The 70,473-nt window shown below is 50.8% G+C and overlaps 2 protein-coding genes across 4 annotated transcripts in view; both read right to left on the bottom strand.

Annotated features, from left to right (window-relative positions):
• TIGAR (TP53 induced glycolysis regulatory phosphatase) overlaps window positions 1–12,929 on the bottom strand; it is a 20,675-nt gene extending 7,746 nt beyond the window's left edge. The window contains exons 1-3 of one of the 2 annotated variants that reach the window (XM_031444294.2): window positions 12,794–12,929; window positions 5,083–5,120; window positions 1,230–1,351 (exon numbers count right to left, since the gene is read on the bottom strand). In XM_031444294.2, coding sequence (XP_031300154.2) covers window positions 1,230–1,351; window positions 5,083–5,120; window positions 12,794–12,825 — 192 coding nt within the window. In that variant the 5' untranslated portion in view covers window positions 12,826–12,929. Of the gene's footprint in view, window positions 1–1,229; window positions 1,352–5,082; window positions 5,121–12,248; window positions 12,770–12,793 lie in introns of those variants that run through there. The other variant, XM_064478946.1, reaches the window with a different exon arrangement.
• Window positions 12,930–21,191: 8,262 nt separating this feature from the next.
• On the bottom strand, window positions 21,192–49,810 carry CCND2 (cyclin D2). 2 transcript variants are annotated; one of them, XM_064478945.1, is made up of 6 exons: window positions 49,694–49,810; window positions 48,163–48,397; window positions 46,188–46,403; window positions 43,464–43,623; window positions 34,959–35,107; window positions 21,192–26,490 (listed from the first exon to the last, which is right to left on the bottom strand). In XM_064478945.1, the coding sequence occupies exons 2-6, from the start codon at window positions 48,355–48,357 to the stop codon at window positions 26,341–26,343; spliced, it is 870 nt and encodes a 289-aa protein (XP_064335015.1). In that variant the 5' UTR covers window positions 48,358–48,397; window positions 49,694–49,810; the 3' UTR covers window positions 21,192–26,340. The 2 variants fall into 2 exon arrangements, with proteins under 2 accessions (XP_064335015.1, XP_064335014.1); XM_064478944.1 differs by lacking the exon at window positions 49,694–49,810 and having other exon boundaries at window positions 48,163–48,657.
• Between the last annotated feature and the right edge of the window lie 20,663 nt (window positions 49,811–70,473).

The raw sequence follows: 70,473 nt of genomic DNA, 5'->3' as shown, positions 1-70,473 counted from the left end.
TAAACACGTGGGGAGAGGGAGAAAGAAAAGCTGTGGAATGTGTTCAGACTTAAGCTGCTACCAGCTTTAAAGCTGGCTGCTACTTAGACAGGGCGCCACGTGTGAACTTCACAGCAACCACACAGAAAAACTTACACTAATGACACAATGGAGAATGAGAGAGGAGTCTACACACAATGCTAAAGAAAACCACCAAACCACAAGGGGAGAGAAAGAGGGAAGAAAGGAACAAAGGGAAACTGCAGAAACAGCCGGCAAGCAACGAGCAAAGCAGCACTAAGTTCGTACCTACGGACAGCGACTCCACACGCAGAGGCACTCGGCGCGCCGAACAGACGCAGAGGGGCCGAGTGCACGGAAAAACCAAGACCCACGCACGGGCTGCCCGCAAGGGGCTCGCTTCCAAAGAAAGGACACACACAGACTGCAAAAAGGTGGGAAAAGATACTGCATGCAAATGGAAATGGAAAAAAGAGCTGGAGTGGCTACACGCAGATCAGACAAAGTAGGTTTTAAAACAAAGGCTGTAATAAAAGACAAAAAACATTACATGATAAAGCTTTGTCCCCCAAATTCACTGAGACTGCCGGGTTCTCTCTGGCTTCCACCAGTCGGGGGATTGCCTTGGCCGGAAAGCCAGGACAACCGAGGGCTCACCTTGCTTGGGGACGGCAGCCCACACCGCCTCAAGACCAACGTCTGAAAACAGCTGCGCACATTTTGTCCCGTTTTCTAGCTGTTCGGGGGGGCGGGGGGGCTACATTCCAAACCTGTTATTCCCTCATGGATGTCACAAAAGTCTCCTTCCACTGAGCTTTTAGAAGTTGATCTGGTTCTTCTCTAAATCTCTGGGGCCATTTTTACAGTAATCTATGCCCTAAAGATACTTCATGCAAGTCTGTCGTGTTTTACAGTAACACAGTTCTTTGCTAAAATGTACCTGGGTTCCAATAGCTGACGTCTCTGTGGTGTTTCCACTGGCTGTTTCTCACGACACCCTCTTTGCCTTTCTCAGGCATTTTGTTAGACATTTTCCCCAGGCTACTCTAGTTTAAAAATTACCAAAATAAAGTATAAAAGTAAAGTGGAAAGAGAAGAAATAAGTTCTGTCAGCAGAGAGAAGGGGACTGGGGACGATGTGTGCGGATGATTTAATCCCCTACAGACTCTGGGAGCAAATATTTCAAGGTTACAAGTGTTGAGAGCTTAAACCTTGACTCTAAACTTACCTGCTTTGTCCTCATGAGGTCACTGGAGAAAACATGAGTAAACTTCACGTTATTAAGAAATATACCAGCAGCAGCTGCTTGTTTAAATCCAGTTTCTGAAAGAGGCTCATCTATTCCTTGTCCTGTGGTCATTGAGAAGGAAAAGTAGCATTCAAATATACACATGTATATATACAAAGGATGCGAATAAAAATCTTATGTAAGAGAATACAAAATACAAAATAGCATTTATCTATTATTTTATTAAAAGATTTCCTTAAGTACTTTTGCAGACAACTTTTCAGAGAATTGAAAGCAAGTAAAATTAAGCTATGATCCCATAAAGGCTCAGAAGAATATCTGCCTGATGGGAACCGGGTGCTGGTGACACTGTCCCGAGGTCCCCGCTCACGCTCACCCATCACTTCACCAGCGTGTTTTATTAACGCTGCCTCTGACCTTACGTTCTCAGCTCAGCTGCTGCATCTGGGTGGTCGGATTATCACTTGGAAAAGTTCTTCTTTATCTCCATTGCCCAAACTCAGGAATGTTCAGTACTGCAAACCACTCTCAACAAAGGCCGAAAGGCCTTCCAGTCATTTAGAGCAAACAACAGTTGAGTCAGTGACTCAACACACAGGAAAACAATCCACCGTGAATGAGAGTCAGCAGAAACAACAAACAACAGGTCTGGAACCACTGATGCTTCAGACGCGGAAATCAGAAAACAGAGACTATAAACTAAATCACAAAAATAAGCAACAAGAAGCCATCAAAAACAACCAGATAGCTTTCTAAAGAACCAAATAGACCTTTTAATAAAGAAAAATGGAACAGCTGAGGTGAGAATGAAATCCCTCAGTGGAAAGGGAGATTCACTGGCCCAGCAGCTTACTGAACCCTAAGGCAGGGCCGAAGCTGTTTCCGGCACAGACAGGAGGAGATGGAGCATGTCTCGGATCTTAGAGACACCGAGGAAAGAACGAGGACTCCCAGCTACATCCAGTGGGAGCTCCAGGAAGAGAGAAAATCAAAAACAGGAAGTAGGGAATAAAGACCAGGAAGTAGGGAATAGAGAACAGGAAGTATGGAATGGAAAGCAGGAAGTATGGAATAGAGACCAAGCTGTATGGAACAGAGAACAGGAAGTATGGACTAAAGAACAGGAAGTATGGAATAGAGACCAAGAAGTACGGAATAGAGAACAGGAAGCATGGAATTGAGAACAGGAAGTATGGAATGGAGACTAGGAAGTATGGAGAACAGAAATGAGGGAAGACATAAATCTACTGATGAAGGAAATATGGTGTACACCAAGCAGAATAAATTATTTAGGGACAAAAAAAGTCCTAGGTTTTGTAAGAGAAACTGTAGAATACCAAAATAAAACAAGAAGACAGAGAAAGACAGACTACCCACCATGGGACACCATTCAGCTGAGAGAAGACTTCTGAACAGGAACAATGGAAGCCAAAAAAAAACAGCAGAGGATAGCTTCCAAGAGCTAAGAGAACTGCTCGTCTAGAACTGTCTGGACCAAAAAAGATTCAAGAGAATAAAAACAGAGTTGTCTAGAATAGAATCGACTGAGACTATCTTCACCACCAACCAACTTACATGAGAGGACTTTTCCAAAGAGATGCTTCAGGAATGAAGTTCTGAGACACAAAAGAAATGGTTAGGAGAGAAACTGGCAAATACACACGTAAATCTAAGTGAATGCTGTCTAAGTAGTGAATTAAATAATAATGCCTATGTCGCGTGGTTAAAAAAGGACAGGACTGAGATACTAAACAGCGCATACTTCTTAATATTCTGGGGAGGGAGTATTTATCATACACTTAATTAGGTACGAATGGTAAAAATTTAAAGGTAACCATTAAAAGAACAGAAACGGCTTCTTTCAAGGCAGTAGGGAAAGTGAGAGTGGGCTGGAAACAGAAAAGAGAAACAGGCACTTAAGAAGTAAAGCTAAGAGAGAAGAAAAAGAACGGAGAAAAGAATCACAAAGGACAGGTCCAAACTCACCAGAAACCAGATTTAGCGTGGACAGATCAGTCTCACCAAGTAACAGAAAGAATGTATTTTTTAAAAAAGAACCAAAATTAGCTACCTACCATTTACAAGGCAACACTTAGGACATCAGTACATGGCAAGGATGAAAGGAAAGGGATTGGAAAATATGTAACAGGCAGATTCCAATCCCACAGCTGAAGCTGAAGCTGAAGCTGAAGCAGCCACATCACTGTCAGAAATGCAGGACTTCATGACAAGAACCTTGGGAAGGAGTGTGAAGATCACTGTAAATAATCAGCGATCCAATTCAGCAGGAAGATACAGCAATTTTTAAACTTGCATGTGCCTAACAGAATAGCCTCTAACTATACAAAAGCGAACACATAAAAAGCACAAGGTGACAGAATTTCAGGTATTAAAAGGATGAGCTGGCCATCACAATGGGGAACTCAACATCTCTCACTCACAAACGGACACCTAGGTCATTCAGGCAAATGAGTAAATGTACAGAATGAGTAAAGTACAGAAGATCTGAACAACAAAATCACGGCTGATTATTTGATATATAACTCCAAACCCAACCAGGAGAAAACACAGACTTTTCTCAAGCATACAGTGGTAGATTTATAAAAACTGACCATGCTAATGAATTTCAAAGACATGTCATCAAATAAACCATACTGTCAGAACACAAAGCAATTGCTTCCTAAGTCGGTCAGAGAAGACGAAGCACAAAACCAAAAGGCCCCTCATTCGGAAATTTAAAACCCAGTTCTAAGCAACTCAGGAGTCAATGATGAAATCATAAAGGAAATTTAAGATACTTGGTGCTCGATACTTATGAGATCACTACAAATCAGAACTGTAGGTGTGCAACAAAATGGCACTTAGACACACATAAGGCTCGAAGACTTTCTTTCTTTTTTAAAAAAGGAGGCTCTAACTTAAAGAATTAAGCATCTAACTTACAAAGTTAGGGAAAGAACACAAAACAAACCTAAAAAAATGGATGTGAACACAAAAACTTTAATTCATGTTCAACTGTCAGCTTGGAATGAAATGAAACAGATGAGCAGGACCCACAGACAAGGTGTTAGGGATGTGAGTTCAGAGGATGCTTTGAGTGGGGCCCATCTCAGTGGAAAACAGAGGTTCTTTTAATTATCGGACTGGTTTCCAGGAGAGGGAGTCAGGCACACGGAGCATGAAAAGCAGTTTCTGCAACCCCAGCCGCCCCTAACCAAGTCATATCAAACTAAATACATGCTTGTATAATCCAACTTCAGAAACAGCATGTCCAGCTGAAAGCTCGCCCAAGACATTCTTTACAAAAGCCGGACCAGCTGGGTCACAGCGAGATTAAAAGATCTGAACCCAAATTAACGGAACAAGGGAGGAAGAATCTGTCCAAGTAACAATCCTCCCATGTGAGGAGTCCTCTTTTTAAACCACTTATTCGTTACTACTAAAAATAATAAGCTATCTTAGCAGAAAAATGCCATTAACACCAGCCAGCAAACTTTGTTTCCAAATATGAAATCATTTTTAAATCTGGGCAGAGATATTTTAAGACAACTAGACCCAATATAACTCTTTCATCAGCTGACTGGGCCACTTTGAAGCTGCCCATACATGACTTGGAACAGGCTTTTTTACACCCAGTTCACTCGAGAGACTTACTCCTCTTGGTTACCATCTGCTCTGATCCTATTTCTGTGACTAAGATGTTTTAATTCCGTAATCCCAGTTCACAGTGCAGAGCTGCCCCCGGTCCACCCGACCCCACCAAATCTGATTAACCCACATTTCACATTAACGCAAAAGGAGAGGGCTGAAGTAACAGTCAGAGAATACCAACCTTGAATTATTTTCTCCCTGTTAAATCTTGTTTCTCCACTGAAATAGATGGAGAATTAGGTTACCGAATTAGGTTATTTTTGAAATAAGAAAAAAAATCAGCAATGAAAAGTAATGATATTTGTAAAGATAGCATAATCTAACCTGTAAAAATAAAATGTATTCTCAGATACACGGTAGGATACATAAAACAGATAAACAACAGGGTCCTGCTGTCGAGCACAGGGAACTATACTCAATTTCTTGTAATGACACATATTAGAAAAGAAATTGAAAAAAAAATGTATGTATATGTGTAACTGAATCTTTGCTGTATATCTGAAACTAACACTGGAAACTGACTACACTTCAATTAACAAATAAATAAATAGATATATTTAAATAAAATATGAAAAAATAAAATAAATTTTAAAAATAAAATAAAATATGTTCTAAACTAATATCTGCAATCATCTACGCACCTAATTGATGAGCTAAAAACTTCAAACTGCCCCAAATTAAAATACATATATAGATCAATCTTAAATGAACTGAGGATAGAAAATGCTATTATAAAATGACATGAATATATAATTTTTGTTAAATAATCTTCTTAAAATAAACAGGTTGGCCAAAACCACGTTCACACGCAGCAGGACTGAAACATGACAGCGGGCCGTCTGCCACGGGGCTGAGTGACCCAGCGTGAGGCGGGGTGAGTAGAGGGCAAGGGTGGCGCAGACCTACAGACCCGGCCCCGCCTTCCAGTCCCGAGCTGCTCACCCTGCTCCACCCTGCAATGCTGAGAACTATCTGCAGCCCACCCCGAGGGATCAGAAAACCAACCCAAACCCGTTCTGCAGCAACCAGGACAGTGACGGGACTAGAAACTGTCACAAAATAACTGAACTGAGGCTGGAGGAGGGGTAGGGCACCTGGACAAGATGGGACAACAGAGCACACCTCCAGTCAAACACACAAAAAGCTATCAGGGAGAATCCCGTAGCAGCTTCTGAGCTCTTTTCACGTGCTGAGCACAGGGTCAGGCACTGGACACGAGGATGCTGGAGAACGCAGCCCCTGCACCGCGTGTATCCTGGACAGAGAACTGGATGTGGTGGGGAAAAACACTACATAGGTTTCTTCAGATTAAGTTGTTTCCTCATTTGGAACCAAAAGTCTGCAGCCCACACCTCTGCCCTTCCATGTGGACGAGAGGTGAAAACCTCAACAGGAAACCCCGCTGCCCTGTGTCAGGCTCCAGAACAAAACTGCTCTGGCTCTGTAGTCACCAGCTGAGTTAAACTCAAGGGTCTCAGTTTCCTCGTCTGTAAAATGGGGACAATAACAATCCCTACCTCACAGGACTCTCGTGGTAATAGAGGGAATACAGGTAAAGATTTAGAACACCACCTAGCTTTTAGGAAGCACTAAATGGTTGCATCTGTAAGTCATTTTCAGACAAACTGTATAGATATCAAAGATTTAGCTTACTGCATTTTAAATCTTTTAAAAGTTGTGAAATAAACAATATACAGTATAATGACAAAGCCAGCAGTCACGTACCACCACCCAAGTTAACAGATCACTGCCAGCCTCCTGGACCCATCTGCTTCCATCACAACATCCTCCTTCCCCAGGGGACCCTGGACCCATCCCTTCCATAACAGTGTCCTCCCTCCCCAGGGGGTCCACTACCAGGACGTTGGCCTGGTCAGGTGCCTGCCTTCCCCCAGAGCTTCCCTACCAGTGTGCAGTGCAGGTGACTGCCTGCTGTTGAACTTGATAATGAACTGCTTCTTGCCACATGTGGTTTTCTGTGTTGCTTCTTTTGTTCAACATTTTGTGAGATACATCAGTGTTGAGAGTAGCTGTACTTGCATTCTTGTTACTGTGTAAACTCCGCTGTCAGAATTTACCACAATGTGTTACATGGTCCACTGCTGACAGACACTTCGCACGTTTCCAGTTTGGGGCCGTGCTGCCATGAACGTGTCTGTACAGAACGCAGCCAAACCTAGAGCAGGGGTTCTCAAAGCCTGGTCCTCGGCGTGGCACCACTGGCACTGCCTGGAAACTTGTTGGAAATGCGGAGTCTCAGGCCCCACCTGCCCCTAGACACACTGAACCAGAAAACTCTGAGGTGGGGGCCCAGCGATCTGGGTCTTAATAACCCCACCAAGTGATGCTGGTGCACGTGAGTGCTTGAGATCCACTCGAGAACTGGTAAACAACTCTTTGTAAGCCAAGTTTTATTGGAATAGTCACACCCTATGTCTAATTATTGTTTACGACTATTTTCACACTGTAGTGGTGGAATGGAGCTGCTCAGACAGACTGTCTGGCCTACAAAGCCCAACCTCTCTGATCCTTGAACTAAAGATCCTGCCTAGTGATGGATACCTGGCACTAGAACCTCTAGGCCGGAGGGTGTGCAAATATTCGGCTTGATTAGATGATGCCAATGAGGTTGTACCAATTAGCACCACTCCACAGTGGTGCACAGCCTCACCATCACTCAGGAATGTTAAGTTTTTGATTTGTGCCTACCTGGAACCCAAACAGTTTACCTCGCCTTGATTTTGATTTGTATTTCCCTGATTACTATGAAAGGCTCATCTCTCCTGCTTTGTTTTAAAGTGAAGCACAGGTTTAAAAAGAAAAAAAATCTCACATGGGATTGATTCACTCAGATCCGGAAAGGAACGTCATCAGACCTCCAGGACAGAATCACAAACTCAGGTCTCTGCCTGGAATCTCGCCCCTTGTTTACAAAAACGGCCATCTGTCAACGTCACCTAGAGCGGTGGTTCTCAACATGAGCGTGTCTCAGGGTCCCTGCAGGGCTCGCTGTAACACAGCCTGGGCACCTGGCCAGCGCCTTCTCCTTCCTGAACACCCAACATAGCCACCCTGCTCCGGAGTTAGCCTTCCCTCCCGGCCCCACTCCGTGTCCACCCATCCCAACTAAGCACCCCAGCTCCGCGCTCCCGTTTTACCGGCACCGCGGCCATGAGTTCTCATCTGGGCACCAGCTCACACTCGTACCTGTGCGGCTACCCTGCGTCCAGCTCCTTAAAGGCACAGCCAGAGGCGGTATCTCCCTAACATGCCTGGAACCTGGAGGAAACCCTGGGAAATAACAGAAGCCCCGTGCACGTCCTCTGTGGATGGAAGGTCATCTGGAAGTAGCTATCAAAATGACAAGTCTGTTTACCCTTTGACCCAGTAGCCCTATTACTGCAAATGTCTGCATTCACCTATATTTAAAAGAACATTTGTTACAGTGTATTTCTAACAAAAGACGGTAAATAACCTAAATGCCCTTTAACAGGAACTGGTTACTTTAACAAATCACCAGTGGAATATATACCTAGTGGAATTCTATGTAACCGTGTCCCCTGGAAAGAATGATTTTTGAAAAGACAGAGAAAGATCACCAAGACTTACTCAGTAGAAAAAGCAAGGTGCAGAATCCTAAACAAAGATTGCTAGCTTTTTAGAAAAAGTAAGACACAATAAACATTTGGATTTGCACAGAGACACTGAAAGGACACACAGGGAACTATCAGTGTGGTCACCTGTGGGGTGTCAGGACAGGAAAACTTGGGAGAATTGTTCTGTTTCTAAACATGTGGATGTACTGGCTTAAAAAAATACACGACAACGAAATGAAATTTCACAGAACTACGTGCCACTGGCTTGCAGTATTACCATTCTCGAGGTTAATGTCAATAAAAGATGCCTTATGCTCCAAAACTCATTCAGAATCATGTGAAATGGGTATGAAAGCAGAGACCACCCTCCACTGTTCACACCATTTTCAGCAAAAGGAGAAAAAACAGCTGTAACACAGTAGAAGGTGTCCTTTAAGTCGGCAGAAATGGCCACTGGCGTTACTGCATTAGTAACAAACACTGGCATTCTGTAGGGCTTTTTTTTTTTGCTTTTTTTGCTTTCAAATGACTTTATAAACATTATAGAGTAGGAATCTAGAAATGGATTTTTTTCCCAAAAATGTACATAAACATTTAGCTTTACAGCTTTTATCAGCTTTATCAGGAGGTTTGTGTGACTCCTTGAAGCAACTGTTTAAAGTTAGTTTGTTCTGAAAGTGGGAAAGAAGAGCAGGTGGCTGCACCAGGTTAGGGAGGTGGAGGGAGCGGAAAGGTCAGAGGAGTGCATTTTGAAGGAGTCAGGAATAACTCCGCTCATTTTAAAAATCTGCAGTGCGATTCGTTTCCAGAACAGACACCCGGCTCTGCAAGCATCCAAACGCTGATGCCAAGGCAAGTCTCATGATCAGCCATTTATAGTCCTGCAAATATGCAGCGTTCATCTTGTAGATTATCACGCTGTCCTTTACTTAAAAAGACATTTTATTTTGTTAGTTCTGGTTGATACTCTAAGGCATTTCTTTAGAAAAATCATACAGGAAGCTCAATTTCCCGATCACATCCTTTTAAAGAATTCAAATTCAGTGGACAAGTACTCGTTTTGCCACAAGAGACAAGTCATGGGAAATCAGTGTACTTCTGGGGCAGGTTTTCAAAATGCACATGCTTTGGTGTGCACGGAAGTGGAGTGTACGCTCCTGATGTTCAACCATGAATGTGGCTTCATTCTAACCCCTCCACACCAATTAATCCACGTGAAAACACAGATCTCCAGGGCTAGTAATATGGAGACTTTCACTCGATGGTTTGGGGACAGAAACGTAAAACATACAGTCCACGTTGTATTTTTGTCTAGGTACAGATCAGTCTGAGTTGCTGTCTCTCCCAATGAATCAATCCTATTCCCAGAAAACAAATATCGCAGGAACGTAACAACCGCATATAGCTTTATACAAGTTTACAGATGCTCCGATGTTCATTTTGCCTGCTTCATTAACAAACGGAACGATGATCAGCATCCAACAAAAACTAAGTAACTGCCAACAGAGGCAGAGGAAGACAAAACAAAGGAGTTTGGCTGTCAATAACTGTACTAACTCATCATCTTTAAGTAATTAAGAGTAGATTAAATTTAGTTTGTAACAATTCTGAAAGAGCTGGCTAAAAATGCAAGTGGAGTGGGATGGTCGTGCAGGCAACGAATTGCAAACACCTACGAACAACATTTCAGGGGAACCGGGGTCTTCAACGTGCTGTGCAGGTGGCAGAGATGACAAGTGACTGTGGTTCTCAACAATGCTGCTGTAAGATCACGAGCAGCTACAGTTCAGTAGGCTTAGCGGACTTGAAGTTTGAAATCTGTTCCAAAAATGACACACACTGGTACTCTCTCCCCATTATGAAGATGAGGATCAACACACACTCAGTAACAGCACAAGAGTCATAAAGGACGTGGTTAAACTTGAATGGTATTTTAAAAGTCTGTGCATTATTGGAAGCAGCACTGCTCAATAAAATTATCCAATTCTGAAAAACATTGATCACGGCAGGGAGGGAATAGCTCAGCAGTAGAGCGCATGCTTAGCATGCACGAGGTTCTGGGTTCAATCCCAGCACCTCCATTAAAAATAAATAAACCTAGTTACCTCCCCCCTCCCCACTCCCCAAAAACAACCCCCAAAATACTGATTATGCTATCAGTTTCAAAGCATTTGACTATCTCAGAGTTATACAGAATCAGGCAATAGAAAGCTCAGCATACATTCCCAATTTTACACTAAAGGATTCAGTCTTGCTGATTCCAGTAAGAGTCATTGTATTTAATTCTGGCGGTGATCAATCAAGGTGGAAACTGTTCTCCTGAAAGAATCATCAGTTTCTAGCTTGGAAAACTCTGAAGCTCCAGCCATAACCCTACCAATTATTTCAATACCTTCTCTGCACTTTGTCATGTATAAAACAAAGCAAAGCTTTCTTGCCACTCTGCACAACTGTTATTAGGAGAAATTTAAAAAATAACCTGTAAAATGGCTGGTGATACTCAAGCAACCTACAAACACTAGGTTTTCTCTCAGTAAAACGGGGGAGGGCAGGGAGCAGGACAGGTAAGCAGGGTGGCAGTCCTACCCACCCCTTCCCCGCCCCCCCGTTTTAAACCCCGCCTCCCCAACTCTCCCTGTGACTTGAGGCAAGTCACCTGCCCTGTCTGTTTCCTCCCTTGGGAACTGAGAGGCCCTCTTTGCCTCGCCAGGTTGTTGTCAGACTTTAATTACAACGGTGCCTGGCACATGATAATTTATTAAGACTTATTTTTAATTAACTTCTCATATGATTTCTAAGAGGAATCAATTTTAAAAATTAAGCCTTTTAAGAAGGAGGGAGGGGATAAAGTCCACATTCATACAACTATGATCTATGAAGAATCTAAATAAAACCTTATTTTTCAAGGGGTGGTTTAGCCCAGGCTTTCCATGATCTCTGAGCTTCGATCATGTGTGAGACACTGGGTCAAGGCATCCAGAAAGTGCTCTAACATTAGAAGAAAGGGGAATCGGGGCTCCAGTTCCTGTTCTGCTACTGATTAGCTGTCTGACCTTAAGTAGGTCACACAACGGTCATTCTATAACCACAGGGATTCTATAAAATGGAGAGGCATGAGGTAGAGAGAGAGGAACCTGATTTCTAGTTCAGCCATTAAAATCCCGAGAATCCTGAAGGGACAACTTCAGGCAATGGCCAAGATGCTCTTCCTATAAAGGAAGAACAGCACAAAACAGACAGCAGCTCAAGTCGGTTTTACAAGGGTGGTCCACACTGGTGTTCCCTGCAAGCTCCGCAGAGTCACAGGCGCTACTCAGTCACCTGTGACCCAGGCCTCTGACTCACACTGTCAGAATGCTGGCCCACTAACTACACACGTACTGGAGGCCAAACGGCATCTGCATTAGCGCTGTCTTTATAGAAATAAAAGTTACGTAATCCTCAGATATATTCCTCCCCCTCCATCGTGCTACACACTTTACCCTTCTGCCGTTTAACCGGCACACTAACCCAGTGAGCTGGGTCCTATCACCACGCCCATTTTATGAATCAGGAAGCTGAGGTCGTAATGATTCACTCGGTTATAGGAAGCCCAGGTTCCAGATTCTGACCTACGCCTATCTTGCTTGAGAAATCTGTGCTCCTGGCCGTGCTGAATTTCACTTCCCCTTAACATTGGGCAAGTAAGTGTTGAGAAGGAAAAAGGAAGAGACGTAAAGACATGTTAGCATTTAGCTCCAGGTAACGTTACGCGGTGATGCCGGCGGCTGAGAATGGCGAGGCCCAATTTCCTCCTCCAGCGACGTAAGTTCTGTGGCAAGACGTCAATCTCAGACCCGAGCCTGGGGGACCGACTGCCCTGCCAACGAGGGGTCCAAGGGGACGGCAGGGACCGAGCGGGGGCAGAACCAGGATCGGGAACGTCGGCCTCGGGCCGTCCTGCATCCTGCAAGCCCCTGTGGACCGGCTGGGAGGTGACACGGTGCCGGAGGAGCGCGGGGACAGGGCTGTCCTGCTCCAGCTGCCACCGGCGGCTGGGGACCTTGACCACTGACTCCTCCAGACCTCCCTGTCCTCTAGCGGGACGGACACCCGACACCTGCCTTCCTGCTCGGCGTCGCCGGGGCAGGACAGGCCGGAAGCGGGCAGCCGGTGGAAAACACCTAGAGAACCGCCGGGCCGGGTCTGGGGGGAGCCAGCGGGTCGGGCAGGGCGAGGGCGCAGACCCTCGGTCCCTCCGCCCAGCCCGCAGCGCTCCACGGAGGGGAGAGGGCGGCCCGCGTCGGTAATACTCACTGCCGGACCACGGTCAGAGCGAAGCGCGTCATCCCGCCGGCGCCCGCACGGAGCGAAGCCAAGGCCGCGCCCGCCGTCCTCGCCCCGCGCCCCGCGCTCCGCGCCCCGCACCCGCACTGCGCTCGCCGCACCGCTTCCGCACCCGCCGCCGGCCGGCTCCGCTGCCATAGGCCGAGGCAGCCTCCACGTCACTCCCGGATGGCCAATCAGGGCGGAGGGAGGCCGGCAAGTCGCAGAGACTGGAGCGCGACGAGGCCCCGCCCAGGGCCGTGGCGCGTGCGCCCCTGCGCGCCGGCCGGTGATTGGCGCGCGGCAGGTGCGTGCGGCCCCGCCCCGGGGCCGGGGGCGGATCGTGCCCGGGCTAGCCCGTCCCCGGGGCTCCGGGCAGAGACGGGGGCCGCCGCCTGGGCTTGCGGTTGGTCTGACTTGAGGCTGGAGGGCAGGGCGGCCAGCCAGACCCGTCCGGTCCTACGACGTTTGCGTTAACCCGCGACTCTGGGGGTGTAGGGTCAGCGAGGTCTGCGTGCTTAGACCCACCCGGCCTCCGCCCCAACTCCGCCTCCGCTGACTCGCTCCGGGAGCAAACTCTTGAGCCGTCTGCTGGCCTGAGCCCCGCGCTTGGCCTGCCGAGCCCGGTTTTACCAAAGAACCCCCCACCCTTGGTATCTAATCCAGCTCCTCTTCCTCCCCCTGATTTCTAATCAAGTTCCTCTTTCCCCGACACTTGAATCAGCATCTCTAACAACCTCTCAGGGAAAGAGGGGCGTTTTCAGAATGAGGGTGGCGGGGTCGTTGAGGGGGCCCTAACCCAGGGCGGAGATTACCATGGGGGTACACTGTGCATAGGAGATACTCCATGCATGTGTTCTGAGTGCCTGAATGAACGAATTGGTCCAACAGATTCTCCTGTAAATTTGAATTGGAAGGCTAATTAAGTAGTTATCTGTGAGGGCTAAAGCAGAAAGAAATCGTTAAGATAGAGAGCTCCAAGGGAGTGTGTGGACTGAAGCTATGAAGAAGCAGAAACCACAAATACTACAAGCTTAAAAATAAATTTACAGAATGGAAGGGAAGAACAGGCAAAGAAAATGGGAGAACTGAGTAGACACACAGGAGAGAAGCAAGGCAGAGACAGCCTGGTCCCTCCTTCCACAAGCTCCCAGAGCACCAGACACCCTTGTAGATTATGGTTTTTACAGTGAAACCCCTTTGTTTTAAGGTGGTCTGAGTGCATTTCTAAACCTAACTAAAAATAGCCTTCCACTTTGTCTCATTTTTTTACTCTTAATAACTCTGCAAGGAATGAATTACTATTTCCATTTTACAGGTAACTATATTAAGACACATAGAGATTAGTTAATTTCCCATCTCTCGCGATCTCAGAACAGAGTTTGACAGCAAGTGATGCTCCAGGTGGTATCAAAACCACAACGATGAGGGTAGGTACTGACTCTTTTTATTGTTTCCCTGGTTTCTATCAAAATGTTTAGAACACAGTAGGGGCTCAGTTAAGATTTGTGAAATGAATGAATGAGGAATCTCTTTTATCATCAGTTGGTCAAATGAATCATACATCTAAAAAGTTAGCTGATATAATGGGAAAGAATTGTTTTCATAGAAATTAAGAAAATTATAAGGGCCAATATTAACTTTTTAATTATCCAAGAAATATGTATAAAAACAGTGTATCTGTAAATTTTAAGAATCAGGAAAAAATAACTGAGAAATTCAGATCTTTGAAAGAATGGACATTGTCCTGTGTTATTCACTCAACAGTTCAGAGATCACCCTTCAGCTTATAAAATGACAGGGAGTTCCTTTGAACTTTGTTTAGATAGAAGCTAGAAACAGCCACTGATATACTTTTGTTGACAACATACCGAATCACACATGCTTTTTGTTTTGTTAATGAAAAAGCATGCCTTGTTGTGGTCCCTCATGCGATAGAATTCTCAATTAGTCAGGACAGGCCAAGTTCTGCTGCAATAACAAATTAACCCTGAAATTTCCATGGCTTAGGATGCAAAAGTTTATTTCTCTCTCATGTTATGTGTCTGACATGGATCAGAAAGGGACTTTGCTCCACAGAGTCACTCAGAGACTGGAGTTAACAGTTAACATTGACCTCAGCACATGGGCTCATGAAAACTAGGGCAGGAAATGAGAATAGCTGAGAGTCTTGAACCAGTTCTTGGATGCTTCTTCCATTCACTGTCCAGAGCTACCCACGTGACTTGCCTAACGGCCAAGGTGATAGGAAATGTGGGGCACCCGTGACTGTTCAGTGCATGGACAGTGCACTGGGCATGCCGGAGTACCCCAAGATGCTGCCCTTGACCCTTGTCCCTCCTCCACCCTGCAGTCTCCCAGGTGGTCTTATCCAGGGTACAGTTCTTCTTTGTGTCTCTAGCCTGCAGGGGTGTCCTGGACTGGTACCATCCGGCTGGTGGGTGGGCTGGGTCCTGACGTGACAGGCTATGAGGCTGTGGTGGTCCTGGGCTGGTGCCTGTCCAGGGGCGAGTGGAGCAGGGTCCAAGAGGCCTGGCAAGCTGCTTGGCCTGAGGTATCCCAGTACTGTTGCTGAAAGGCTGCTGAGCAGGGTTGGGTCCCGATGCCGAAAAGCTCGGGAGGATTCCAGAATAGCGCTTGCCAGCACCAGGGTCCTCGCAGCAGAACAGACTCCCACACGTGGCTGCTGCCAGTTCCTGTGGCCCCATTCTGGGGCCTCATCTTCCTGGTGCAGGACCCCTGGTCTGGGGAGTCTGATGTGGAACTCAGACCACTGGCCCCTGGGGAGAACCTCTACAATTGTACTTACCCTCCCACTTGGGGGTGACTCCCCCAGGGTGGTGGTCTTGGCGCTACTCCATCTCTGCCCTGTGTACCCATTTTGTTTTGGTTCCTTTTAAATATCCTTAGTTGTACAAGCTCTTTTCTGTGGTCTTCCAGTCTTTCTCATCAATTGTTGCTCTGTAAAACGTGGTGATTTTGGTGTGCCTGTGGGAGGTGAGCTCAGAGTCCTCCTTCTCCACCATCTTGGCCACTCTCTCCTCTGCCCATTCGTTTACCCAGTTACCAGCTGGGCGTCTTTCCTGGGATCTCACGTATAGACACCTCAGGCCAACTTGATTCATGTAGGGCCTTTGATTTTTGCCTCCAGAGACTTCTCACTCTCCCTCAAGTCTTTCCCATCTTAGTAAATGGCCATACATCTACCCAGTGGTTCACGAAATCCTTGCTTCTTCACCTAAACCCAACACTCTCCATCCGTGTCATGCCACATCTCTGTAGGCGCAATAATACGCTGAGTGCTGGACTTTCTCTTTTGTTTTCAAAGAAAGTATAATTAGAGTTTTCACTGATGATGAGCCAAGTATGAAAACACCTGACCCAGTCGGACTGTAGAGTGCGGGAGGGGAGTGTGGGTTGGAGCCCATCCCCCGGGTATTTAAATAGTTTCAGCTGTAGCATTAAGAATGAAAATAGTTATATGGTGGCCAAATGTTGGCCTGTTGGTTAATGAGTCAGTGAAATGTCTGTTCTTCTTGTTTAGAAATATGTCTTTTAAACTGAAGGTTTTTCCTTCTTCTGATAGTAAGGCTGAAATATTTATAGACTTAAATCTCCAGGACTTCAAAGAGCGTTAAAGTGACACAGCTCTGAAATTTGCAGAGACTTGTTCTGTGAATTCATTCACAGTTGTGTTGTGTAAATGTTTCATGTGTATCTGTGAAGAAACATTTATTATTTCATTATTTGGGGCAGAGTTCTATGTATGTCTGAATCAACCTTGTTAATTGTCTTGTTCAGATCTTCAACAACAAAGAAAAGGAAGAAGGGGAAGGAGGAGGCAGGAGGAGGGAAGGAAGGAATCCAAAACCTAAAAAAAAAGTTTCTGTGGGCTCTATCACCAAATTATGTCTTCAGTCCCCCACGTCTCCTTGTGGCCTTACTGTGTCCTCCACTGAGCCTTCAATGCCTCTCTCTCTGCTAGAACGCAGGGGGGTTTAAATTTTTATTTATTTATTTGGGTGGGTACTTTTTTTTTTTTTACTTATTTATTTTTAATGACGGTGCTGGGGATTGAACCCAGGACCTTGTGCATGCTAGGCACACACTCTACCACTGAGCTGTGCCCTCCCCCCACCTTTTTTCAGAAATACTGTTTTCACAGGTTCACTGCCTGTCTCTCTCTGCTGGACTCAGGGAGGTTTTTGGGAGGAAAGGACTCTCTTGTTCTCTTCCACATCTTCAGTGCCTGGAATGGTGACTGTCCCATTTTAGAAGCCCCATCAATATCTGTCATCCATAGAAAGCATGTTCCTAAATAATATTTAGTGATACGCTGGCCTTCCCCTGGTAAGTGAATTAAATGAAAAGAAGAAAAAAAGGTAGGATAGAAAACTTGTCGCTATGAGCCTGATCTGGTCTTATAAGAAAAAAAAATACATACATTAAAACAAAATAAGAAGAAACATGTCATTTGTGTCAAGGGTCTCTCTAGGTGATGTTTATAATGTTAAAAATGCTTCCGCAGTTCAACTGTTAAAGAGTTTTTTTCCCATAGACAGAATGTATATAATTAAACAAGATTTTTTCATAAAGAAAATTATCCAGAGGGCGAGTAGAGGGTGATGTATACATTGTTCTATGTCCGTGGCCACGCGTACACACTAAGGCAAGCCAAATAACTACCATTCCACTTGCTAGCGTACAATTCTGAATATTCAAAAAGAAATCTGGGTGTGGGTGTAGCCCAGGGGTAGAGCACGTGCTTAGCATGGTCCTGGTTCGATCCCCAGTGCCTCCATTAAAACAACACGAACTAAGTCTGAGTTGATGGGTATGTGTGTTCTTGGTATTTGTTCTGTCTGCTTCTGATCATATCACATTATGATTCTAAGGTAAAGTTCTTTAAGAGTCACCAGAAGAGAGACAAGAAGGTTTTACGGTTAAGACTGAAAATGGACAGACAGATAAAACTGACGTCAGATATTAGTATCAACTAGTAGGAGTCTTCAGGGCCCACTGAGAAGTGTGGTTTTGCAGTTACCCCAAGTTATGTCTGACGCCACCCCTATTGCTTTTAAGTTGGAAATTGTAGTGGTTTATGCAAATTTAGCGAAAGAGAGAGTCGTGGACTTTTATTGGCAGGGTTTTCTTGCACCTCCCACTGTCATAATTGATTACAGACTGTTCTCTGATGGAAGAACAGAATCTCGAGGCCAAGAAAATATCACACGTACATGATAAACCATCTGCTTTGTCCGGCAACTGAGAACTAATCACGTGGGCAGCGATCCTAGCGGGAAGGGGCTGCCAGCCCGACGGTGCCCAGTTCGCCCTCGGCTGGACGTCTGAAGGTGGAGAGAGACGTGTTTTGGCAGCCGCTCTGCCAACATCTGACACCTGTCACCCGTAGTTCCCCATCATCGCGAGTTCCAAAAAATCATTTCTGCCAAACAGCTTTTCTACTGCCGGACCATGGAAGGAGGGCGTCTCAGCCTGATGTGTTTCTGGGGATCTCCCTTTTATTTGAGTTCACGTCTCCAGTAATCCCTTTTCATGCCTTGCCTTACAGCCTGTCACTTTGTGGGGAAGAGAACCTTCCCTAAGCTGATGTAGAATAATGGCAGCAGAAATGAAGGGGACAGGACGGAAGGTGTAAATGCTCACGGCTTCCCCGACACGGGTCAGAGCGGGCTTCTCCACCAGGGTCCGCAGGAAAACAATATCCCCCTCCACCCCTGCCCTTTGGGAAGATTAACATGTGCGTTAATAATACCTTTAAAAAAAAATGAACAAGGAACTTGACATGTTTGCAGATACAGTCGTCCGTCAGTGTCCACTAGGGATTGGGTCCAGGACCTTTCTCAAACACCACAATCCGAGGATGCCCACCCTGACATACAGTGGCGCAATATTTGCATATAACCCACACACATCCTCCCGTGGGGACTTTAAATCATCTTTAGATGACTTACAATACCTAATGCAGTGTAAATACTGTGTAAATAGTTACCGGTTCGCACTGCAGATTGCTCCCGCCTGTGCCATTAGTGCCACCTAGTGGACTTCCCAGGAAGTGCTCCACGTTGCCACCCACCGAGGCCCGAGGGTGCTGGGGGACCAGGCCAGAGCCAAAGCCTGGGCACCCCAAGTGGAATGGAAGCCTGTGATTTGGGTAAGCATAAGTGCCCAGCTCCCGTGGAATGCTGAGGCAGGGTCCCAGGGAAATCAGCGGGGCTGTCTTGCTGTGTTCTCAGGCTGCCCAGCTCTGCCTGCCCCCGCCCCCTGTGGTCAGAGGATGGGACCTGCCCCTCCAGGCAGTGGGAGCCCAGAGCCTCAGCCCAAGCCACCAGCCATCATCTCAGCACGGCCAGCCTTATTTCTTCATGCCTTGGGAGAGATTAGGTCCATGGGAATCCCAAGTAGATGTCTGTGGCTGAGTTTACCCCGTTTCATGAGGATAACGTGTGTCCATGGTGTTTAAAGTCCGCTAGCTTGTGTGTGCTCTTCAAGCTGTGTGAATATTTTCCCTTCATTTTTAAGACCACTTCCCATCCCCTTATTTTTGGAAAAGGATCAAACTCTATTTCCAAACTCAGCTGCGTCTTATCAAATGTGTTTCCCTAAAACTCATTTGCTTGAGGAATCCCATCCTGTCTCATCAGAAAGTGCCTGCTGCCACCCTGGGGCATTGGCATTTGCTGTTAGAGCTCTGTGAGATCTCGGGGGACCTGTGAGTTTTGTTTCCCTGGGAAGCTTCTGAAAACAGGGGGCATGGGTTTTGTTTGTTCCGCTCCTCCCTGGGGGCCCAGCGTGGCCCTGCGTGTTCATGGTACCTGTGCACCGTCAGCACTTCGTGACATGCGGACCTCCACACCCACGGTCACCAGCATCTGTGACAGAGAGCAGGGCAGAGATGACCTGGTGCCCTGAATCCGGCACGGGGAGAAAGTCCACCGGAACATTTCATTTTGGTGCAGACTCTGTGCACTGACTTCAAGTCCCAGATCCCTGGAAAGTCATCAGGAATAGACAAGTGCTCACTGGATCACCAACAGAAGACCTGGGATTCCAAAGTCTTCAGTCCATCTCCACTCGCAGAGAGGGCACTGCTGTCTCAGGTTTGAGATCTTCCAGCCCTGGGATGAAATGGGTCCGAGAGTTCATGGGAAGGGGCCCTGGGTTTATCCTGAGCCGGCTGCTCCGGCAGTGGAGCACTTGCCTTTCCTGCCTCCTCACCACCTCAAACAGCAGAGCTCTGCACGGGAGAAGCCAGCGTTGCTGGGTGGCTTTGGAAGAAGCAGTGTTGTAGCATTATTAACAGATACGACATCGATACTGCAGGGCACACAGATGGGGGAGGGACCTGGCTGGACAGCAGGTCGCGCAGAAGAGGATTCCAAGGATGGTTAAGAGCGGCAGCCAGGGGCCCTGGAAACTCCCAAGAGGCCCCACAGACTCCACCAGGCAGAAACCCAAGAGGAAAGTTCGCCCTGCTTTTCTCCAAGAAGAGTGGAAATCCGTGGGGGGCTGGAGACAAAGGGGAATTTTGAGAGTCCTTGTGAGATTAAACATCCCATGAAGTGGAGTTACTTGGGAGGAACAAGGAATGTCTTAATCTGGACTTTCCCACAATGACCAGTATTAATCTTACTGCCTACAACTCAGGTCAGAAGTAAACTGGAAAGCAGCCTTCAGTGACTGAAAGAGGCAGGGAACCAGAGAGAAAACGAATGTCTATGGTAACGTCAAAAGGGCTGTTACGGCCCTCTGCGTTACCCATCGCTCCCGGGAAAGATGCTGGGCTGAGCTGCCAGGTCTGGGAGCAGCCTGGACCGGGGCCTGGCAGTTTGCTGGACTTGCCCACCCCTCTGCCCGCTCTGCCTCCCCACCCGCCGCCTAGGCAGCCGTGGCCCAGCCCTCCCGGGAGGGATGCAGGAACAATCAGAAACCAGGCTCAAGCCACCGACTGCCGCCAGCACCCGGGAAAGCTTTGGGGGGAGGCTCTCTAGAGAACCCCCAACCCCAAATCTGGAGGTGGCATTGAGGGCTTCTGGGAAACCGGGAAATGCTCACACCCAAGGGGACTAGCTGGCAGTGATCAGGGGACTAGCATCTTATGCCGGGTCCCCGTGGCAGTGACTGACCCACCTTCTGAAGGCGGGCTGCGGCTTCGCGCTTGTAAGGTGGTTGCCGGAGGACCCACAAGGAAGAACTACGGCACCGCCTGCTCGTACAGCGGCCACGCAGCCGCACACGTGGATGGCCCTCCAGGTGAGGACTCCTGTGTCCCCCGACCCCCAGTGCTGCCAACCGAGTTCCAACGTGAGAAAGCTGTGTTCCGTTCTGAGGACGGCTGGTCTAGAAATAAGTCAAAACAGCCAGAGGATTTTTCAGGTCAAGGTGAGTTTATTGTCCAAATAGCACAACCTAATTGCATCCAAAACCATTTTCAAATCCATCTTTAAACTAGTCAGAAAAACAGGTTATTATTTTTAAAAATCACTTAACACTGAACAGACAGGACCTCTTAAAAGGCAGCTGACTACATATCATGTCACCATCACAGCCGACACAACACTGTTTTCCCATACTTCCTAAAAACCTTCCATTTACACCGATCACATCACTTCAGCACTTGCTAGCACCCCAAATACACACCCACACCTCTTAAAGAGTACATTGTGAGAGAATAACATTGACTTGATACGGCATCACACTTGTTTTAAAGCAAAAAAAAAAAAATTATAATAATAATAAAAGAAGTCCAAGACGAGAAACTGTAACTGGGAGGGAGAGAGAGAGAGAGATCTGAGGTACGTGGTACAAAGGTAATGAACATAATGGAAAAAATCCAATGGCCCGGTGATTTGCTGGGGATTTAAGAGTTGGCCAGCAGTCAGAAATAAAACCAATTAAAAAAAAAAAAGGAAAACTTTTTTTTTTTTTCAAAGGAGAGGCACCTGTCAAAATATACTGGCTACTCTAATGGCTACAGTCAGTAAGGCACTTTTTTTCCCCAAAGCAGGCTGCAGGCAAAGGAATAAATGTCGCAGCTCCAGCCTGGTGAGCATAGTGGACATGCTGCCGATGGCTTTTCGAAACCTGAGCCAAGGGTCGGGTCTGACAGCCCAAGCCAAGTCTACAAGCAGAGACACACAGAGGAGAAGGGTCGTTCTGGCTGAGGGGGCTGTTCTGGGCTGTTCCGAATCCAGAATCAAGTGAGGCAGCGTGGGAAGGGGATGCTGGCAACACCCCCCGGACTCTTCTGCCCTGTTCGGTACCAGTGGACAGCGGTGCGAGTGGCCCCGCCCACAGCAGCCAGCCTGCACGCCACAGAGACAGAGCTTCCGTCTGTTGGCTTCAGGGGACTTGACCGTCTCAGCACTGATTTCCCTTTTAAAGCTATTCTCAGGGTCGGACTGTCTCAAACATACATGAAGAAGAGTCCTCTGGGCTTAGAAGTCAGCTGGCTTACCCAGACTTCCTCCCTGTTCCAACCCCTCAGGCCCACTCTACCAATACGCTCTTCTTGAACTAGAAAATCGTTATTTACATGCTATAAGGTGCAAGTCTCGTTCTCCTCCCAGCCCTGGCCCCTGCGGCCCATGCAGAGAAAATCTCCCTGCCCTCTCTGAGGAAGTCATCTCCATCCTGCTGCTGTCCGGGCTTCCGGGGCTGCGTGGTCACCCCTGAAGGGGCCGGGATGCAGCCCCTTCAAAGGGAAGGGTTGTCTTTCCACCCCCAGCCACGTGTGCCAGACTCGGGCGACGAGGGAGGCAGGGCAGAGTCTCTGCACGGAGCAGGCAGACCCACGGGGACCGGGCTGTGGGACGGGCTGGGCTGCTCAGTGGGGTGGGGTCAGTTCCAGAGTACGGCCTCCTCGGAGAGAGGCCCCTCCTCTCAGCACAGGGGGACATTCTGCCGGGGCACCTGTCCCCTGCCTCCACCTGCAGGCTTCTAGGCGTCATGAGCCCGCGTGGTACTGAAGTCTGCTTAGCATATTATTTTTGGCGTACAAGGCTGTTTCCCCCTAAGGTTTGGCCAAAATAGGGGAAGGAACAAAATTTGCCAGGCTAGGGCAACAACTCAGCCCCCACTGATGGAGAAGAACAAACAAATAAACAAACAAAAAACCAAAGGGAAGAAGTAGAGATAGAAAGACAACAAGGCAGAAATAGGCCAGAACACGTTTGGAACCCCTCCTGTGGGAGGAGAGGAAGAGGAACAGAGTCCACGGGGAGAACCAGACTCCTCTGGGACAGAGACTCCTGCAAGGAAACCGAGATCCGACGAGAGGCTGTCAGGCAATCAACAAACCCAGGCTGACTTCTGTGTCAGGAGGGAACAGGCAGAAGGGCCAAATTACCTGGCACTGTCCCTGTCAGCAAACCCACCCCTCCCATCCCACCAGGCCCCAAGGATGGGAAGGAGAAAAAGTCAGAAGGCCCCAGTGGCCCCGGGGCTCCAGGAAAAGTGGAAAGTTACAGACTGGGGGAGAGCCTGCCGGCCTGTTCCCCTCCTTGTTTGTCAGGTTCTCTCATTCGCTGCCTGTCTGAGCTTAAGGGCTGGTCACGGGGAAAGGAATCTGTACCTGGCCGTCTCTTTAGGCTCCGAGACTCCCGGGAACTCTTGGGCCTGGGCCTCCCTCCATCCTGTGGCGCCCCTCCGGGCCCAGAAGAGCGGTCCGTGCCAAGTGGGGCTCTCGGTCAAACATGGGCTGCTCAGCCTTCCTCTCCCAAACCTCAGAATTCACCACCCACTGGCCCACCAGAAAGCCCTAGAACGTTAGGGGTCGAGGAACCTGCTGAGTCCTGACCCCATCCAACACACTGCGAGTGAGACGGACTCATCAGGACTTGTGTCTCAGGAGAGATGCAGCTCCCCACCTCCCTTCCACTAGCAATCCTCTACTCATCAGACCCATTTCTCAACGCACGATTTAAAACCAGAAAACCATTCTGTAACCACTTAGCGGAGGACCCGGCCTTGCATAGCGCTGGCCAGCCCCAGCCCCCAGCCTGCTGCAGGTTCCGAGAGCACCCTGAGCTGGGGGGGCGGGGGGGCTGCCCATGTCCGGGAAGGGGCCAGAGAGAGGGGAAGGCTTCCAGACGAAGGGACCCGGAGCAGATGAGAGCCCTGCGTTAGAAAGGGCTGCAAGGTGAGGTTCTCCCAAGAGACCGCCGGAATTCTTTAGTGGGTCTCCCGGTCCCTGGTACCCGAGTGCAGACCGTGACTTCCTGGCCCGCTGCCTCAACCTCTGTGCTGAGAGCCGGCCTTGCCGGGGAGGGGAAGCCCCTTGGTTCAGTTGCATTTTTTCCATCATGATGAGGATACCGGAGTCAAAATGGGAGCCCGATGACCTTCATGACTGAAGAGGTCCCTGGGCCTGAGACCCTGGGGCCAAATTCCCCACCTTCCGCCTGGGAGGGGCTGCGGCCTCCTCCCCACTCTGCCTTCCCCTTGCCAACGAACGGGCCCCCAAGCGGAAACTGTACGGTTGTGAGGTATTATGAGAACAAAAATGAACCATTTTCTTTTGTAGCTATTGATTTTTGTCCAGTAAACCTGAGGTAAAGATACTCTGTCTTTGAAGGATGTGATCAGAGAGGAAAAAAAAAAAAAAAAACCCATGAATATGTTACCAGAAGAAAACAAACTCTGTATGGAAGGGCTTTTCCAGTACGAAGAACTCCTATCTCAACCATCTACTTCAGGACTTGGAATTTAAGCAGTAAAATAATATATTATAAACACGTTTATAAGATAGCAGCACACGGTGAGACATGACAGCTACGCACTGTTAACGTGAGTGACCATGAATGTTCTTAGCTTCTTAGCAGCGCAAAAAAAAAAAAAAAAATAATAAAAAACTGAACATAATAAAATGAAAAATAAGAGACCCTTAGATTTTTCTCCATCTTAAACCCTCATACTACGAAACAAGGCAGACTCTGTGTATAAAATAATTCTTCAAAGTAGCCCTGTTCTGATTTTTTTTTTACTTAAAAAAGGCAAATATTTTAATAGCTTCATTACCTGTCAATTATAATTGTGCAAAAAAAAAAAAAAAAGTTGGTGCTCCAACCTCTCTGCGAACTGAATGCCTCTAAGACGTGGAGAGGAAACAAAAGAAATTCAAGTACGCTGAATGCAACTTTGCAATGAAATCAACAACAACAAAAACAGAACCGGGAACAAAATGCCACTCTGATGACCTTTGCACCAGCAGTAAAGTTTCTTTCTGTGTCCAAAGGAGAAGTACAGAGGTGGGGAAGATCGCTCTGTGCCATTGAAATGGTAACAGATCTGTGTTTTTACGCTTTTTCGAAGGAGTGTTGTGATGGGAATTTCAGCGGAAAGGGATGTGTCCTGAGTCCCAGTGGGGATACGAGAGGATGTGAGATACAGGATGAGAACAGTAACCCAACGGGGGGGGGGGGGGGGACAGGAGAAGAAGGGAGGCAGCTACTCTGCATGATTTGCATAAACCATCCCATCTATCCCTTGGGAACAATTTTTCAAAGTGCTTTTCGAATGGAATGGTTTATAACAACGCTCGCCTGTGGACCAGACATGCCAATCAGCACCAAAAATTCGTCTGTTTCCGAATGAGGGATGCCAAGGTCACATGACTCTCTTTAACACGTCAGGAGAAAAAGGTTCCATTCCAGATCCCACCCTCGGGCTCTGTCTGCCTCCATTTCATAGGAGTTTTTTTTTTTTTTTTTGGAGGGGGGTGCGTGGGGGATGGCCCATAGCTAGATTGCCCCTTTAGATAAAAATCGGGTGGTGTCCGCAACGAACCATGTTTGGAAGAAGCAGCAAGATGTCCGAAAACACAAAACCCAGGATGCGATGACCTGCGTCCAACGGGCGAAACAGCACATCTCTTAGGTAGCAGCTACTGCAGACAGCAAACGTTCTAGCTAGAGACTTAGCAACGCTCTTGACTTAGTAACAAACAGGCAGTCGGGGCAAGGGCGCTTCTCCATCCAAAATGGTTCGATCGCGTTTAGACTATTAGGTAGCTCCCTCCCCACCACGTCCCTCCTTATTTCTAATTCCTTCTCGAGTTCATTGCTTTGCACTCTAATCATGCCACAAGTGGCATCCGCAGATCCTCCAAATTATCCTACAAGGGGTGTATACATGCTAGTTCATAACATGAAGGAAAAAAAAAAGCCTCCTCTAATTTGTTCCCATATTGCAGGCGTACATTTTTTTCTCTAGCTACTTTGCAGGTTTTCCTGTAAGCATCTTACTATTACTTTTAACATAATCAAACAATAACTGTTCGCATAGATAAGGGATTCCCTTCTGTTGTACTTCAAATAGGCACCAGATGCTTTTAATTATTCCGTTTTTATAGGACCTTTATCTCTCACTTCTAAAAGATCTTTCAATATGATCTAGGTAGGGGGGCAGAATTTTTTTTTTAAGGTTTCATCCTAAAACATAAGAGAACAAAACACAACCGGAGAGACGGAGAGAACAGATTGAACACGTCTCTCCGCCGATCGGCCCGCCCGACATCCTCACAGGTCAATATCCCGCACGTCTGTAGGGGTGCTGGCCTGGTCCAGTTCATCCTCTGACTTGGATCCGTCGCCCTGGTCCTGACGGTACTGCTGCAGGCTGTTGAGGAGCACCACCTCGATCTGCTCCTGGCAGGCTTTGAGGCAGTCCTAGAAGGAGAACGGTGCAGACCAGAGCCATCAGCAGGGTCAGCGGGAGACAGAGCATCTTACACACACGAGTCAAGCCTCGCCCAAGTCCACGCATGCTTTCTGGTAGGAATTTGGACAGTTACAGAAGGAGCGTCCTCTAGGCACCGCGCAGCCTCACCACTCCAATGGGGGGAGGGGGCATGGAGCGGCAGCATCAGCACCCCTGGGAGCGCGTTAGAGATGCACAGCCTTGGCCCTCTCCAGACCAATCTAGTCGGAATCTGCAATGGTAGCAGAAGCCCACAGAAGCCCAGGGGAACCGTAAGCATAGGAGAATCAGGCCGGCACCAGCAGAGGTGCGAAGCCACGTCCCACCACGCAGTGCCTGGTCATCAGAGGGCCAGCGAGATGCTTCCTGCTTGGGACGCTGGGAGGTGCTGGGGAAAACGGGACAGCCAGCCCCCAGACGGTGAGACTACACGAGACCCCCCCCCCCACGTGGCACCTGAGGGACAGACAAGAGAATGGACTGACCTGTACTGACCCCCACATCCCCTGCAGAAGTGCTTAAAAACCGGCAGATCTGTTTTTCTGCTTGTTTACCATTCCCTTTATGCTCGTAAAAATACAGCACAGAACGTTTACAAAATTCTGGACAGCAGAGCCGTCTAATTTGGGGAATAAGCAAGAATTTGCAGCGCTGCTTTGGTATGTCTGTATTTGGTAGGGAAGATTCAGAGTGTGTTGGCCCCAGGCAGAAGCTTCTGTCAGCTGGGTGCCAGGGGACACAGCAGCGATTCGTGGGTGTCACTAAGGAGGGGCTGCGGTTGGCGCCAGCAAGCGGGGTGTGAGCTAAAGAAGTGGCTCACACGGTAGGTATTTCCCAGCCTCTCTCCTCGGCAAGGCTGCTTTCCTGCCCTCTTCTGCCCTCTCGTAAGCAGCGTCTCCACACGGAGAACATGTGACACCACTCTGCCTGGGTGTCTCCGAGGTCTCGTGTGCGATTCCCTTTCGTCTGTTTCCCTGCGTACTGTTCGCTGCCCAGAACTCACTGTTTGCCAAACACAAAAGCGCTGTCTTTATTTTCCAAAAGTCTAAAATGAAGTTGGGGTGAACTACTCAGGAACAAAGTTATTTTCCTTCTCTGACCTCGGTTCCCCCACCTGTAAAATAAAGCTAAGGAAATGAGGACCAACCAAGACCATTTAGATAAAGTGCTAGGTTCAACGCACCACGTATTAAGAATCATGAGAAGTCAGTCCTGAATCTGCAAGAATCCCCGAGATTTCTTTGTAACGAGGTACGAGTGAGCGTCGGCTCAGGACAGGGGAGGCAGGCACTGCATCAGGCAGCGGGGATGGAGTGTCCGGCAGGGCAGACGTACCCCGGCCGCCGAGCTCTCCGTCCACCCTGAACAAGCAGACAAAGAGCCAGGGGCTGACTGCCGAGGACCCACCAGCATGTCCCACCAGCCTCTTCTGGTCACGTCCTCTGAGCTGCCTGAGCCCCTGACCAGTGATGAGGAAGCTGACGGGCCTTACCCGCCACCCACCCCCTGCTCCTCCTCCAAGGCCCCTGCAGTGGCTGGTCTCTGGTCCCTCCCTCACCGCTTACGAAGGTGCTGCACGGTTAAACCTAAAGGCATGATGCTTGTCGGGGCACCTGCATTTCTGTGGAAGATACCCGAGACCCGGAAGACCTTCCAATCTAAAAAAACGAATCTGAACGTTAACAAGGGTAACAAGGCAAAAAACGATGACAGGCAGAACTCATCCCGACCATCCCCTGGGGAGCCCCCGGCCAACCCTATCCAAGTCTCATTCCTCGGATCCTCTATCTTGGCCCCATGGAGAGGTCATCTGGGTCAGCACCCCTGCCACCCCGACAATTTGACCGACTCAGGGTGCCGAGATCATCACTGCATTAGCCACACCGGCATCCGAGATAGGTGGCCCTTCAAATGAGGAGACAGGGTGGTCCAGAGAGCTGAAGAACTTGATCTGGGGCCACAGAGAGTCTCTCTTTGGGTCACCAATATTCCTACAGTTGCTGGCATCCAGCCTTCCCTTCCAGCAGCCTGATACCCTAAAGGAAGAATCTGGAGAAAGTCCTACAGGGAGGGCCAGCACACTGGGCAGTCCCTTCAAGGGGACTTCAAGATAACACAGGCACCAAATGTCACATGTACATAAGTTCCAGCCACAAACACATGATAAGCTTTCCTGAATAGAACGAAGGAAGATTTCATATGAAAACACCAACCCTCCTTTCAATCGAAATCATTCCTGGCCATGTTTTTTGTTTGTTTGTGTGATTTTTTTTAATTGAAGTAGAGTCACTTAACAGCGTTGTGTCAACTTCTGGCGTGCAGGCAGCAGTGCTTCAGTCACACCTGAACACACATAGATCCGTTTTCATCACAAGTGACCGAGAGACATTGGGTGTAGTTCCCTGTGCTGCACAGCATGGACTTGTTCCAGCTCTTCATGTTTGACAGCTCTTGCTTAAAAAGGACGACTGCAGTGGCTCCCACGGGAATGAGGCACCCTGAACCCCAGAGGCCCATCAGTGACAGAGCTGGAAGCTGATGCTCTCGGGGCGGGCTGTGTCCCCATTCCTGGCAAGCTCGAGGTCTCCATCTACCCCTCCTCTGGTTCCACTTCTGCACGACTTGGCTACCAACAGCCCGAGTCTCAGCTGCGAGGACCACTCAGCTAGATGAAAAATGACCTGTCTGGTACCAGCGATGTTGAACATTCTATTCCCTGACTGTGTCACGAGGGAAATCAGCATCCCCTTCGTTGAGACAGAGCCCACAGCCTGCACTGCACTCCCAGCGAGCGTGCGCCTTCCTTGGGTGGGAGCCGGTGGGACGTGAGGGGAGAGGGAGGGGGCAGGGCAGCAGGCCTTGCGCAAGGGGCTCCCAACCTCCCTGGCCGGCAGGACGGTGCCTGGGACTGGGGGAGAGGGGGCATGACCTGGATGGAGGAGGGGTCCAAGCCCCAAGAAGGAACTAAAAGGGAGACAAGCTGCAGAGCCTGAAGGGAACAGGAGGTGAGGCTGGGGAAGAGCGGGAGGGCAGGGAGGCGGAATTCTATGGCGACACTCGACCACCGTTACAGAGCCTGACAGCCGGGGGCTCCAGCAGGCTTCTGGAGGCCCTCACTCCACAGCTGGACCACTGATGCTGGCTCATCCCCCAGCTCCATCTAGTTAAAAGCAAACCCTGGCCTTCCAAGGGCGAGCCTCCAATTCCAGAACCCTCTTCCCCACATCCCTCTGCTGCTTCCGGGCTGTAAGGAAAGGCAGAGCAGAGAATCTCCAAGAAAGAGGGACACGGAGCACATGGTCCAGGAGACCCCGGCAGCACCTCCCATGGAAAGATGCTCCTTGGCTTCTGGGCGGCCTCCGAGAGCACCAGCCATTGTGTCGTGATGCCCCAAATTAAGCTGATTAAAAGCGGAGCCACAATGCTCGTCTGTCAGCCTGGACAGGTGGCACTCCGCAGCGCTGGAGGTCGGGCAAACCTCCAGCCCCAGTGATGACGTGTGCCCCCCTCACCCGCCCCCCGCCCCGGAGCCCTGACAGCCGTGTTTGTGATCCCCACTCCTTCCACGGCCCCGACTTCCTCTGCTTGCTGGCTCCGGCTCCGCGCCCTGCACCCTCCTCGGCCTCCATGAATGGGCGGCGGAACTCCTACCACCAGCGCTCAGTGTCACTGCATCACGGCATTGTCACCACACACGCACTGCACTCAACAGGCGGACAAAGGGCTGAATGAGCCCAGACCCGCGGCCAACTCAGGCAGAGACAACTTAGGGAACTGTCTCATTCTTCCTTCCTTCCCGGCCCGCTTGGCTTATTTCCTTGAATACCAAATGAGGCCCGCAGGAAAATGAGGCAGGAGCGGGCGGCATCGGCCTCTAAGTCTGTTCCGTCAGCTGCCCCGCCCCCTGCTTCCCTTCCAGAGACTCCTCTGGAGGGTCCTGACCACAGGCCCCATCCAGTCCACAAAGGATGGTCCCAGGGACCCAAGGGTCTTCAGGGCAGGGTGTGCTATGAGGGCTGAGAAACCAGTGAAGCTGGGGACCCTACGAACAACACGCTGTCCAAACCAAGTCTTCTGCGGCTCTGCAGACGGTTTGTTGATAGCTCACTGACAACCAGGACCATAATATGCCAGGATGACCCTAGGGGAGGGGGTATCCTGGAATCCTCTCTGTGCAACGTGTAAGCACGTGACAGAGAGTTCTGGGGAAACCAAGGTAGAAAAGGATAAACACAGACCGATGACTCTGGTCTATGCCTGTTCTGTTCCGTGTCTTCCAGTGATGTCACATCCTCGTGGCCCGTGAGCCTCAACCAAACTTGTGCACTAGTGACTTAGGAAAACCGTGTCACGGAACAGCGAAGCGACTCAATCCAAGATAAAGCTGCACGACGTTCCGAGGCCCCTGGCACGTTGGCGAAGTTAAGATGCAGCTAGCTTTCCAAAGGAGCGGGCTGGACCAGAGGACTGGAGGCACCCCTGAAACCCACCTGCCCGCCTCTGTCCTCCACCCCTTCCTCCCTCCTCCTCCCTCCCTCTCGCTCTCTGGTCAGCAACAACCCCCAGCGACAGGGGCAGGGGCTCTGGAGAAAGGGCTGAGTCAAAGCCGTGTCTTGTTCAGAGTCCACAGACAAGCCAACAGTGAGATAAACGCTGGTGCCAAGAGCGAGCAGGATGCCGAGGAGATGGGAGAGGGACCTCGATTCTGCTGGGGAGGGGACAGTGCCGGTCCCCCCTCTTAAACTTACCCTTGGCAATGGATGCCCCCTTAGATGGTCCCCCAAAGCCAGAACAGCCTCTCTGGCTGGTGTCTGTTTTTAGCAACACTTCTGAGTGGAAGGAAAGAGTCCTTAAAATATACCACCCTCGGAGACTTTTATTCCCTGTAAAACTGTCAGCCTTCTCACTCAGCCTTCTCTTTGGAATGAAGCATTCCGGTTTATTTTGGCAACCAGAGCAAGCAACAGAGACCAGCTTTCTCAGAGCCGCCTGGGTCCCTCCTATCAAGGCTTCCTGCCGCCCGCCAGGGAGCCAGGGAGACTGGTCTGGCCATTTTGGGGGACTTGAGGGGGCCCTCTGTCCAGTCTGATCCTGGACAATCCGTGGATGGAGGACACAGCTGGACGGGGTCCCCTGTGCCAGGTGCCTGGGGCTGCACAGAACTGCAGGGTCTGGGGTAAAACGCCAGCTCCTCCCAATTCCCGTCTGCCGGGCACCAGGGCCGGCGGGGCAGCCCGACGGAGGGCTCAGTGCAACCCTCTGGGCACTTTACAGTGTGGCCCCAGGACATTCCACGTGTCTGTGTATACACACAGCTTTTTGTTGTGGCAGAACACACATAACATTTACGTTCTTCATCATTTTTTTAAGTGTACAGTGTTAGCATTATGTGCATTCGGCAAGTCCCTTCACTGTTCATCTCCAGAACTTTCCATCTCTCCAAACAGAAACTCCATGCCCAGAAAACAGCTGCTCCCCATCCCCCCACCCCCGGGCCTTGGGAACCTCTATTCCACGTTCTGTCCCTTCGAATCTGACGACTCTAGGAACCCCGTATAAGTGGACTCATACACTGTTTGTCTTCTTGTGTCTGGCTTATGTCTGTTAACACGTTCAGGGCTCGTGCTGGTTGACGAATATGCCAGAATTTCACTTCTTTTTAAGGCTGACTAATATTCCACTGCGTGTGCATACCACATTCTCCTCCATCCCAAGGACATTTTCTATCACGAAGTGATGAAAACGTGACAGTCCCTACTCCGCGTTTCACAGGAGGCCTGGAGAGCAGAGCGCCTTCCTGCGGGCTGACCTCCTGCTGCATTTATAGCTGCCAACACATCACTTCCCCTCCACTCATCTGTGAGCTTTATTGTGGCTTCTCTGTACGATCATGGCGTTTCCTGAGGACAGGAACCTCATCTCTTATGTTCCACGTGCTGCCCACCACCCCGACTCCTCCCACGCTGCCTTGGGTCCCTGTGCCTTGTTCACAATGTGACAACCTGTGCCCAGTGTGCCTTTAATAAGCCCTCCCAGGAGTGCAGGGAATCAGCGCTTGGAATGCCCTGCTGCCTGTCTCCTGAAATGGTAAACAGAGTCCAGGAAGCAAGACTCGCCTCCCTCAAATGCCAAGGCATCCTGAAGTCTTGCCTCTCCCCTTCCTGCACTCGGAGCTTCAGCTCTTCAATGGGGACAGGCTGAGGGGCGGGAGGAGCCCTGGCGCCTGGAGGTCAGCACACAGCCAGCTGGCCACTGGGGACCTCCCCAGGGAGGGCAGGAGGGAGCCAGGCTCTGGGGACCAGAGGTAAGCTGGGAGCTTCCCGAGGTCTCGAACTGTTCCCTGAATAAGTGGGATGTGCACGCTTCAGTTTCAAACATGAAAATGTTTAACCCCAGGCCCACTGGCGAGAATAAGGCACCCGAGTGCTCACATCTCTGTTCCACAGCTGCGATTTTTAGGAGGAACCTCTAAGCCAGTTTTGTATCCAGTTAACCGAGTCTGACTTGAATGCAGCCTGGCTATGCAGTATCTGAACCGGGCAAGCAGTAATTCCAGCACGAAACAAGAGACTGGTCTGCAGTCTTGAAAAGCAAGGCACAGCCCACGAGCTCGAGGGGCACCCCGGAGTGACCTCTGACCACCTAAAGCCAACAAAAGGTGACCGAAAGGTACGGGACAGGCCGGGGACCCGGTGTGCAGCCAGCCCGTCAGGGTGCATCTGTGATTATCTGGAGGGGGTTACAATGGCAGGGCTCAGCCTCTTGTCGTGGACATTTTTGTCTCGGGGGTCGAGGAGGGGCTGGACTTTCCGCAAGGCGGCCTTAATAGGAGGTCAGAGAAGGAAGGAAGCGTGCTGCTTCTGTAAAGGTAAATTCTGTCCAAGGTCTGTGTCGAGAGGACTCGAAGAGCATTCTCCACGGGAAGGTGCGCTGGAGGGTCTTTTCAGTATGTGTTTGGGAGAGCATGCTTTAAAAGCCTGTTCGGAGCCAGCACTTTCTGAAGGGGGGGAGGTAATTGGCCATATATATGTATATATATGTGTATACACACATATATATACATATATATATATATTTTTTAATGGAGACACTGGGGATTGAACCCAAGACCTCCCTCAAGCTAAGTACACACTCTACCTCCAGGCTATACTCCCTGGAGCCAGCACTTAAAAAGCACATCTAAGAACTGCCTGAGGGGAAGGGGGAGGTTCCATTAAGCCCTTCAGCCCCTCTGTTCGCCAATTCCTTGAGATGGTAATGAAGGCCAAGGCAAAATATGGGGGATGGGCTGGCGGTGAGGAGCCAGCGAGCTGCAGCCTTGGGAGCTCTGACATTTAACCTTCTGCTCAGCATCCCAGGTGCAGGCACCAGCCGCAGGCCTGTAAACCACATTTACCCCTGACCTCAATATATTCCCACAGGAGGGCACTCAGATGCCCCAGAACGTCCCGAGGGGGTGACCGTGAAGTTCCCCTGCATTCTCGAGCCTCTCCATGGTGACTCCAGAGGGCCTCAGAGCTGACACCCCTCTGTCGAATTGCTTTAAACCAAAGGCCTTTTACAAACAAAAAGATCCCGGCACTGCAGCAGGGAAGGAATTCCGAGTTCCCAGGCCAGGCAGGGTCGGAGCCTCCAGGTTCCTGTCCCAGCTCTGGGAGCCCCCGCCCTTGCCCCCGGGCCCGACCTGTCCTCACCACCTGCCTCCCTGACCTTCAGAATCAACGGAATCAAGCAACTGGGACCTTCTGAAGCCTGCAACCTCCAACCAGCCGAACCAGAACCTCATTAGAGCCCAGTCTGGCCCCAAACCTCTCCTCTTCTAAGGAGCTTTGAATTCTGGCAACCAGGAGTTACAGCCTCCGAACTGTCCACAGGACACCCAGAATGGAAAAATCTATAGCTAATAATAGTTCCTTGCATCTGTCTGGCACTTGTACTTTTTAAAGTGCTTTTTAATCCATCATCCCCTTGAACTAAAGGGAAGTGAGAGGCGGGCGGGCCTGAGAGGTGGGCGGGGGCAGACGCCGTCCTCCCACGCCCTCCGCCGCGGGACAGCCTCGCTCTGGCCGCGCCTTCCAGCCTCGGCGCGTGTGAGCGGACGAGAAAGCTCCACACTGGAGGAGAGGCAGGCTGAGGATTGTACATAAATGGAAACGAAGCAACAATTCAGACGGATGGGGAAGCCCCAGCCACAAAGGAAATCAGTAAACAGCCCTCCCGCCCCCTCGGCCGGCCTGCTGAGTTCTGTCCTCCAGCTGATGGCGCACGGGCTCCAGAAACCTTAGCTGGAGGCCTTACCTGCTGAGTTCTGAACGACCTCAGGTGCTGATCTTAGAAAACAGAAACCAACAGCAAAGGGACCTCTGACACGGCATCTCGCACCCACTGGCTGAGGAAAGAGACGTCCAGTCTTAGCCGAGAGGACGGGGCCACCTACCACGTCCGTGTTGGTGATCTTGGCCAGCAGGTCCACTAGGGCGTCGCCCGTGAGCGAGCTCACGTCCTCGTCCTGCTGGAGCCCGCAGATGGCGGCGCCCACACTTCCAGTTGCGATCATTGACGGCGGGTACATGGCGAACTTGAAGTCTGCGGGAAGGAGAGGCAGGTGGTCAGGGCACAGGGCCGGCTCCCAGCCTGAAGACGCGCGGCTGGAGGATGGCAGTGGACCAGCTGCCCATGAGCCCTGACCCAACAGACGCATCCTCTCCTGTCTTTCCTTCCCCGGACGCCCTTCCTCTGCTCTCACAGTGGTGGTTCCAGATTTGAAAGGAGGAGACTGAGCAGGGAGGGTAGGGCTGATCTGACTGCATGCAGTGAGTTCGGAGGACCCAGGTTCCTCCCCACTCAGTCCCACGATGCTGTAATGGGGTTGGGGTGTCCGGCTCCGGTGGGCAGGCAGGTGGGTGAGACGTGGTCTCCCCTCCCTGGGGCTGATGGCGGGAGTACAGCAGGGGCTCTGAACCCACGTGCCATACCGGGGACATGGGCCCAGGGCTCCAGATGTCAGAAGGAGGGGGCGGTAACAAGCAGGTATGTCTTAGGAAGGATGACAGTTCTGATGTGACTTTGCCATGTTCTTGGGACGAGCCCCAAGGACTAACGTGGCTCAAACCAAAAAAGATGATTTTATTTTAAAAAAAAAAAAAAGGGAAACGAGGTGGGATTTTACACTATCCTCCTCTTCCCCCCAAAGTCAAGGGTCCTCAGAACATCCGGAGAAAGGACAGGAATTCACCCACGCGCTCGGCACTGACCACCGCATCCGAGCAGATGGGTGACCTGGCTAAGATGTGATGACTCTCGGGCCTGAAGACCCCACCTTCTTGCCAGGGAGGGTGGGGGTTGGCTAGAAAGAAGTGGGAAACGAGGACAAATCCGAGGGGCTCAATCCCCCTCCACCCCCACCTCTCCAAGAGCAGGAACAGAGGAGGCTCTCCCGTGATCGCCTGGGGACCCAAACATCAGTTTCCTCTGACGGAGACCAAGTCTGCCACTGCTGCGCATCGAAGGAGGTTGAAGGATCCCCACCCCTCGCCCCTCTTCCTGCTGCTAACAGCTGCCACCTGCCAGCACGTCCAGTACCTGACACGTTCCCACCCGTGTCACCCACGCGTCACCTATGGAAGGCGCACACAATCATTACCTTAACGTTGGGGCTGAGAAACCTTCTGACTTTCCGCAGCCCCCCCCACCCCCCGCCTTGTGCTGACACGTGAAAGAGGCCACAGTTTCGTCCCTCGTCCTAACTGAAGTCCCGGGTGGAGAGAACCTGCCACGGGGCGGGGGGCTCTCTCTAGTTTTGCCGTCACTCTAGTGAATTCACGGAGTGTGGGGATGGAAGGCGGGGGGGTGCGGGGCTGCTGCAGAGGGAAGACGTGGGTTACACTTCCAGCTACAGCAGAAGCACTAGGCTGACCCCGCAGAAACAGTCCCAGCTCACGCCGCCCGTTCTTGCTCGTCTGTCAATGAATTCCGCTGAAGCACTTTTCCCAGTGACCCCACCGTCCCCATCAAGTCAGGGATGTGCTCAGAAATGGTGCTGGGTCACGGAGCCAGGCCTGCCCGCTTCCCTCCTGGCTGAATCCTACGAACACAGCAGGCCTGGCCGCCTGTCTGTCTTTCTCCTTGGCCTTCTTTTCTTAGCCCACTCACCGTTTCCACCTCTTGAGGGCTGTCTACTCTGGCGTTCCACCCAAAACCTGCTCTCCAGTATCTGCTGTCCAGAGCCCCTCTCGGTCCCCTGGACGGTGACGAAGCCAGCCTCCCGCTCTGCTGTAGGTCTCATCACGAGTGTTTCTCTGCCCAGTAACCTCGTTAGCTTCCCCTTGTGACAGTCACAATGCGGAGGAGGCCGCCAGCCCATGGCCCTGGGCCCACAGCGGCCCGGGGTGGGAGCAGCTGGCAGGGGAGGGCAGGGCGGGAGGAGATGCCCCCACCCCTGCCCCCTCCACCCAGCCTCAGACCGGGAAGCCCACCCCACACATGCCTCTCTTCGTAGCCTGCTGCCTGCAAGTCAACTCCTACTTTAAGCAAATGAATTAACTTCTGCAAGCTGGGGGGTGTACATGGATGGTCCTGTGGTGCAGCCGGTGCTGGAGTTGCCCCCAGGACTGTACCCTGCTTCTTCTGTGAGGAAAATGCAGAGGGAGCCCATGGCACTGATGGGGCAAGGAGCAGCAGGGACCAGGCCAGCCCCACAGCCGCTCTTTGGATGCCTGAGCAACTGCACAAAGAAGGCAGCATGCCCGTTGCAAAGCCAGGCCCAGCCCCACCCCAGACCCTGGCAGGTGACTGGTGACCCCGCCCTCCGAGCCCCTGGGCTCCCCGCTGTCTAAGAGGAGGGGGGAGTTAGACCCGCTAACTAACTAGTATTCCTGACTTCAACTCATCGGCAGGTCACCAAGTTCATCGGTGGGTCGTGACCGTGTAGTGTTGTTGTTGACTGGAACACAACGGAACAGAAGGCTTCGGGAGGTGACCCCGAGTAGTAAGAGTAGAAACTGTCTTAAGAAACTCTTGTATCGGTTGATGTAGCTGATGTGCCCCCTGAGTGGCACTAGAAGCTGTGTTTCTTCCTTTATAGTTTGGGCCCACAAGCTGGAAGATACTAGGTTGCCTAATCTCCCAGGGGCCTTCCAGCTCTGATTTGCTTTCACTTAAGGCTCTGGAGGAAGGATGACTTCCAAGGAAAAGGATGAGGAAGAGAGGACAGGACACAGTGCGGCTTCCACCAGGCGGCAAGAGTCACAAGGCGTCTCCCTCCACAGACCAGTTCCGCCCGGCCTCAGGGGCTGCCCCAAGACCACACCCAGGGACACCCCCTCTCCGCTGGTAGGGGAAATAGCAGAGAGAGAAACACCAGCATCAAACAGCTGAAGGGTCGCGCCCTTCCCCTAGCTGGCCCTCCACACTCACCTGTGGAGACCTTAAACTTCGGCTACGAAACAGTACTGAGAAATATTCACAGTATCCACTTGGGGGGGTGGGGGGGGCGCCAAAAATAAATCAAACTTCATGAGCCCATGCTACAACTGTCCATACATACAGAAAAAGAGAAAAAATAGAAATGCGTATCAAGGCACGCAGGTTGGGGAGCTAAGAGGATACAGAGAAGGTGTATGTAAATTTCCCACCATCAGGTGGAGGAAATATTTTATTTTAGCAAAAATAAAATACCGAGTAACACTCTCCCAGAAATCTCTACATCACTGGTGCAGGAGGGCACACTCAGGGGTGAGGGTCTCTGCACCCCGAGCTGCCCACCCGGAGAGATGAAGCATGCCTGGCTTTGTAACACACCCTCTCCCTTCTCCCCCAGCAGAGTGGGACACAATTAGCTAACCAGGGATGCGTCCAGATTGGACAATTTCTCTGAGACGCAGAAAGCAGCGTGACAACACAGCATGGTGCGTTCAGAATGGCTAGGTGACTTCGAAAGGGACTCCTCAGAGAAAGGCAGTGCCCAAGCGGCCAGGAGCATCGGAGACACTTAAGAGGACTCCCCAAGGAGATGGGAGAGTTTGGGCCCAGCATCTCCAAGCCCCAGAAGGTGCGGGCCATGGAGGCTGGTCCTACCACCTCCCAGCTGTGCGAAGCTGGGCAGGTTACCCGACCTCTCTGAGCCTCTGTCTTCTCACCTGCAAATAAGGATGATAGTTCTACCCACCTCCTAGGGTTGTTCTCAGGATTTAGTGACGAGAACAGCGCCTGACTCAGGGTAAGCAGTCCGCCACCACCGTCACTGTCATCACCCCGGTATTCTGACCCCTGGGGCTTCCTGCGGTATTGGCCAATTCCGACTGTTGGAGATTCTGTTCAGGATCTGCAGGGGGAGGGGAAGGTGCCTGGCTTCTCGGGGCTGCAGGCTGGTGCCGAGAGCAGGCCTAGCACGGCAAGGCCAGGAGGACGAGGGCTCTGCACCGCCCGGAGGCTCCTCCACTGTCAGGGTGTGTATGTTGCAACAAGTCCCCACCACCGCCTGCTGCCTTGTCAGAAAGGGGCGAGATCCAGGGAGGCCCATGCTCATTCGGGTGTGGTCTCACCCAGAGCCTCACGTGCCAACAGCTCGGACCTGACCTCCTCCCTCCCCGCGAGGTGATGGAGGCAGGGGACAGCCCTGGGGGACCCCAGCTCCACCGACCAGCACAGGCAGCCCTGCTGCTGTTTGCTTCCTCAGGGAGGTGTCAACAAAAACCAAGGTGACACCCATCTGTCTCCAGACACTTCCTTTCCCGGGTGAACCAATGACACCCGAGAGCCTGAGTGACTTGTCTCACGTCTGATGCCGGGCCTGGGTGTAAGATCAAGGCAACTGCACTCTGCAATCTGGGCTTTTTAATGTCTTAACCAGAAGGTGAAGTGCTCAGGGCCCCTCCCACTCCCCACTGGGATCACAGGGTCTTCGTTCCTATCTGAAGTGGGAGAAGAGTTCAGAGGAGGAAGCGCTGACTCGAGTCCAGGCGACGGGAACCCGTCCCATCCGGGGACTGGGGGCTGTGGGACCCCGTGGAGCTCCTTCCTTAACCTCCCAAGGACTTCCTGGGGCCCCACTGGGCTCCTTAATCTGGGCAAGCGCAGGAGAAAGGCTCCACGTTCATCGGCTTGGCAAGATTTCACTGGAGAAAAGGTTCTGAGCTCAGCAGGTTTGAAACTGCAGATAAGGTTTGCCCCCCAGTTTTGGCTCAGGGGCTGAGGCCTTGATGGCCAAACGAGCGCTGTGCTTTTGTTCACCACTAGGGGGCGAGAGAGGGAAAGAGAACCCAAGATGCGCTGCTTCCCCTCCTCCAACCTGCGGTCAGTGGGGGTTGCAAAGGCCAGAAGCCAGGGTGCTCACTGGCCACAGGACGACGTTGGCGGCTCACACCTCACCTGCCGCCCCCAGAGCAGGCTCGGCACACCCAGTCCTCGTGGGGCCAGCTGCCTGACAAGCTATGGGGGGTTTAACTCCAGAGGCCTGGGGGAAGTAGGGGGCTGGGTGAGGGCCAGCAGCCTGCTCCTCGCCCACCTTACAGCCAGACCCAGACCGGCCCCACTCACGGAAGAACCAGACTCCCTACTCAGCAGGCCACTTCCCCTCGGCCTCTCAGTGGTGACAGCAGCTCAGAGGCCCATGGATGGAAGTGGTTTCGACTCTTCCTTCCATGTTCCAACCACTCAGACAGGCCTCCCTTTCAGGACCAGGGGCCAAGTCATGCACCCTCTCTGGGCCCCCACTGTCCCGTTATAACCTGGGGGTGGAGAGTCACAAGACACCTCTTACAGCAGGAAGGAAAGCATTGGGGTGTCTTCACCACTGGGGCCCAGGCCCCGGGGACCCTGGGGGGGAGGGCACTCGTGCACTGGACAGCCCCTGATGTGCAGGGGGGCTCCTAGGCAAAAAGAGGAGATGCGGGGCACCGTGGGTAGGGAGGTTAAGCACCCTCTCCCCCACCCTCACACCAAGTTCAAAGTCAATGCCATTGGCTCTTCTAGACTAACTGGAATCATCTGTTGAGCATGACATCATGCATCAAGAATCTCCCTACTCCAGCGCGATCCTGAGTCATCTCCATGGTCTCCTTCCTCACGACCTGGGGGCTCAACCATCCGAGCCACACCAGGATGCTCAGGCCCAGTCTGCTTCCCAGCATCCAAAGCTCCAGGGAGGGAGTGCCCAGCGCTGGCGGTTATGAAAGTCTCCCCTCAACCCAGCGCCTCCAGTGACCAGGACCAGCCGGAGTCTCCGCCCCAGGAGCTGTTCAGGGCTGAGCAGGGAAGGAAACAGGGCACCCCCCACCCCATCTGGCCAGCACGCTAAGCCTCAGCCCTGAGCAGGAAGACGGCCTCCTCCCCTTTCACACACACGGGCTCCCCGCAGACTAGGGGACCACTGCCAGCTCTTTCACAGCAGCTTTTCCCCTAAACTGGCCACAAGGCCTGAGGGTCGGCTGCCACCCTCTCCGGATCTGCTGGGGCCTCTGCGCCCCTGGCTGCTGGAGCCCTTCAGCTCCAAGGCTGAATACCCAGGGTCCATGGGGAGCAGGGGGCGGACAGAGCAGGCTGGAGGGACCCATCTCCCTGGGGTTCTGTCCCCAGTGCCTGCCACTTGCCGACCTGTCCTGGGTGCTCGCCCATTCGTCACACCCTGGTCCCAGGATGTGGACTCTCATCTAACTGGAAGGTGTTTCCTTCAAGAAAAGCAGCCCTTGGCTTTCAGACCATCAGGCCAGCTGCTGTCAAGCCCCTCGTGGTGGGATGCCATGGCACCCAGCCATTCTTGCTCGCTCGAGGGCAGATCAGGGGATAGAAAGGCCTTCCGAGACAGGCTCACCCCTCCTAGACCCAGAAAATGTCTTGAGAACCTCCTGGTGCTCTGAGCAGCCCGCCCCTGGGACGTAGTACTTGGCCCGTGGTTTTCGTTTGGTCGGAGGAGTTCTGCCTGCTCTGGCCCAAGTGAGCTCCTCTCTCTTCACGACTTCCTCTGCTTCCCCTTGGACCTCTGTCCTCAGTCCCTGAATCCCAGGCTCCCTACTCTGGCCCCAAACTTGGCAGCTACCCCAAGGATCTGGGCAAGAAGGCCAGGAGTGGGGGATGGGATCCCCCAGTTTGGATAATGGGCCTTCACAGAATCTGGGGATCTGCTGGTAGTCTGGACAACGCCCCCCACCCTCCTGACCCCAGTCAGAGACTAGAGAGGAGTGGGTAGACAGACCCCAAGAGCTGCGTCACATGGGAGACGAGGTCACAGCAGAGCGCTGACGATCGAGCACTGGGCCATGGGGTGGGAGTGGGGTGCAGGGTCAGGGGGCGGCTGTCGGAGGGCCAGAGAGAAAAGGGCTGGTGACCCCTTCTCCACAGTGGATAGTGACAGCAGACAGGAAGGGCCAGCTGGGCCTGGGAGACAAAGTAAGTCAATACGGGGCTGACCCCTAGGGCGCAGGCCAGACAGCAGGAGAACGAGGGGGAGAAAAGAACGGTCACTGTCTGCAAGGCAGCGAGGACATCCGCGCAGCTGACTCTCCCGCGGAGGGCGCGGGGCTGCAGCGCAGGATTAGGGGAGCTCAGGGAGGGGGCCTGCCCTGGACTCCCCTGCGGGCGGCTGGTCCCTGCCTCCAAGCCAGCCGGGTGGAGCGCCAGGTCCTGCTGGACCCAGATAGGGGCGGCTGGGACAGTCATTGTACCCGCCCTAGACAGAAGAATCAAAATCAAGAGATACTTTCACAGTTAGCATCGGGGCGTGCTGGCTGGTTTATGAAGGTTCCTGGTTCCCTGCACGCCGATTTTCATTTCCACAACCACCCTGAAAAGGTGGTAGGATCCCGATGCAATAGGCACGTTTTGCAGACAAAGAAGCTGAGGTTCAGAGAGGTCAAGAAGCCTACCCGAGGTCACCCAGTAGTAAGTAGCAACTCCCGACCTTTTGACTGTGGACAGAGCGATGCGCTGCTGCAGACGCCCCTCTGCGCAGGCAGAGAAACATGTAACAAGATGTTGAAAGAAGTCTACCCCCACGACCCACTGACAACTCAAGTGCACACGCCCAGCAAACGTGAACCCTGCTCTCCTTGGGGGAGAGAGCTTTACCCCGTCACATCTTTACCTAACGTTTCTGATTGTGAAAACAGGACCTTCTGATGTTTCTGCCTTGGACAAGTACAGATTCAGAGTCTCTCCCGTGGCTGCTATCATTAGGGGAAAAATACGGTAGAAATTGGTCAAGGTGCCGTTTGATGAGACAGTATCAAATCACTGCCTTCAGTTTATTAGGAAAACGCACAGCAAACAAGGCCTATGTATCAATTGTGGGAGCAGCCTGGTGGGTGTAGAGCTCTTATGCCAAGAAGCTTTGCAGAAGCTAAAGGCTGTAACCAAAATCCAAACAGTAACATGTGGAGGGAAGGCACCAGAACGCAGGCTCAGGACGCAAGTCCTTGCTGAAAACCCCACAGGTCCACCCCCACCCAGGAGAGGGGGCAGCCAGAAGGCAGTAAATGCCCTACAGCTGAAGAGAACTGCTCCAGGGCGGCCTGTATTTATCTTGACAGTGTTCCTTTAACCTGCACTTGCCCCTGCTCCCCCCAAATTTCCGCTTGGGCTTATCTCCAAGCCATCCTTTTCCTCAAAAGATTAAAGATTTAAACACAAGCCGAGAGCAGTATATGTAATCTTCAAAGAGCGCTGTAGACACCATAAAGGATATTTTAACAGGCGCTGGGTTTTTTTCCCCCTTACCACACCTGTCCTCATAAACCATTTATGAGTTTAGCAGAGAAAAAAAATAGACGAGCTCAGATAAAGGTAGGAAAAAGCCAACCCCAGGATGAAACCTTGGACTCGAGATTACGCAGGAGAACCCTCTCCAGTAAACCACCCACAACCCACAGAAGTTAGGGCTGCAGGCTGCCTCCCCCAGGATCCCATCCCCCCCCCCCCCCCCCAGCCCAACCCCTGGAGTGGCTCCTACCAGTGGCGCACAGAGCAATGAAGGTCTGCGCGTGCTTGCGGATCAGAGACAGCTTCTCATTGGGCTGGGGGAGCTTCCGAAGGATGTGCTCGATGAAGTCGTGGGGGGTGACAGCTGCCAGGTTCCACTTCAACTTGCCCAGCACCACCAGCTCCCACTCCTGGCGAGGGAGGGAGGAAGGCAAGGGTCTAAGAAAACCCACAGGCTGACCTGGTGTCCAGGGCCTGAGGGGTCAGGATCTGGACTAGTATCAACAATGCTTATTAGGACGCTACCGGACTGTGAGGTGGGCCCATTTATCAAGCAGCCCTAAAGCTTTGAAGTTGGTGACGAGCTCAGGTAGCTGGTGCCAAGACAGCACTTGCCTCTATTTTGCCTCTCTGGCTCCCTCTCCCACCCCCACCCCCAACCCGGACTTCCAGGCGAGGCTGTGGCCCCTCCCACCCACCCACCCAGAAGGTCGTACCTACAGTAAGCTAGCGCCAAGGTCACTGTGGCCCTTGAGTAGGAATTTACTGTCTATGCCTCTTTGCTGCATTAGCAGTCTTTTTAATCCTCATGGAAAAATGATGTACACGGTTAAAGCTCAAAATTAAGTTTCTTGGCCCAAATCCTTGGCAACCAATTAGCTTGCTTGTAGTTGGTGCCAAAAAGTGCCACTTTTCTCTGCTGTTCCCACTTTCCCCTGGACACATGATGCGGAAATCTCGGGGAAATGATACTCAAACACAGAGCACCCTTCCCCTTAAATGTTTCACGGGCCTTTGTTATCACGAAGGACCAGATGGTCACTGGCAACCCCATTCTGCAGCTGGAGGTGGTTCAGGGCAGGGTGAAGGTGCTTGTTCAAGGTCATGGAATCCCGCAGCTGAAATGCGGACGCAATGCAACCCTGTCTCTTATGGGCCTGTCACCAGCAGCCCACCTCGTGGAAAGTCTTGTTTCTCTCCCCCTATTGAAGGTACTTTTGGAGGAACTGTGCTCAAAGGGAAGCAAACCAAAAAGAAAGCCTTAAAAATACGTGCGGTCAGGGGGCGAACAGGCCTACTGCTCTATCACCATCAGACAAACGAGAGCAAGAGACCAGCTCGCCAGTGCAGCCTGCTCCCCTTCCCCCTAAGATCCTGACCTACTGAGTCCCATTTCCCCTCCCAGGCACCGGCTGGCTGTGTGGTCTGGGCTGACTCCCCACTTCGCTGGCCTCAGCTTTCTCATTGGTAAAATAGGACTCCTCCAGATCTCAACTTCCAGGATAACGAGACAGGGAATGGAAAGAGACAGGTTGGTCTGCGGCAATATAAATTCGCTTGGGAGGTCCTGGAAAATCTGGGGTGTTCCAAGTACCCCATGTTTAAACACCACCATACTGAAACAGTGAAGCAAAAGGAAGAGCCATTTTCCTGGTCTCCCATGAGAAAAAGAACCGGATCCAAATTCTAACAACTTTTTCTTTCCCGGCTTTAAAGTCGGCCTTGGCTTTTTATGGGAGGTTCAGTGTAAAACCCAATAGACACAACCAGCGTCTTCCAAGATGGCCTGAAATTCCAGCCATGCGTTCCCGCAGGGAATGTGAGTATACACCACTCGACTTGTACCATTATTAAAGGAAGCAGATCTCCCAGAAGAAAGTACCTTTCTGGGCCTCTCGGACCAAACCAGAAGCAGCTGAAATCTGGCTGCTGTTCAAAGGTGAGGTCATTCATGCCCCTCTGCATCCTCGGAGATGCCTCCCCGTCTTTGCACATGTCTGCCGCTAGGTGGCAGCACAGCCCCAGGAAGGAAAGCTGCTCACAAAGAGCTCCGTTCTGGCAGCCAGGCCGGCCCTGTGGACTTCGGGCAGGCCCCGGCAGCAAGGAGGAGGAGGGGGCGGGAAGAGGGGCCCCTTTCCCAAACAGTTGAAGAGATAGGTGTGCAGATCCCTGAACATGGGCCCCGGAGCCGCTCTACCAATGCCACGGGGCTGCGATTGGGACGTTGTAAGCACAAGGCTGCAGGGGACAAGAGTCCGAATGGGTGGGAAAAAGGTTTGCTGGCAGAAAACCAGAGTCCAGACAGGTCCCCTGTGTCTGTACAGAGGTCACAGACCACTGGAGCTAGGAATCCAGGCTTCAGAATCCTCCAACAAGGGGCCAGATTTGACTGCGCTCAAAAGTCAATGAGCAGATATTTAGTGAACAGCTACTACGTGCAGATTGTCTTGAGACTTTAAGAGATACCTAAGACCTACCTTTGAACTCCGGGGTTCTTAGAAGGCACACCACACAACACGTTCCTATCATGTAAGAAGTCCATGACTGTCTCAGAATTCAGTGATTGGAAATTTGGGATTTAATTAAAATACTACCACTGTGTTCCATGCCTCCCCTACGATTTAATTAAAATATTACCATGTTCCATGCCTCCCCTACACACACACACACACACACACACACACACACACGCGCGCGCGCGCACGCACACAGGCAAATGAATCTCACCACCACAAACCTTGAGAATCTTATCCATGCATGTAGCCTCAGAATTACTTAGCACATGCCCAGCACACAGTAGGAACACATGAAGTCTCATAGTAAAGGAGAGTGTTCCCAGAAGTGAGAAAATTCCAGGGATGGGTAATTTGGGGGTCCTAAGAATTTGTTTTGGGAGCAGATGGTCGAAGCATATCAGGCTAAGGCCCGGCAAGGAGGAAGAGCAGAAAGGCAGGAGAAAGGAGGCAGTCATTACCAGCAGCTCCTGAGGCTTGATGGAGTTGTCCGTGTAAATGCACAACTTCTCGGCTGTCAGCGGGATGGTCTCTTTCAGCTTGGACGCCAGGAACATGCACACGGCCCCCAGAAGCTGCAGGTGGGTCTTCGGAGTTGGGACTCCGGCCAGGAAGCGGTCCAGGTAATTGATGGCCAGAGGGAAGACCTCTTCCTCACACTTCTGCTCCTCGCAGACCTACGACACGGGTGGGAAAAGGTCGGGGTCGGGGGAGAGCGTCGTATCAGGAAGAGAGAATTAAAGAGGAAGACGCAGTCTCTGGAAACAGGACAGAAATTGAGTTTTTGCGGGGGGAGGGGGAGGGGAGTAGCGTAAGTGATAAGAGAGAAGGCGAGGAAATTGGGGTAAATCTAAATGGCTCGCCCGTGCTGGGGTCCTCCCCGGGAGCCTAAAACCTCCGAAGGGAGGTGGATTAGAGGCCGGGCGGCCGAGGCCGCGCCGCGCAGCAGCGCCGGGCCCGCCGCCCCCGTGGGCCGCGCGCTACTCCGCACTCGCTCACTCACTCTTTTTTGGATTTCGTCATCTTTTCAAAAAATCAATAAAAATATTCTGGAGGCTCCGGGGGTCTCGTTTTTGGTCCCATCCGGACCGCCAGACCCCTCTCTATCATTCCCGACAATTGAAAAAATTGTCGGGGAGGGTCTCCGCGGCCTAGGCGCCGCATTTGGGGGGGTGGGTGGGGAGAGGTGGGGAAGCGAGGGGGAGGGCGGAGGGAGCGAGCGCCGCGCAGCCTGGGCGGCCGGAGTTGGAGCAGGGGAGACGGGTTCAAAAAATAACTAAAAATCGAGGAAATATCCCACACCAGCCCTTTCGGCATGAAAACCCCCCAGAGGCCTCCGGCTTCCCGAAACGGAGGTTTCGGGTGCCGGGAAGGTCTGTACCGCGACCCCTGGGGCTTCGGATCCCGAGGGGAAACTTGCAGGGGTGAGCGCCGCGGCGGGAGTGTCCGGCTGCGGCCCGCAAGGGCAGAGGCCGGGGACGGTGGTGACGACTGGGGGACAGACGAGGACGGGGAGCCGCGGGAGAAGAGCGCGGGGGGCTTCGGCCGCTCCTTCGGGGGGGCCCGCTATCCCTTCTGCACACACCTCCTCCCCCCTCCTACCCCACCCAAATCTCCGCACCCAGGAAACTGGAGGCCGAACCGTAAGTAACCTTGGCGAGGTGGGGGTCTGGGGGGAGGGCACTATCGGAAGTAGGGTGTCTGGAATAGTGGGGTGCGAGGGGGGAGCGGGCGCCGGGTTCCAGCCTCTCCACCCCGACTTTACAAAGCAACATGGCGAAAGCCCGGCAGGTCCGGAGCCGTGCAGACGTGGGCACACGGCTCGCTCGGCAAGGGTTCGGAGCAAGGGGAAAGAAGTGGTCCTTTTGGGTTCCCCGAAAACACACGTTCCTTCAATGTGACTTCCGGGGCTCCTGAATTCCCCGTTTCTCTTCTCCTCCCTCCGCCCTCCCCCTCCCCCCCCCCCCTTAGTGCCAACGCGGAGTCGCGACCACATGCGGGGACCTAAGGCTCGGAAGAGTTTGCCCTGGTCTTGGGGGGGAGCTCATTTTTTAACTTTGGGGACTGGGCTCACGTTCCTCCTCCCTTCTTCAAGGCACCGAAAGCTACCTCGGCTTCGCAAGACAGGTCGGGAGGAGGGTGGGAAGAGGAGGCAGCCACATGCAGGCACACGCGCGCGGGATGCTCCCCCACCCCCGCCCCAGGACAGCCTCGCTTCTCCTAGATTTTTCTCCTTCCCCCCTCCCCCTCCCCTAGTGAATCTCGCACCCCACAAGGAACAGAAAGGAAGCCATGCGTCTCGCCAAGGGCGCGGGGTAACCTCTCGCATGGGAGCTGGGAGACGGGCGCCGAGGCTGCCCTCTCCCAGGTCCAGGGTCTCCGCGTAGGGTCGGGGGTCCGGGCGGGGACAGACAGAGTGCCTGCCTGCAGACTTACCTCCAGCATCCAGGTGGCCACCATCCTGCGCATGTAGGGCTGGATGTCCTTCTGCACGCACTTGAAGTAGGAACACTGGGGAAGGTAGCGCTCCTCGATGGTGAGCAAGTTCTGCAACACGCGGTCGTCTTGGAGCAGGTTGGCGTCCGGCACGGCTCGGCGGACCGGGTCCACCTCGCAGCACAGCAGCTCCATGGCCAGCTGGGCGCCCACTCGCTCCCCTGCGATCTCCGGACTGGAAAAGTTAGGGGTTTTTTTGGAGGGGGGAGGGGAGAGTGTTCCCCTTACCTCCTTCCTTTGGCTAAATAAGAGGTTTTCGGGGAAAAGTTAAGGGCAGAGAGAGAAGCAGAGGGGAAGAAGACAGGAAAGGGATGGGCGGTGGGAGAGGAGCGCCTCGGGGGCCGCTAACTCTGCCTGCCCTCCCCTTCAAACTTGTCTGCTCTCCCCAGCTCGCTCTGCTCTCTGCTCTGCGAGGCAGTGACGCAAACTGGCTGGGCAGTTACTTCTCCTCCCTCTCGCCTCACTCCCCTCTCCAGTTCCTCCTCCCCTTCCCTCCCCTCCCGTCCCTCCCCTCCTCCTTTCAATCTCTCTCTCCCTCCCTCCCTCCTTTCCCCTCGTGTTATTAAGGAGAACAGCAGCTGGCCCGACCAAACTTCAAACGCGGTCCCCCGTCCCCCCCACCCTCCCTCAGCTCTCCGAAGACCTCACTCTCTACCCAGCCCCGCAAGCCAGGGGCCCCGGAGAGGGGAGCCCACAAAAACCCCACTGATTCCCAGTTATTCCCTCTGACTGTGCACACTCGGTAGGTGCATCATGCCAAAATACGACCCTGCGACTCTGGCTTCTTCAAAACTGATCCTCACACATCTGCCCATATATCTGAGATCCAGGAATGACGGGTAGATTACTGGAAGACGAGGTGGGCTCAGACAATTGAGAAATACGTCCCTGACGTGAGAAAGGAGGGTAGTTTTAGACAACAGCAGCTTCGCGTACCTAGAGATAAAGGTTATACCTCTGAAATGTATGTCCCTGATCATCTGAAGCTGTTTCCAAAGCCCGAATAAAGGGACCAGAACTCGCCCCCCCCAGTAACCCCCTCCCCGCAGATGTGTGGGGAGAGGGTGAAGAAGGAGGGGTGCGTGTCTGGAGGAGGGGGGTGCCTCTCCGACGTGACAGAATGTGACCCCGGAGTAGAAAGCATCCCGTTCTTGGGGGCGCCGCAGGCGCCATTAGGAGACGCGAGGAGGCGCCCCGAGCCGCCGCAGGCCGGGGGCAGGGCCACCAGCGGTTCCGCCGCGGCCAGCGGCCACGCAGGAAAAACCCGCTTCCTCGCCCTGCATCTGCTGACAAGCCGCCCGAGGTGTCTGCGCCGAGCGTGGCCACACTGATACAGCTTTCTAGGAAATAGCCCGGGAGGGGGAGGGGAGGGGGGCAAAAGAGGGGAAGGTTTGGCTCCCCCTCTTTCCCCCAGCGCAAACGACACCACCTCTTCCTTTTCTCCGAGGCCCAAGACTTCCACTCTGGGTACCTCTCCTGCCTCCTCGCCTGCCTCCTCGCCGACCCTCCGGCTTCACGCCTCGCTAGCAGTCAGGGCTTTCTCCCCGCGAGCGGGACTGCGGTAGAGACGCGGCCAGCGCGGTTGGCGCTGACACGTGCTCAAATGTATCCTCGGGTCAAAGCCGCTTTTAGAGGGGATCTGGCGGCGTTTCCTCACCTCCTTCCTCCCTCCACCCCCCCACCCCGCCCGTCAGTGCTATTTCACTTTGGGAGGAAGGGAAGCGAGACCAGAGCCCCCAGCTTGCTGGCCGAGCTGGCATGTGCGGCGAGCACGGCGTGGGTCGGGGCTCTTGGGACACACCGAGGCAGACCCAGGACCTCCTTCGCCGGGAAGGGAGGCCCGAACCGGGGCGCGGAGGGCGAGCGGGGGAGGGGGTGGGCTGGGTGAGCAGAGCGCTTGGTTCCCTGAAAGGAGGGGGAGGTGGAATACAGAGGGCGGGGAGTGCATAAACCAGAGGTGCAAGCGATTAACTCGGGCCCCGGGGCCAGCCCCTTTCCACGAGGGTGGGGCGGAAGGGGTGGGTGGGTGGAAGGGGGATATCGCTTTAAAAGAGTGAGTTAAGAGTTTGGGGCGCCGTCTCCCCTCCCTCTATTTGCATAGCCAATAGCTCTGGGTCTCCTGCTACTGCGCGCTGATTGTTACCGGGCAGATTACTTTTTTTTTTTTTTTTTTTTTTTTTTTTAGTAGGACGCGTTCCCCGCTACATCAAAAGGAAGCCAAGAAGGGGAGGGCGGAGGGAGAGCGGCGACTGGGGCGGGCGAGGGCCGGGGCGCCTCCGACCTTATCAATAGCCGCGGGAATTAGTATCCAATCTACTGTATGTAAAGAAAGGGGAGGGAAGGGGCGGGCGAGGAGAATGTCTAATTTCTGTGGAAGCCATTAGCTTTCGGGAGAGAAAAAAGCTCCCTGAAAAACCCAAGTTGCAAACTCAAAATGAAACAGCCCGGTGCGGCGCATGACACTCGGGCCGAGTACCGTGTTCCTCGGAATAGAGCGGGTTCGTAACAATCACCTATTGATTTCAGTCAGCGTGGAGTTCCCGACTCAGGCCTTGAATCACTCCGGATAAATACATTCACTTACATGTTAAGACCCCATAAAGGAATTAGTCAAACTTCACCCCAGCCACCTTTGAGCGGATCAAAGAAAGCTGCTGGGATGGGGGTGCAGGGGTGAGTACAAGGAGTGAGAGAGATATTTTTAAAGTATAAATCTACCCCAACAGGCAAGGACAGAAGCCTGCCTGGGCTCCCAGCCTCTTCACATCCCTGGATAACTAACCGAGCAGCGCTTTTCTCTCCACCTCCTTGCAGGGAAAGCATCCCGAGCGTTGGGTCCCTCGAAGAGGGGCAACGGGGGCGGGGAAGAGGCGGGTGGTCGTCCTCGATGCCTTGCCTACCCTGGGGAGAAAGCCTGGGTGGCGAGGCCTCAAGTCTCGGGAGCGAGCGGGCCCCCTGCCTCCCTCTACCCCAACCCAGTCGGGCTTTACAGAGAAATTCCGGCGGGGGGCGGGGGTGGGGGAGAGGTGGCTGCGAAGGGGAGGGCGCGAGGGGATGACCCTCTCCCCGACAGCACCTCCGTCCACCAGGACCTGAGCGTGTGGGCACTCCCCGCGTGGCAGGCTCACCCCTTTAAGTTCCCCATTCACTTCCCCTTCCGATTATGGACTGTTCCCGAACAGCAACCTCGCAGCGAATCCATCCCCCAGTGGTTCAGGCTCCAGCGCTCGGGGTGGGGCGTGCGAGGGTGCGGAGGTTGGCAGGAATGGCTCCCGGAGGCTTGGACTGGAAACTGAGTTTTCCCTTTTGGTCGCCATTCCGACCATGTGTTAAAACCTTAATTTTGCTTGTTAAAAAGCACTCCCCCTCGCACGCGGGAAAAGGCACGTTGCCTTCTGGGCAAACCTGTGCATTTTCTTTGACTGTCGATTTAGGTTTAGAGAAAAAAAAAAAAAAAACAAAACCCCAAGCTCTTGTGCTCCGGCTTTGAAGTTAAGACTGGTCACTGGAGGGAGAAAAAAATGTTGGCTCTTCCTTATTCCTTTTTCACCCCTCGAGGGGAAAAAAAATTCCTACCCTTTGTAGATCGGTGATAACCTTTAGCGAACGTCAGTTTTATTGGACTTTTTATTCCCGCTCTGGCCAGCTCGCCACCCCTCGTGTTGTGGGTTTCGGTTGGAAAATGTACAAAACCCTGTAGGTGTCGAGTGTTTATAGGCACATTTATGCAGGAACCTGCAACGCTAAGCACACATACGCCCCAGCTCACCTGGCGGATGCCGCCCAGCCAGGTGATCCTGCCGTGGGCTCGGTCCCCCTGGGGGCGCCCTGGCCGGGTGGGGGAGGGGAGCGAGTTCAGGCTCAGGCCTCCCCCACCCCCAATTCCCGCCCCACCCTGCCCAGGGGCAGGGCTGTGGCTGTTTCTCCATTTGGGGATGAATGGGCAATCAGTAAGAAAACCCGACGGTCGCTTGAAAGTAGATGGCCAAGGGTCCGAGTCTCTGCTCCGGGCGCCTGGAGGGCCAGAAATGAGCCGGCGGAGGTGCAAAAGGAGGAACTGGGAGGGAATGAGAAGGGAGTGGGAACAAATTAGAAACATGTGCGAAAAGAAGAGGGACAGTTCGGAACTGGAGCGCTCGGGACCGAGGGTGGGTGGGGACCAGCCGCGGGGAGGCTCCCCGGGCCGGGCACTGCAGCTCCAGGTGTGAGGACGCTTCCGGGTCCCCGCACGGCCGCCCCACGCCAGCGGCGGTCCCGGGGCGCCCGGATCCAGAGAGGGCAGAGCCGGGCCGGCCTGCGCACTCCAGCCGCCCCCTCGGTGTCCGAGCTTGGGCCGGGGCTGCGTGCCTGGGGCAGCAGATGCGACAGGCGTCAGTCTGTAACGCCTGCCGTCTGTTCGCCCAGCTCGCATCTTACTCCCCTCCCTAGGAAAAAAAATAAAAAGGAAAAAGACCCGAACTTTTCCCCTCTTCCTGTCTGATTCAGCTGTAGGACACGCCTCACTCAGCCCAAAATAGCCCTGGAAATGCATTCGCTTTATAAATGTGAATTTTCCAGTAAGATTTGGGGCGGGGGGCGTCTGGCCCACGGTGTCGGTGGGGCCGGCCTCCGGGAGGAAAGGGAACCGGCCGGCTCACTCCGTCGCCCTCCCCCCAGCCGGCGCCCGGGAGGGGCCTGCTGGGCGGCGGAATCGCGCCTCCGCTGGGGGAGCCACCACGCGGCTTTTTCGCGGAATTTTGACGTCACCCACACGTGGGGGAAGGGGCTGGGAGAGCGAGAGGAAGCGGCGGGGGAGGGGGCGGGCGGGCTGCGGCGGCGTGTCCGGCACCTCGCGGGGGGCTCTCCAGCCGCTCGCCCGCGGCCGCCCGGCGCGCTGGGACCCGCTGAGGGCGCCCGCCAGGGGCCAAGCGGCGACCCCCCTCCCAGACCCTCCCCTCCCCGCCCCCGAATCTTCCACCCGGAGGACTTTATTTACTCCCTTTGAAATCGCGAGCCGCTCTTGGTTCCGGGAAAAGCTGATTTGTTTGGGTCGTGGTCCGATTGCGCTCTTTGGCGACAGCAAACTGAATGTCGCGACTGTTGGTCGCGACGCGCGGCCACCTAGCTCTCCACCGTTTCTGCGGTGAGGGAGACGTGGGTGTGTTTTCGGTTCCTCGGTTGTGAGTTCTGCACTCACTTTGACAGCGAGTTTTTCACGCGCGACTTACTCCTTCCTGCCCCCCCCTCATCCACTGTTTCAATACCAGCTGGTTTGGCGGATGCTGTGAAATTTACATGTGACATCTATCTCCCGAGGATGGATAGGGGCGATTGTGGACCAATTCTGCTGTATTAGGAGCAAATCCGTCTGGAAACACGCTTGTCAAAAGAGCCCCACAAATAGATAGGCAGGCGTTTAGGGCAACTCCCCTCCCACTCCCTGGACACCCCTGTGGTGTCCTTCTAGACTCCAAGAGGTAAACCCTGCAGCTGCAGAGCGAGTCCACGCACCTTCATTTCCCCCACATTTGGGCAAAGTCTTTTTGATCTTTCAGTCAGTAGAGTGATACCTGAAATCTGCCATTTCCAAATCCCACAGTGACAATTTTGACTTTATGCTGAAATGTACAACAAGGAGCTTTGTGGGAATGTTTGGGAGAAAAGTCAATGTGAACTGGGTTTTACCTCATTGAGGTATAGAGATTGTGGCAGGAATCAGATGCAGAAAGCTAAGGGCTGCTTTGAAAATGCGGTTTTGAGGTGGAATTACTTGTTTCAAATGTAAAGGAGAAGCTTTCTGTTTGAATCACTTATGGAGCGTGGACCTACTTCTTTTTGAAGATGGCAGACTTTGGTTATAAGCATACTTCCTTTGTTTTAACACATTCCCTCTATTTTTAACTTATTATTTACTTCTTTTTCGTTTAATGGTTGCTAATCTGACCCAAGAGACTTTGTTTTGTTTCTTCTGGGGGGAGGAAAGAGTTATAATTAATGAAAATGTCAATACTTGCTGTTGAAGGTCAGTCTGAGTGAACTGTATTTGAGAGTGCTTGCTTTGGGGTGCCTGATTTGATGAATACTTGGTTTGTGTGTACAAAGGTACAAAATGGAATAAATTATTGGGAAAACAAGAAAAGGAAAGAGCCAAAGAAGTGTTTAAAAAAACAAAAAAGACAAATGCCTTTTAAATTTTGCAGCTGCTTCATTTTAGACATTTAAGTTGTGGGAGGTAATATTAAGCACTTTGTAGATTTAAATTCTTAGTAAAATGTCAAGACTACCACTACCAGAAATTTTTTTTGAGCAATGGTTATTTTTATTTGTTTTCTAAACACTTCAATTTTGCCAGAATTCAAGCATTCATTTGCTTTTAAAATGTCCACTTTTCTACTGTGTTTGAATATTCTTTCGATGTTGTGGCTTTATTCAGCTGTGTATTACTTACAACCAAATTGAAGCAATATAAAATATTTCTAACAAATAGTCCTTATTTCATATTTTATTTTTCAGTCTTTAAACACAAGGATTACGAGCATTTGTTAGCACAGTGTATGGCATACGTCTGCAACATGCTGAATTCATATTCTCCACACCTTTAAAAACTAATTAATAAAAACTGGTGAAATAGTTTTCTTGTTGAGGTTTTTGATTTTTGTTCTCCTGGGGGCAAATTTCAGGCAGCAGATTGAAAATTTTTCTAGTTATTTTCTTGGTGGTCTTTGGTTGGCATTTTAAATTTAAAATGTGAAATAGATCGTTTTTTAAAGTTTTGTAATCTTCAAAATGTGCACCTCTAGAGAGAGCTTCATTCTATTTCAGGGTTGACCTGAAAGCAAGCAGTTTGTGTAAGTATACTAGACAATCCAAGCTAGGATGGATTTAGACTTCTAGGAGGAATGTATTTCCTCTTTGCTCAGCCTTTAAAAAAGGCATCTGCTCTTACATGAACTTGAAACAAAGTCTGCGCCTATGCACGATGCATAAACAACTCAGAAAAGCACAAACCCAGAGCAGAGCGGTTTATCTGGAAGGTGAAATTAGAGCAGAAAACCCCAATCTATTTGTGCTGCTGTCCATCTCAGCTCACACTTTCATTGTGTCTCATCAGCTATAAACTGAATAATTTTTTTCTTTGTTATGCAGAGAGGTCAGTTTCTTCAAACCCTCTTTGATAATAATGATGATGATGATAAAGAATAATAATTCCTCTGTCTCCATCTCTTTCAATGAGTGTGTGTCAGCCTTCACTTTATTTTTATTTTTTAAACTGTTATCAAATTGTAAGGACATTAGGGATTCTAAAGTTAGTTTTTTGTCCTGGAGAATAACACCAAAAGCACTCAATTTTATGCTTTTGAAAATAAAAAGTCACCAAAGTTCAGTATACTTCTTACTTAAGGGAAGAAAAAAAAACACACACAGGATTTCAAAAGAACGGGAAAATTCCTTTGCGTAACTTCCAAATCCTTTCCTTCATCGTGCCTACGTATGTTTCCATTTTGGAGGGTAGCCAGGCGGTCGGTCCCACCGGCAGACGCAAACCCAGGGCCAAAAGTCTTTCCTGGTGTCCAGGAAGATGTTCTGAGGCAAATGGTGTGAGTTTACATAAGGTTTCAGACGAAATGTCTTGCATCTGGCATCTTACAGCCACCAATTATTCCAGGCTTGTGAAATACTATTTTAAAGAAAGATTCTGAGAGAGGGGAGTCTAGGTCATGCATTAGCCTTGTGCAGGCCATTTTGGGGGGCGGGGGTCTTCTTGAAATCACTAGGCTCAAGAACTTTAGTTGTTCTGAGTAACAGTGTCTGCGATTCCTGCTGTATAATCCCCCAAAACTGGTGAATAACAAGTTTTTCTCCCCCCTTACTTCTGAATATGTATTTTCCTCCTAATGTTTCTCTTTTCTAAATAAAATGGTATATGTAATTTAAAATTTCCTTAACAGAATATAGACTTAAGCTCAAATTTACTTGCCTTTTTACAAGGAAAGTTCATATAATTACCCTTTGGAGTGTAATTGCCAGCAATTTTATGTCATCTAGCAAATGATTTAAGCGAGTCGGTAATCGAACTCCAGTGAAATTTGCTACATTTGGGATGAAAACCATACTTTACCTCAAGAAATCAAGGTCTGACCTTGCATTTAGACACTTAAGACTCTACCTGGGCTGCCTATATATTTTATTCAGTGGAATTGTTTCAAATTTTAGGAAGCCCTCACTCCCCGCCATAGATGAAATGCAGTCTTGCTTAGAAACAGGGGAGCAGACTGTGGAACCTCGTGGCATTCTGGCCCGTCATAGAATCTGCCTTCTGTGTCTGGGAGTCTGCAGTTGAAATTCTATATAGTATTCATTCAGGTTATTCATGCTGAGCAATCACGTATGTGTTAAACTGATAACATCGCAGGTCTGTGCAGAGATACATCAGAGGATGTCCGCGGCACGCTTCAGATGTGTAAGGTAGAATTTAAATGGTTTTAATGGAGAAGTCAAATATGCAGAGGTTTCTGTGCTTTGGAGAATGCCTTAGGCTTGGGCAATTTATTCTTTCATTTATTTGATAAAAACTGAGTCCTTACCAGGTGCCAAACAGTGTGCTAGGCGTCGGAGATGTAGTGGGCATGCAGGTGGACACTCAATGAGTGTTTTGTAAGGCAGGCAGGAAGGAAAAGAGTTGGACAATACCATCCCTGTCCCTGGCAAGCATACTGTCTAATGATCAAGCCTGGGGAAGAAGTAACAACCCACACATGAATGCTTTAAGAAAGTAATAAAACAGAACAAAAGACATGGAACGAGATGCCATGTTTTACCATCTTACACCACCTACCTTAAACCAGGGGCATGGAAGTGTGTCTTTTCTTTAAAACTCAATCTAGGCAAGTCATTATTACTTGGATTGCACAGTGGGTTTTTTATTATGTTCTTAAATTATTCTTGAATTATGTTCTTAATTTATTTATAATCTATTGGAACTAGTTAGTTGGATGTCTGGGTTACGTGTCTGGGGTTTGGTTAGTCCGTTTAAAGTAGCCAAAGCCGGAGCCCCTTTCCTGGTCCACCAGTCTGCGAGCATTCCTTACTTTGAGTAGCAGGATTTCCCACAGCATCTGTTTCTCGTCTGAATGAACCTTCCCTGAATCTGACAGAGTATTGATTAGAATTTCCCTGCTTTGCTTAGGGAAGTTGAGGTCAGAGTGGGTCATTTACGTGTCCTGAGTCACTCAGATGTTGACAGAGCAGAATACAGACCTCTGCTTATTAGCTCGGGTGTCTCCTAAAGTGGATGCAGAAAACGTAGTCCTCGTCATGGGCACCATTTTGGGGAAATGACACTGGGCTGCAAGGCAGAGCGCTCGCCTTCTGGTTCCTGCTGCGCCACCAGCCAGCCCTGTGCCCTGGGGGTGGCTTACATGCTTCCACTCCAGATGTTTCTTCCTCATCTACAAAGTGAGTTAGCTGGAGCACATGATCAGTACGTTCCCTCTCAGCTCTAAATTTCTCAAGTTTCCGTGGCTTGATTGTGATTATGATTATGATTATGATTATTATCAATGACAAAATAGGAATCCTGTCTTGTAGCACATCATGTATTTTACGTTCTGCATAAAAACTCTCGAGTTGTGGATTTGGGTATGTGTATTCTCACTCTTTAGGTATCTTGGCGATGCTAACTCATCCTGGATTGAAACCTTTTAATTCAGTTCCTTACACAGGTGAGCATTTGCTGCACGTGGTCAGCCGATGGAGAGAGCTCTTTCCTCGTTCTCAGCCGACAGAATACGAGGGCAGTCTTCAAAAATACACGGAATGTAAAAATATATGGACTGTATCACGGTCCCAGGGTGCTTTAGGAAGTCCCAGCCCAAAAGTTAAACTAAAGTAGTGCTTATTTCTACAACTCGGACGCAGCCCCCATTCTAACACAGAGTTTTGTTTTGTTTTCTTTCCCCCTCCTTGGTGAGAAGTTAATTAGGTCTATTTACTTATTTATTTAATGAAGACACCAGGGATCAAACCCAGGACCTCATGCTTGCTAAGCGCACACTCTAGCCCTGGGCTGACCCTCCCCACCCGAGCGCGTAGAGTGTTGGGTGGGCCCTAGCTGCAGACCCTCCTCTGGGTAGTCTAAGTGACGGCTCGGAGCCCTGTGCGCCTCTTCCAACAAGACTTACTCTGAGCTGCGTGGAACTCACAGAGCATCAGGTGGCTCCTTTAGTGGAAAGGGGTCAAAGCAAATTTCCCGGAGTTGCAATCTTTAGACCAGACATCCCCTCTGGCTCCCTGGCGTACCCTGATAGCTAGGACTCAGCAAGTCAAGCTTTCTGCTCTGTCCCATTTTTCTTCCTCACTTTCCATTGCTTTGAACACGTGAGAAGTTTCATTCATTGGGGTTCTATGTACTCCTGTAAAATCCACTTGTATGTAAATTATTTGTTTTATAAAATTAGGTGTTTGTAGGCACATTTCTGTCTTAAAAGTGTGGCTACCGAGGAAGAGAAACTGGTAGTCATTAACAATTACATTTGGGAGAGTTTCTGGACAGTGTTCTATGTAATATTTTTAAGCATAGGGTCTATGGTGTCATGGAAAGAACACTGGACTTGGGGTTGGGGGAGGTGGGTTCCAGTCCCCATTGTGCCGTAAACTGTGTAACCTAGGGCGAGACTCTTTTGGGTTTACAACAGTCCATGGGTCTCCCAGTCCATACCCGCATTTGTCACAGAGGAACCCCTTTAGAGCATCCCTGATGGATAAAGATGATGTCTTTGCTCCAACATTTCTCCTGATGAGGAACTCACGTCCTATAAGGGTTCCACACTGTCTCTACATTCTTTCTTAGGTTGAGAAGGGTGCTTCATCTGCATCTAGACTTAGCAACGTTGGTGAGTGTCTGCGTACTCCTGATGGGCCCTGAGCTGGGTCCTTTCCTTACAGAATCTTCCCAAGAACCATGCGCCATTAGGACCTTGAAGGACCGAGGGGTTCAATGCCCTACTGAAGGCCACATAGCTAGTTAGGGACCCAAAAATTCCTGCTTCCTGGCAGTGTCTTCCCACAAATGCTGTCTCTGGCCACCAGAACGAGGCAGAACTAGCCATTTCCCTCATTTACGCTGACAGTCGGTCAGGTGTCTGAGGATGGCGTCCCTTTGTCCATTTCTCTTTGGCTCTTTCATTGGACACCAGCCCCTCCACAGTGGGCTACGCTCCTCTGGATCTTGACTCGTTCCCTGATATCTGTCTCAAAGCGTGGGGTCTTTCTCAGTGCGTCTCTAATGAGAAAGAGCAACTTGGAACAACTTCAGAAACCGGCAGGGCACCAAGGTGGTCCCAGGAAACCGTGCTAGGGCCATGGGCCGTTCCCCTCACCCCACTCTCCTGGTACCACGGAGGCATCCCTCAGTACCACTGAGGACGCACTAGTCTAGTCAGGAAAGAGAAAATGGTTGTCCCATCTTCTGGAGGCTGGTTTTATTGATGAGATTCAACACTGCACTCCATTTCCTTATCTATAAATTGGGTGAATGAAACTAAGAATGCTCGTATCTATGTTCTGTGGCCCCAGGGAAAACTAGCAACTCTGATAAAACCTTAAAAGGAGGACTATTTCTGCTCCTATAAAGAGCTTCCTCAGCAGTCCATCCCAGAGTAGCAAGGGTTACCTTCAGTGATCAGACAAAGGACCTACAGCAGTAGCTCATTAGGGATGTTACAAGGACACTGATGAGTCACTCTGAGCCTGGACGCCCTCGTCTGCAGCAGAGCGATGATGGTGTCTACCTAGCAGAGTGGTTGCTGGGGGTAAGTGCTGGGCCAGGCTTAGCACAGTGCCCCGGTGTCCAGTGAGCACAGAGAGACTGCTGAGCGGGGTGACCAGTGTTGCCAAACTCCACTGCGTTGTGTTCTCTCAGCATCAGAGCAGCTCCAGGAGTCCACGGAATTGTTAGTGTATTTCATACACTCCATGAAAGTATGGACATTTCTGTACCAGATCTTGGCTCAGGGGTGTTTCTACCCACTGTCTACACCATGATGGGTCAGTTACTCAGTGGCTTCTGCCAACATGGTTTAATCTCAAACCAGTCCATTCGAAACTTCGTATCACCTTGTCCTCAGAGAGCTATGTACCAAGAGGTAATCTTCCAACCTTAGTAATCTTCCCGCCTGTGCAAGGGACAAGGGGAACTCCATCTACATAATCATTGAAGTGGGAAAAACCTTATACATTGAATCCATTGTTTGCCAAAGTGAGGTAGTTGATACATGGAGGAGCATTTTGTATTTAAACAGTCTGAGGTTTATTTGAATGAATATCAGAAAAAAATGCAATGCATCAAACTCGTAGTTTCACAAATATTACAATGATATTTCAGTTTTGAAAAAGGATACTTTTTAAAAAAATTACATGAGTTGAAGAAGTGATATATAGATATTTCTTTTAATCTGGAGGGTTGTATGGAAATTATTAAAATTTAGAAAACAAACTCGAGTTTCTCCTTAGAAAGCTAAGGGGCAGCATCTCACTTACACACAGAATCACACAGCCTGCCAGTGGCAGTGCTGGGTCTAAACCAGCACCCCTCACTTCTGAAACTAAAGAAGTTAAGACTTTGCATGGGTTCTTTTCATTTAAACTATATTGTTACAATTTACCCATTCTTCTTGTTCCTTCTGTCAGTATTTTATTGTGGCTCACGAACGGATTCTGTTTTCTGAATGGCTTTAGATGCTTCTCATGGTTTATCTCTGTTTTAATGACTTTCCCTATGTTAACCTTTTGGACTGGGTGCCTTTCTTTTCCCCAGACCACCACTGCCTGTTATTTCTACCTCTCCAAGTAGGTTTTCCTTTTGTTCTGTCACCTTTACCAACCTGTCTGTCTTTTTAAGGCAAAGAAATGTCATTATTTGACTTATCTAGCAGTTCTCAAGAAAAGCTGTTTCTCAGGGCTTGTCATTAAGTGACCTGACTCAGAGCTTGCTCTCTGAACAGCCTTACCCCAGCATGTTTGCCCTAAACAGTCAGCGGCAACTGTTTAACACTTCAGCTACCTGAGGGGGCGATGCCCATTGGAGCTAACAAGAGGCTGGCTAAGACAATTAAAAGGAAACACTGGGACATGTGTTTTCCACATGGGCTTTGAAAAGCTCTGGCGTATTTTGGGGGATGTGGAAGGTCACATGCACATGTGTAGCTTTGCATGTACACAGGAAAGGACTCAGAAAGCCCTAGGTACTCACCACTAGCTGACCTGGAGCCTCTATGCAAACAGAAAGCGATAGTGCAGGAAGGTTTTTAAACCGCCTGCTGCTTGCTGAAGGCCTGCCCCTCACACACACACGCTGGGTCTCTTGGCAAAGGCTAGAAGACATACCGGTTCAAGGTGTTTAAGGAAATCTACGTCTGATCGTTAGCTGACCATGAAGCAAGCCAAACAGAGACTTCAGTGATTATACATGACGAAGAATACAGACTTTATAGAATTAGTTCAGGAAAGTCACTAAGTAAACAAACAGCAGTGACAACAATAGCAACAAAAACAACAAACTCTGCAGAGTGCGTGTGGTGGGGAGCTCACCGCAGAGTTGCTGCCTTATATTATTTTAAACATCTAGTTTTCGATAAAAAAATTTATGAGACACACAGAGAAACAGAAAAGTATGGCCTATACACAAGACAAAAAAAAAAAGCGATAAATAGAAACCGTCTCTAGGGCAGCCCAGATACTGCGCTTACTAGACAAACACTTTAAATCAGTTATTTGAATAGAAATATGTTCAAAGCAGTAAAGAAAACCATCTCTAAATAATTAAAATATAAGAAATACAGAATATCAATAAAGAGACAAATTATTAAAAAGGACAAAATATAAATTCTGGAGTTGAAAAGTTCAATAATTAAATGAACAGTTCAGTGGGGTGGGGAATGGCGCTCAACAGCAGATTTGAGCTAGCAGAAGAAAGAATTAGCTAGCTTGAATATAAATCAGTTGAGATGATCCAGTCTGAGAAACAGAAAGGAAAAAAAAAATGAAGAAAAATGACCAGTCTCAGAGACCTGTGGGACGCCATCAAGCACGTCGACATACACATAATGGAAGTTCCAGAAGAAGAGGGGAGAGAGAAAGGGGCAGAAGAATATTTGAAGAAATAATGGATGAAAACCTCTCCAATTTATTTTAAAACATTAACCCACATGTTCAAAAGGCTCAACAAACTCTGATTAGAATAAACTCAAGGATAATCACACCTGTACACATAATGGCTGAACTTTCAAAAGACAGAGAGACTCTTGAAAACAGCAAGAAAAAGCCCAACTCATCACAGCCAAGGATCCTCAGCGATGTTAACAACTGACTTCTTGTCAGAAACCGTGGAGCCCAGGAGGCAGTGGGATGGCACATCCAAAGTGCTGAAAGGAGACGACTGTCAACCAAGAATTCTGTATCAGGCAGAATTATCCTTCAGAAATGACGTAGCAATTAAGACGTTTTCAAATAAGCAAAAACTAAAAGAGCTTGTTGCTAGCAGACTTTCTTTACAAGAAACACTAAAAGGAGTTCTTGCAGTTTAAACGAAAGAATGTAAGATTGTAACTCAAATCCACAAACATAAAATGCACTGGTAAATGTAACTACATAGGTAAATGTGAAAGACTACATAGATGTAGTTTCTTTTTTGGTAACAATTTTCTTCTCCTGTCTAATTTAAAAGCCAATTGCATACAGCAGTTTGGCACGGTCCTGTCGCATGGCAGGTCCTCGTGCATCTGTGCGGCATGCCACGACCCTCGTTTGCACCTGGTGTCTGTGGACGCTGAGTATCGTAGAGGCAGAAAGAGCAGGTGGCCGGAGCTCCAGGTAGGGTGGTCTCCTGCTCTTCCTTACGGCGCTAAGATAAAAGGAAAGGAAGATGCTTCCGATGTGAGCTAAGCCTTACTGAGAACAGAACCATCTTCTTTCTTCCCACTCACCAAGAGCTGCTGATCAGCGTGCCCTGTGTTGCAGATGAGAAGCAGAGGTTTACAGAGGTGATTTACCTTGGGTGGGCACACAGCTTCCACATACTGTAATTTAGGGACCTGCACTCAGATGACTGCGTCCATGTCTTTAAGTTCTCATCCACTTTTCAGAAAATGAAACTAGAAACCGTAGATGGTGCTTAGTGGGTGTGGCTTCCCCAGGAAAGGTGATGGAGGGGGCGTCATGAGACCCACACTAAAACATCAGCTCTGGACTGGCAGCAAGAGACGAGCAGATAAATGTACATTAACTTCAAATAAATTTTAGGTATGTGTAGTTAGTTTTTAAGTGATTTCTCACTTTCCCAACATTTTCAGAGAACCCACCACCTTCCCAGTCACATCGGAGAGAGCTTTGCTTTCTGGTTTTCTTTTTTGAGGATAAGAATTTTAAAACCTAAAAGGGATCATGCCAAACATATTGTTTTGTAACTTGATTTTTTTTTTCCGGCTAACAGTGATCTCTGAGGGTCTCTCTCTGGGTACAGATCTGCTTCATTCAGTGTAAGTACAGAATGTCTTCCCATGATTAGAATGTCTCACAATTTAACCACTTCCTACAACTAATGGGCATCTGGGCACCTTCTCTCCCCACATTTTTTGCTTTTACAAATAATGTTCCCTCAAGCATCCTCGTACTGTGTTTCGTGGTGCATTCAAGTGTCCATGAAAGGAGAAAAATCTTGAGGTCTTGATTCTGTGAATTAAGTGGTCCAGGATAGAAACTGAACACCCTGAGGTCCTCATCTTCAATGACCTTACAGTCTATGGGGGAGGGACAGGTGCATACACACACAGCTTTTCCTTTAATATAAGAGTGAGGGAGACAGTCTCCTCCATGTTATGGGAATACAGGAAGTGGGAGGCTGAAGGGTTCAGTTTAGTGAGTGGATGACTGGGAAGGCTGCATGGAGGAGGCAGCACTTGGGTCCAGGCATGGAGGATGGGAAGGCTCTGATGCTTCGTCTGCCCCCATCTTCCTACCATGGTCTGGCAATGGACCTGTCATTGGATTGGATCCTCTTTAGGCCATTTGGTTGGAGGAGTAATGGTGGGGGTGGTCGGGAAGGATGCTTTGAGCCAAGGAGACAAAGCCGAGGAACTCAAGTGAGGATGTGTAAGTTATGACCAGAGGACCAAGAACTGGCTGCTGTGGCTGGAGCATCAGAGCATCAGTCCCTCGGGGCAGCAGGAATGGAAGGATGTCAGGGGCGGACTAAAAGGCACCTAGGACGGATTTGGGTTTGCCTGGAAAAGGACTTTTCTTCAGGATATGTGCTGAAGGTCTGGCAGAGAGTGCCAGGACAGAGCACGCAGCTCTCTGATGGGATGCTGTGAGCCAGACCGGGGAAGCCATGTTCTTTCTGGGTGACCCCACCGCCCCAGGTTTTACTGAATCTGTTTCTGTGGCAGTCTCTCTGCTTCACTTTGGGGGGCTGTCTCTGCTTTGAAGTCAAGGGAAATAGCCATGTGGAAGAAAACTACAAAGTTTCAGTGGAAAAAAAAAACCCACCTACTTTTAGCTGCCACTGTGCCTGTATCCGTAAAAATTCTCCCTATGCTCCATGAATTTCAACGTGCGGTTTATCTCATTTGCTCCATAAAACATTTTAGATGCGACTTTAATGGCCTAACCCCAGAGAGATAACTTGACAGCCGTCAAACGTTCAGCAGCATTCCAAATAACCTTTTGCCGGAGCCTGCCTTCTACGGGGCCATGTGGATGTCAGACGCACACCACTGGAGTCACGCTGACATAGCTGGCATGCCTGGACTGCGGTGGAATCTCGGGGGGTACCAATCACAGGCCAGCGAGAAGCCATTGGCCGGAAGAAACAAGGCCAGCACGTTCACCTCTCCGCAGAAGGAGCGGTGGTTTGGGAAGGAGGGCCACAGCCAGAGGAGGACCGTGACCTCGAGCAGGATGAACACGCGTCACTGATGCTGGCACCGGGCAGCAGCATTCCGGGGGCTCTGGCCATGATCCTGCACCCTTCTCCTGACCCCCAGCTGGAAAAATGAGGAAGACAGCTGATCTTCCCTAAATATACTTCCTGCACAGAACGCCTGGCAGTCTTCAGAGATCTGAGAAATTCAGAGTGGTTAGTAATGGCGAAAATTTGTTAAGCACTTAAACATCTACCAGACAGTGTGCTGAGCATCTTCCAAGTAAGTCATTGACTTCCCAATTCTTCCCACTTTAGGAAGGAGGAAACTGAGGCCAGGAAGGAGTGAGAAATTTACCTGAATTCTGCAGCCGGTAACTTGCAGAATCAGAACTTGAACCACGGTCTTGCAAAAGCAAAGCCAGGCTCCTGCCCAGGGCACTGAAAGCCAGGTACCCTGTGGTACCCACAGCAGCCGCCCTCCCAGGTGGAGGTCTGTGTGTTGAGCAGGTAGAGAAAAATCTTTAAAGGGACTGTTTTGACTCTCCAGGTTTCCTGGGGGTCTGGCAGGCATCCTTACACATGCTGCGCCTTGAACCCTGGTTTGCTGTAAGGTCCCCTGGCTGGGCAGGGCGGGGAGCGGGGTGGGCGGGATGCGAGGTGCCAGGATGGGGCTGCTCCCCGGGGGCGGGGTGGGGGGCTGTTTGTGGGGGCTGCGTTGCAGACATTCTCTCTTGAGTTGGGGCCTTACTGTTTTCGCCAGGGGTGGTCCATCTCCCCTTTTTTCTTGCTTTTGGGGTTCTTCTTTTTTTATGCTATAAACCTTGTTCTGACTTAACTACCTGTCAGATAGGGCACTGAATCGTGGACATAAAACCATCAGTGGGCAGCGTCTCCTTTGGTCGAATGAAATAGGTGCTATGATTATCTCCGTTTTAAGAAGATGAAGAAACTGGAGCTCAGAGAGGCTAAATGCCAGCTCCAGTGTCTGCCTGATTTGGTACCCTGCCCTCTTCACCGCGATAACAACCACAGCAGAATGCTAACAGTGTCCTCACTCTGCACAAGGCACTGTTCGAATACTTCTTTTAAAGTAACTCATTCAGCCCTCACAACAACACGGCGCGGGGACCACTGTTATCCCCGATTAACGCGTGGGGAGACGGAGGCACAGACGGGTTACGTCATTTGCCCGCGCTCACCCGGCTGGGGAGTGGCAGAGCTGGGGTTACGTTTCACTGCTTATATTCTGTGATGAAATAGGAAGATAGTGCTCAGTTTTTGCTTTGCTTTGCTTTGCCCTTGAAATCCCTTGCGATGGCCCCGAGTGGGCTGCCAGGGTTCTGAGAGCAGAGTCTCTGAGCTGAACTGGGAAGACGGCGTCCCGGCAGCTCTGGAGATGGAGGGCAGTGGGGGGGGGGGGGTGATGAGACGGCAGCCACAAGCCTGGGGTTTTGCCAGGGGAGGCCTCAGAGCCCACTGGCGGGTTGGCACCCCCTAGCTGGGCAGCACACCAGGACGAGTCGTGGCTTCTAGGAGACCAGCAGAACATGGTCCTTGGGAAAGGAGACAGTCCGAGGGAGGGGCTGGCCCAACCTCAGCCTGCAGATCCGAGAAGGGCTGTTCTGTGGACGAGGGGACGGAGGGAGGCAAGAAAAAGTAAGTTTCTGTTTGGGCAGCAGCAGTGGGGTTTCAGGGAGAGAGGGATATATCCCAACAGTGCCCAGTGTTCAGCCCTGGTGGAGGTGGCCAGGGGACCCGTGCTCTGTGGAGGGGCCTCTAGAGAGAGGAGAGGGCCACCCTGAAGCTGACCTCTTCATTGTCTCTGGCCCCTAACCTTCTGAAACCCTATCCATCTTTGAAGCTTTGGCCCCACTGCCACTTCCTCCAGGAAGCCCTCCCTGACTGATCATCCCTCTGCACACCCGTAGAATTCACAGTTCTGCTGAGGGCTACAAAGCCCAGGAACCCTGAGGTCTAGGCCAGTCCACGGTCACTCAGGGCAGGGGTCCCCAGTGGGCTGAGGCTCAGACCAGACATTTGGGCAAATGAAGCCTTGGGCATTCTGGAAGCCAGCCCACTCCGTCCTGGGACCTCTTTCCCTGGGAACTCCCTTCTTACAGCAAGCATACCTTCCCTACTGTCCACTTGTCCTTGGGCGTTGGGTGTCTTATCACCTCTCTGGTACGGTGTCTCCTGGCCCTGGCAGCTTCCGCCTTGAGGATACCTCTCAGACGCTCACAAGACACTTACTGAGCACTTAACATGAACCAGGTACTATTGCAACTGCCTTCCAGTGGTTACCTCACTTAATCCTTCCAACGAGCCTATGAGTCCATGTTATTATCATGATTGCATTACAGAGAAGGAATCGGTGGCCCCAGTCCTCCGGAGCTAAGGAAACAGCCGGTACTCGGGAACAATGCTGAAACCCTGGGCGGGCATCAGAGTCCGCGCTTTGTCTCTGACTGGTCCTCAGCAAGAAGATATCTGGAAGCTTCACGTTCCTTTGTACCTGCCACAACTCCTAGCAAGCGCCTCTGCGCCGTAGTTGCTCAATAGATGTTGGCTCATTGATTGTTCAGAATGTTTCTAGTCTGCTTGTCAGTGATCAGTGAGTTCGGGTGCTCTTAAGAGAACAAAATCGTGTTGAATCCTTGCTAGACAAAACCAGATACTTCTTGGGAGAAGTGAGAGATTTGCAGGCAGTGTCCTAGAAAATTGTATTCCAAGTCTTCAAGGTAACTGTGACATAATGAAAAAAAGATATATTTGGTCTTTGTCCCTGGTTTCTGACACAGAGCTCCTGGATCCCTTGGAATTTCCTGAGTCATAGGAGTGTCTTTTGTCCTAATGAGGCCACTTTTGAGGGGTCCCTAGATAACTTCAGGATGGAGGCTGGTCACCAAGAAGACCAAGGCATGAATAGACAGATGGAACTCTGAGCCCCATCTTCCCAGCTCCTGGTGGGGAGATGGGGGCTGGAGATTGAGTTAATCACCGATGGCCGGTGATTTAGTCAATCACGCCCAGGAGGATGGTGCAGCCCAGCTCCACGGGGACAGACGGGCCTATGCTCTGGACCCTTCCAGATCTCACCCTATGTACCTGTTCACCTGGCTGTTCATTTGTATCCTTTATAATATCTTTTATAATAAATGGGTAATAGTAAGTAAGTAAAGTGTTTGCCTGAGTTCTGTGAGCCGTCCTAGCAATGATCGAGCCTGAGGAGGGGGTTGTGGGAACCCCTGAAACCGTGGCCGGTTGGTCAGGAGGACAGGTGGCACCTGGGACTTGGGCTGGCATCCAAAGTGGGAGTCTTGTGTGGCCGAGCCCTTAACGTGTGGGGTCTGTGCTAGCCCCGGGTGGCCGCTGTCGGATTCAAACTGAATTGTGGGACACTGCGTTGGTGTCCAGTGAGTTGGAGAATTGGCTGGTGTGGGGATAAAGCCCAGATGTTTGGCGTCATAAGTGCTGTCAGTGAACACAGTCCATGGTGGCAAAGAGAAGCGTGCATTGACTGACTGACTCAGCCAATCAAAACCACTTTATTAACTGTTCTTTTTTCTTCTGTCCTCTGCCTGTAGGGGATATACGGTAAAACTGGCTCCTGTAAGGATGGATGTTGAAAATGCACCTTCCTGAAGATGCTCAGGCATCCGCGTGGACCGGGCTTGGTTTGTGCTTAGCTGGACGGTCTCCCCCAGCTTTAAACTGAGAGCGGTTCTGATACCTATTATTTGTTTGTTTTTTTGTGGGGGTGAGGGGAGGTAATTGGGTTTATCTGTTTATTAATTTTTTTAATGGAGGTAGTGGGGATTGAACCCAGGACCTCCTGCATGCTAAGCATGCGCTCTACCACTGAGCTACACCTGCCCCACTCTGGTACGTTTTAGATGGCTTCATTCACGGTGAGGGTTATCTGTTCCATTCAGGAGACCTGGCGAACTGGACTTGATTTTGAAATCCTCAAAAGTCATCTCAGGTCAAACCTGAATGGGGGGGGGGCGGCATTTGAGTCTTAGCTCCTCACTTTAGAGAAGATGAGGCAGTGACCTGGAGAAATGCAGTGGCTCGGTCGCATGACAAGGCTTCGTCTGGGCTGGCCGTCCCACCTCTGTCTTCCTCCCGTTACTGTGCACCTTCTTTGCGCCTGACTACACGCCCGTCCCTGGTGAGCACTCCCTCCCTGGTCCTCAGCTGTGTCACAGGTGCTTGATCACTGATCCCCTTCTGGATTTTTCTGGGATTGGTTTTTTTTCCTGTTATTATGGAGAATTTTCAAACATCAAGGTAGAGAACATAATATAAGTAACTCTTGCGTGCCCTCACCCAGCTTCTACCATTGTTAACATATGGCCAACCTTCTTTTATCTATGCCTATCTCCAGATTCCCCTCCTGCACAGATGATTTTAAAGCAAATCCAAACGTCATGAAATTTCACCTATAAACACTCCATGTGTAGCCACGTAAGAACCCTCTCTTACATCCATATAGATCTACAACACAGTGATCATAACTAACAAAAATGAACAATAATTCCTTAATATCAAATCTCCCCAATTGTCCGTCTGTCTGTCTTATGCAATTGATTTGTTAAAATAAGGACTTAGTTGGGGTTTGGGTCTCAGGCATCAGGTCGAAGGATGAGCTGCTCATTCAAAGTCCTTGCCCGAGAATGTCTGCTGAAGAGAGGAAGTAAATTACATCATAAAGATCCTTGATGGTGGTGGTAGATCACAGGCATACGTGCCTTGACACTTTCTGAGCTTTTTTTGACCCATGACCTTCACGTTGGATGGAGTAGACGTGTGTCATTCGCCTCCTACAGAGGAAACCTGGAGGCCTGGAGGGGTATGGGATCCAGTCAGTGGTTGAGCTGAGACCACCTAAGTTTCCTGTAGATAACAAAGCACTGTAATAGCCTCCATTGCCTTAAAATCATAACCTCTACTTTTGCAGTGTGTGTGTGTTTGGGAGGGGGCTCAAAAGATTCCTACCATCTTTTGAAACATGTTTTACAGAGAAGCTCATGTAACCTTCACAGTATGAAGTAGATGCCTCCATTCTCATTCCGCTGAAGAATCCCGGGCACAGAGGGGCTGAGACATTTCCTCAAGGTCACCCAGCACTGGCATTGAAACCCACCTCTGTAACAGACTACAGAGTACATACTATACTATGTAATATACTGCATACAAGACAGCTGTCATTTTCAGTGTTGAAAGTTTACCTCGATTAACCTTCTTTTTTCCCTTTTAGAATGTGGCTTCAATCATGAGATAAAGTTCCTTTTAAAACAATGGAGACTCTTCAGACACTTCATCGACACAGACGTGCTTTTCCTTTATCCGTG

Source organism: Camelus dromedarius, chromosome 25 (assembly GCF_036321535.1).
Source record: "Camelus dromedarius isolate mCamDro1 chromosome 25, mCamDro1.pat, whole genome shotgun sequence".
NCBI classification, from domain to species: domain Eukaryota; kingdom Metazoa; phylum Chordata; class Mammalia; order Artiodactyla; family Camelidae; genus Camelus; species Camelus dromedarius.
This window is presented reverse-complemented; position numbering and strand designations above follow the sequence as displayed.

Coding starts and splice junctions, on each gene's coding strand:
- CCND2 (XM_064478945.1), bottom strand. CDS start 48,357: ATGGAGCTGCTGTGCTGCGAGGTGGACCCGGTCCGCCGAGCCGTGCCG. Junction 46,404..48,162: donor TGGCCACCTGGATGCTGGAG/GTAAGTCTGCAG, acceptor CCCGTGTCGTAG/GTCTGCGAGGAGCAGAAGTG. Junction 43,624..46,187: donor TCAAGCCTCAGGAGCTGCTG/GTAATGACTGCC, acceptor CTCCCTCGCCAG/GAGTGGGAGCTGGTGGTGCT.